Raw genomic sequence first — 53,637 nt, forward strand, 5'->3', positions numbered from 1 at the left:
GAGTATCTTCCCGACCCAGGGAACAAACCTATATCTCCTGCTTGGCAGGCGATTCTTTACCAACTGAGCTATCAGGGAAGCATCCAAGTAAAACATTAGCTCAGCTTTTTTTTTTTTTTTTAAATAAGAGAGGGGTTGTGAGGTGACATTATTTGCAATAGCTATTTTTAAAATTGCAATAAAAATTGAAAATCAAAACTTTAAATTCAATAGTTTATAAGCAGGTTTCAACTGAGACAGTGATTGAATCAAGGGAAAAGGAAAAGCCATGTATAAGTATTACATATTTAATAAGTAGATACTTGTCAAATACAGGATGAAATATACACACACTCATGCATTGCTGCAGTGTCATTTGTTTCAAATCTTTTGGAGAGAAATCTGGTCATATATACCAAGAGACTGAGCATATTTCTGCCATTTATGCTGATAGTTTCTCAGTTGGAAATCTATCATATTAGAAAGTAATCCTGAATACAGAAAAACATTTATAAGAAGTTTCATCTATAAATATATATCAAGTAAATAGTAATGCCACCAAATAATATATTAGCATAGAAAAATGCTTATACTAAATTTTAAAAGTTCAAGATAATCAGATGATTTCAAACCACATAAGCTACATAAAGAACAAAATGAAAATAAATTAACGGTAAAATATTGAGACCTCAGGCTCTGGTTTATTTTTGTCTATAGATGATATAATGTCTTACGAACAAGTGAGTGGAGTGGTGGGTCAGTCTGTCACTCTACCCTGCACCTATACTGGAGATGTCAGGCCCATGTGTTGGGGCTGAGGGTCATGTAATTGGACTCTGTGTGGACATATCTGGACTGATGGACACAGAGTCGTTGATCGGAGAGACAGACGTTTTCATCTAAAGGGAAATAACTGAGAGGGATGCCTCTTTGACCATAGACAATGCTGTCCAATCTGACAGTGGCTTGTATTGCTGCCGTGTTGAGCAGAGAGGGTGGTACAATGACAGAAGAGTCACCCTAGAGTTGCGTATAATACCAGGTGAGTTTGTCTTCTTACTTCCTTTGATTACTTCCTATGAGTTTCCAGAGATGAGTTTTCTGCTTGATATTAACTTTTTCTTTTTTAAGTAGGGAAACAGGAGGTTCCTATAATCTTGTTTTCTAATAACTGTTCAACAGAATAACTTGTATTTGTATAGAATGAAGTGTTAAGATGAACCTTGATTCAAAACCAAAGTCGAGAATATTTCCAGTCAGCAAACTATCTTCTAAAGCAGTGCTTCAGGAGTGCTGGCTGGTTCATGAAAAAGCATTCACTTCCACACTGAAATATAGTGAATATTTTTATGTAATTGAATATATTCCACTTGAAGAACTGTCCTTTTCTCTGAGATTATGTCTTAGGAGAATTTTTAAATGTCCTTTCTTAATATTTTACAACTTAGATAGATAATATAAAGCCCTGTCAAATAAAGAATCCACCTGCTAATGCAGGAGATGCAGGAGACGAGGGTTGGATCCCTGGTTCAGGAATGGCAACCCACTCCAGTATTCTTGCCTGGGAAATCCCACAGGCTACAGTCCATGGGGTGGCAAAGGGTGGGACACAACTTAGCAATTAAAGAGCAACAGCAAGTAGATGTATCATTTGGCTTAACAACTGTCAATTCCATCTTGTTGCATATACTTTGTATGAGCCTATATAGTTTCAAACTTTCCTCTGCTCTGTCTTCGATTTTTTGAAGATGTCACACCATGTCACTAAATTGCTTGTTTAAAAATCAAAATAGCTTTATTGCAGTATGAAAGCATTTGCATCTCAATAATTGTTCACTTGTAGCTTTTAATAATTTTGTGAAATAAAAAAAATCGGGGAAGTTTACATTTTTCCATCTTGATGTAGACATCCTAATTTTCCTTATCACTTGATGAAAGGTGCAGGTTCTTCAGGATTTCCTGGTTTCTGGTGCTCTTTCCTAATAAACATTCTCTCCCTAAAATCTTCTATTAACAACAGAACACAATATTTTTGGCCTTCATAATCTGTTTCAATTTTAATTTAATGAACTTGATATTGTAATCTCCCAACTTTTGTACTTGGCTTGTGCCCTTGATGAAGGCAAGTAAAATGTCAATTCTGATGCAGGAAATAACTGACTCTGGGGAAACTACATCTAGGGGGCATTTTAAGGAAGCCAAAAAAGGCTGGTGGGAGGAGGCCACATGTGAAGAAGAGAATATTTTTGAAACTGTGAAATTATATGATTGTTCTGGCTAAATATTTAAAAAATAATACAGAAAGAAATTAAGAGGAGAGTTTTAGTGCTCAGAAATTCTTTAGTAGATGAATATTTATAAAGCCACTGCTCTGTTCGGGAAACAGGTACATAGCTGAGTCAAAGTGATTCTCTACCTCCAACCCAATTCTTTGCTAAAGTTTTCTTGCACTTTTCACAGAATGAGCTTACTTTTCAACCTTATGTTAGGGCTCTTCCTCAGCAGTTTTTTCTACCCTTAGTTTTCCAGCTTCTGTCCCAGGAAATACTTAGCGCCAAGGAAGACAAATTAAAGAAGCTGATTAGGTTTTTTCATTGTTATAGTCCTTTAATAAGATTTTTTGCTTGGTTCCTTTTTTCTCTGTATTTTTTATCAAACTGAGGGGGTTGGATTTCACACTTTTAAAAAACTTCTGATTATGCTATTAGAACAGGCTCAGCAAACTGTAGCCCCAGGATCAGATCATATTATAAAACACTTCCACCCACAGTTTTATAAATAGCATTTTATTGGAAGAAGGCCACACTCATTTGTTTATATTCTGTCTATGGCTGTTTTCACACTGATGGATTTGAGCAATTACCACTGAGATCACAGGACCCCCAAAGCCTAAAGCATTTACTAATGCCTTGTATATAATAGGCACAAATAATTGTTGAAAAAAAGTTTTTCTTCTTTAAGGCAAAAATTAGCTAGTTTCCAAATTAATTTGACTTGATCCCTCAAAAGCTGTTCATACCCTTTGTCACCTATTCAATAAACTTGAGATTCTAATTTATAGTTTATAGGGTTCAAATTCAAGAATACTTCTTGTAGGCAAAAAAAAGATGTCTAGTGAGTAAAAGCTACACGTTCTTGATTCAGTCCTGCAATTTTGCCTTTATATGAGCAGGCACAGTGTTTTGGCTTAATCCCAGTCTCAATTTTCCCTGGGCAGCTCTGAGGACTGCAGTAAGTGGTTTGGAATCCTATACCATTTCTAACTCTGAAAAGAGTCTAAATTATTGCCTATTGTTATTATCTCTCCAATAGAAAAGAACCTTAAAATGTCTGGCTCACTTTCTATCCAAAAGCCTAAGGCATCTGTTATCTAGCATATGGTGTGTGTGTATGTGTGTGTGTGTGTGTGTTGTTTTTCTTTTAAATTGTGGTATAGTTGATTTACAATGTTGTATTAGTTTCTACTGTACAGAGAAGTGAGTCAGCTCTATGCATACATATAACCCATCCTTCCTGGTCCTCCCTCCCGTCCACCCTTCCATCTTACCCCTCTATGTCACCACAGAGCACCAAGCTGAGCTCCCTGTGCTACTTAGCAGGTTCCCACTAGCTATCTATTATCCACAAGGTAGTGTGTATATGTTGACCTTAATCTCCCATTCCATTCCACCAACCTCCATCCCTCCCTCTGTCCACTTGTCCACTCTCTATGTCTGCATCTCTAATCCTGTCCTGCAAATAAGTTCATCTGGACCATTTTTCTAGATTCCATATATGTTTTAATATATTATATTAATATTTGTTTTTCTGACTTACTTCACTCCATCCGACGGACTCTAGATCCATCCACCTTTCTACAAATGGTAATGGTGTGAATTAATCTGCATTTAGGATGCAGGTCTGTTGAAAGGGCACTCCTAGGACTGACTGAAGTAAATGCTATTTATTTGATAAATATTCCAGTTCTTGGGAATTACTATTTAAGCCCTAGTCATACACCACTAAAAGGACAAAGACAGTTTCAGGCTCTAGACATTTTTCCCTATCTCACAGATGTTTATGAAAATACATAAATCTGATATGCATGACTAGTCTTTATGAAGTGCTTCAATACAAATCCCACATGTCATTTTTTATATTGACACCTCCCCCAGATATCATCCTCTCAATGCAGGTGTTTCCTTGTTATGACCATGTCTTCATTCCCTCCTTGGTCACAGATTCTAGTTGACCAATGACAAGAACTCAGAGTTCATGGGAGATGAGTCTGAGTTCTGCCTGGGGATAGTCTCCTTGGTTTTGTTGGTTTACTGGCTCAGCACAAGTCTCTTGTTTCCTGCAGCTTAATGAATCCCAGCTTTCATGTTGATTTCTAGCTCCACCTACAACAACAACAATCAATACTACTACTACTCCAACAACAACCACCACTGCTTCAACAGCCACCACTACTACCACCACTACTCCAACAACCACCACCACTACTCCCACAACAACGATGACTACTACTCCAACAACAATGACTACTACTACTCCCACAACAATGACTACTATTCCAACAACAATGACTACTACTCTGACAACCACCACGACTTCAACAACCACCACTACTACCACCACTACTCTGACAACCACCACCACTACTCCCACAACAACAGCTACTACTACTCCAACAACCACCACCACTACTCCCACAACAACCACCACTATTCCAATAACCACCAACACTACTCCAACAACAACCACCACTCTTCCAACCACCACTACCACTACTCCAACAATGAACACCACCACTTCTCCAAAAGCAACCACTACTACTACTCCAACAGTAACCACCACCACTCCAACAACAACCACCACTACTTCGACAACCACCGCTACTTCAACAACCACAACTACTTCAACAACCACCACTACGACCACCACTACTCCAACAACCACCACCACTATTCCAACAACGACTACTACTACAACTCCAACAGCAACCACCACCACTCCAATAACCACCACTACTCCAGTAGCAAACACCACTACCCCCAAAACAACCACCACTAGTCGAACAACTAATCGAACAACTAGTCGAACAACTATCACTACTCTGACAACAACCATCCCTACTTCAACCACCGCCATTACCACCACTCCAACAACCACCACCACTACTCCAACAATAAGCACTATCACTACTCCAACAACAGATACCACCACTAATACAGCAACCACTACTCCAACAACCACCACCACCACTACTCCAACAATGACCAGCACCACTACTCCAGCAACAAGTACCACTACTACTACTCCAACAGCAGTAGCTACCATGAGGATCTCAACAGCAATGACCCCTGCTACTCAAGCAACCACGACTACTCCAACAATGACCAGCAGTATTCCGATAACAATGTCTACCTCTACTCCAAGAAGAACCACCACTATTTCAACAACGATGACCACCACTACTCCAATAACAACCACAATCATTCCAACAACGACCACCACTATTACTCCAACTGCAACCTGGAGTACTTCAACAACTACCACAATTACTCCAAAAACGACAACCACCACCACTCCAACAAGGAACACCACTGCTGTAACAACCACGATGGTCACCGAGGAATGAAATGTGAGGACATTGTTGACAGTCAAATGACTAGAAAATGGTTGAGTCTAGATGTCCCCATTCATTTGAATGTTGGGCCTTTTCTGCCTTCTATTACGAACATAGAGCTTATATTTGAGTGAACTTCTGATCTGACATCATCACTGGAAAAGCCTTCATATTGAAAAGCCCTGTCTTTTCAGGTTGTCAGTAACTTACATAGTTTTACATCATCACTGAAAAGCCCTGTCTTTCCAGGGTGCCATTGACTTACATAGTTTTGCTGCTAGCATCCTTTAATTTATTTATGTAGCAGAGAAATGTTATTTATACTGATGAGAATGTAAACATCAGTTTGAAGGACTTTAGAAATTTAGAATCCATGTGTTTGTTTTTTCAATTCAGGCTACATGATTCATACTTCAAATTTTAGTTAGATAAAAGTTTTGATTTAATAAAAAAGGAGATTAATTTCCCTTATGGGTTGGAAAATAATATCTCATTCTGAGGACATGTTTACATTCAATCATTCTATTTTTAGTATTAAAAAGATAATGTTTTAGTGAACATTCTCTCTCTTTGACATGGCTCTAGATCCTGAGGAATAACAGAAATGTCACAACCTCTTAGCTAAAAAAGTCTGATGGAACATATTGATTTCCTCTCACTCCCATTCAACCATGTGTGTATTCAACTTGAGAAATCTGAAGGATTAGATTTTGGACAGAGTTTGGAAGAAAGATCTTTAGGTTAAAACTGGGATTTTAGAGTCATAAAAGTTTGTGAAAAAAAAAAAAAAAAAAAGCAAAAGCTTAGTTCCAGGCAGCAAACACACTACAGCATCTGTTGACTTTCTCAGTATTGATTTAGCTTCTTAATAGTTTGTGCTGACAGAAGTGGATGGATTAGTGCTCCTGGTTTGGGGAACATGTGTAAGCTATGGCCTTTGTTTAAAGCAGAGTTTCAGAAGGAAAGTGTTAGTGTATTTGTCCATGTGACCTCCTGGGGGATATAATTCTTTGGGTATTATATGTATCCTGATGGAGATGGTTGGATGGCATCACTGACTCAATGGACATGAGTTCAGGTAAACTCCGGGAGTTGGTGATGGACAGGGAGGCCTGAGGTGCTACGCTTCATGGGGTTGCAAAGAGTTGGACATGACTGAGTGACTGAAGTGAACCAAACCGATGGTTTCCTGAAGAGTTTGAAATTAGATTTGAATTTTAGCAGATCCAGTGCAGAGTCATTTATGTTTACATGCATTTCCTCTCTGTGCATCTGTCCATACTAATTACCTAAAATATTTCTGTAATAGTTGGAAGTAAAGTCATAGGAACAGGGAAGGGAAAAAATGCCCATAAAGACCCAAACTAGGGAAAGAAGTTAAGCTCAAGAGTTCTTTTGCACAGATTTAGGAGAAATGAAGACTCTGATCATCTGATTTTCTTTTATTGTCCTGTTATTAGTTCCTAAAGAGAGTCATATCCTGTTATAAATTTGAGAATTAGGGGGAAGCAAAAACAAAGTTAAAAAGCCACTACCTTGGAGATTCCTTTAAAAACTAGGAATAAATCTACCATATGACCCAGCAACCCCACTACTGAGAATATACTCTGAGAAAACCACAGTTCTAATAGAAACGTGTACCCCACTGTTAATTGCAGCACTATTTACAATAGCCAGGACATGGAAGCAACCTAGATGTCCATCGACAGATGAATAGATAAAGAAGATGTTATACATATATACAATGGAATATTACTCAGTCATAAAAAGAATGAATTTGAGTCAGTTCTAGTGAGGTGGATGAACCTAGAGCCTGTTATACAGAGTGAAGTTAGTCAGAAAAAGAAAAACAAATATTGAATATTTGCACATATATATGGGATCTAGAAATGTAGTACTGATGAACCTATTTGCAGGGAAGGAAAGGAGAGGCAGAAGTAAAGAATGGACTTGTGGCACAAGTTGGGGAGGAAGAGAGTGGGACGAATGGATAAAGTAGTGTTAACATATGTACGCTATCATGTGGAGAATGGAGACCTGGTGAGAAGTTGCTGTATAACACAGGGAGCCCAGTCTTGCACCGTGTGATGACCTAGAGGGGTGGGATGGGTGAGGGATGAGGCTCAAGAGGGAGGGGATATGTGTGTAGTTGTGGCTGATTTGTGTTGCTGTCTGGAGGAAGCCAATTCAACATTGTAAAAATTAAAAACAAACCAAAGAAATGACCAAGAAACACACACACACACACACACACACACACACACACACAATAGCTCAGAATAAAAGAAGAGGTGATGCTGAAATGTGAAGTCCATGGTGAGGAAGTGGAAAGAGGAAGACCAATGAGAGGCAATAAGAAAAGCCCAGGTTTGTAAACTCATGTCTAAGCAATACCACTAACTTGCTCTAAAATTCTGTGGCACTCTCAGAGGAAGAGATATAAAGATATAAAGAGGCAAGGGGTCAACTCTTAAGATCAGGTGAGAGGTCTGATGGAAAATAAAGAAGAGATTTCAAGAAGGGAAAAGGAAATATAGCTATGAGAATTCTTACTGAAACTTTTTGTTGAGAAATGGAAGATTAGTCAGATAATACAGGAAATCATTCTTATGAAAGGAGTGACCAGAACACAACTGCAGAAAGAGCCAGGGTACCAGGGACATTGCTTCATGGCTCATGATCAAGACTCAGACATTGGACAGTACTATTATCTGGAAGGGACCTCAAGGAATTGAATATTTTTAGTATGTTTTCTGTGCTGGTCAACGTGTGCATCTCCCTGGAAAGACGTGTGGATGGATAGTTAGGAATTTGAATAAGGTCAGGAAATCCAGATTGGGTTTCTTATGAAGGGAGGAGTGTGGATTAGTGCCAGGCCATTCTCCACAAAAGTGAAATGTCATTGGTATGAATAAAAGTTTAATTGGGTGTCCTGCCTACAATGCACTGCTGTAGAACTTAGGGGGATCCTAGGAGTATAAAAAGCGAAATAATTCTGTCTGTTGGTAGGCTTTCCAGATCATTGTCTAGATCAAATTTATTCATGATGATGAAATACCTATATGTCAATGTAATGCCTCAAGGTTATCCTTTGATATTTCTCTAGAAAGATTTGAAGGGTAATTCCTGATTTTAGCTTTGTGTTTTATTTTTGTTGGAGGTGGAAATTTTCCTCCACAATTGTACACGATTCTTCCATTCTTATCATTCCAGTGCTTTCTTTATCTTCTCCAACGCAGACAGCAGAAAACCAGCCTACCATAATGCATGAAACCAAGGTAACAGGCTCATCATCACACTCTTGCTCAACAGGTAACTTCTGTTTCTTTCCTGAACACCTTGTTTAACCATTTCGGGTTAGTGTCCTCATCTCTAAAACGTGATTAAGGAAATTGGTATAAGCATGTACAAAGCACTTTGTATATCCTAGATAATCAGCAAAGAAAATCCTGTATTTGACCTATAGTTGCTTATGATGTCCAACAGTATATGTTCTGTATGACAAAATAGATGTTCAAAACATTATTAAAATTTGCACATTAAAACTTCATGCTGTAATATCCTTTTATACTGGGGTATTGTGTCCTTTAAGATACACCGGCCTTGGGGCTGATGTAACATATTTTCTAAAGCAAGTTTGGATCAATGGGCAAGCTGGCATATAATGTAGGAGTTAGATGGCTCCTGTTTGAGGTATCTTGGTACATTTCATTCATGTTTTGAATGTAAAACCAGTGTAACATCCATTTTGAAAACAGTAGTTCTGCTCTTTGGATGTGTAACAGCCTCTGAGCAGTCGCTGGCAGTTTCTCAGCTGTCATGAAAATATTGATTATCTACCTGTGCTATGCTTAGTCACTCAGTCATGTTTGACTCTTTGTGACCCCATGAACTGTATCCCATCAGCTCCTCTGTCCATGAGATTCTCCAGGCAAGAATACTGGAGTGGGTTGCCATTTCCTTCTCCAGGGGATCTTCCCGACCCAGGGATCAAACCCAGGTCTCCTGCATTGTAGGCAGATGCTTTACCACCTGAGCCACCAGGGAAGTCCTTAAAAAGCACTATGTTAGTAAAATACCCTTTTTGTAAGAAAAAGACCCATCCACATTTGGAGGATCAAGGTTTCTTTCCCCCTCTCCCCACCACCCCATCCCTTTCTGGGAGGCATTTGCTTCTGCTGTAGTGGATATTTGCTTCTGCTGCCCAGCATCCATTTCTCCTGTTAAAATGCACCACACTTTTTTCTTTAGGGTAACCACCCTTCTCTCACTTTCAGAGCATGAGATTTGGTGACCCAGGCTGTACCCAATTAGTCATTTTTGACCCTATGGACACAGATTGTTCAAGAATGAGTCTGTAACCCAGTTTGGGTGTTTGAGGGAATGCGCATTTGTGGGCTTGTGGGAGAGTGGCCAAGAGATGTTCTTGGTGTGCGGATATGTGCTCTGAAGGGACGGGAGAGGGACACTGTAGGATCTGCAGAAGGCACCAATGCCAGGACAGCTAGAAATCAGGTCCCTGATGTTTTCACTGGGGCCATTGAGCCAAGCTTTGCCTGAAGCTAGACTTTTCAATAACATCAGTCAATAAATCCATAGTTTAAGCTAATTTGAGTTGCATTTTCAGTCATCTGCAACATAAGTAAAGCATAGGGTCGTTGGTGAAAGAAGTCTTTGTTGGCAAAAGAACACCAAGATCATGTTTTGAGAGGTGGGCAGTAGCAAGGAAGAAATTTGTCCTGTAGCTAACCCTAAGACACCTGGATGAGAGGGATGAAGTAGCTCTGTCCGTGCTGGGACCAGGTGCAGAAGGCAATATTGAAAGCACTTTGATGCGAATGAAAGCATTAAGACCACACAAATAAAAGTAAAATAAAAAGACTTTCATCGATGCAGTTTGTAGACTGCATCATCTGAGATCATCTGAGATGCAGTCTACACACTGATAGGTGATTTAATGGGGAGTTTTGTACCTTTTCCTGGGTCCCAGTGAATTCAGGATATTCACAATTATCCATGAGTAAGACTTTCTGAGTGGTGATAGACCTACCAAAAGTATGGTGTTAACACATTGTATATATATAGAGAAATTTATTAAAAATATCTGAAAGGAGAAAAACATTACTGTTTTGGTGACAGTGGATATTTCAAAGTACCAGGGTCTGGCCTTTATTTTATTTATTTATTCTTATTTTTCACAGTTTTCTACAGTGACTATGACTTATATAATAAAAGTTTTTCAAGTATTGTACAGACACATATGATTATAGTCCCTTTAAAGGGAAGTCACATGGCTAGCTGTAATCTGTAGGTCAAGATCAAGTTCAGAGTTGCTTAACTTCTTACCCTTTATATCCAACCTCAGTGTCTGCCTTTGCAAAATTTTGGCACTAATGGTACATGGAACCTAACTGAGATGCTGTGATTTAAATGAGAGGATTTTTGATTCAAACTAAATATGTATAGGATTCCAGCTCTAGTGGGCATTACCATCTCCCCATTACCTAGTCAACTGCAGTTATCCCGTTGTATAGGGTAGATTCTAAGTGAACTGAGTTTTCCAGGTGATCTTATCTGTCTCACCCATGTTTTCCTATCTTCTGACCTGAGTAAAATTTTCTCACTTCCATTTTATAAATTTTGTCAAGTGTCCCCTTGTCTCTTGTCATATGTCTGACTCTTTTGCAACTCCATGAATTGTAGCTCACTAGGCTCCTCTGTTCATGGGATTTCCCAGGCAAGAATACTGGAGTGGGTTGCCATTTCCTTCTCTAAGGGATCTTCCTGACTCAGGGATCAAATGCACGTCTTCTGCTTTGACAGGTGGATTCTTTACCACTGAGCCATCTGGGAAGCCCATCAGGTGGCCCCTTAGTTATCTATAAATGTGTAATTGTAATTACACATAATTCCAGTGTTTCCATTTAGTGTTTGGAGGATATCTTTAAGGAGTCTGAGATTTTCTGCCACGTTTCCTGCTGACAGAGGGAGAAAACAGAACACTTAACTTCTACAGTAGTATCATATGTAGTCGTTTTATTGTGTAGTTATCCCTCCACGTAATTATAGCCAACCCTCAACAACCCCTTAAGAAAATTCATGATATGAGTTCCTATTAATAAACAGAATATAGAAAATATTACACTATGGAAGACTTCTTTACCAAAAATACATTCAATATCTGCTTTCAAAAAGCAAACTTCTCTTGTACATAATTAAAGAATCATAGACCTTCGTGGGTCTTTTATGGTCATCTTTATAAATAAATTGAGACACGCTGTATTCCTTTCAAAAGAATAATAATTATTATTTCCACTCAGTGTTTTTACCCAATAAGATCTATGTTGCCATAACAAAGAACAAGAACATTCTGTATGAGCTGAAATGGAGAAATGCTCAGAATAGAACATGAAGTTGAAAAAGAAAGATGCAAGCTGATTGATCTTAGCATCTCTAGATGTGGCACAACCATTCAATTGTGATGGAGTAGCACCAGCTGTGTGTTCTTGCCAAAGAATCAAGCCTGAATCTAACCAAATCTCTAGAGCTAAGTTACATTTATAGGAAATACAAAGAAAAGAGGAATATTTTAAAAGAAGAGACACAGGGAAACAAACCCAGAATGTGGAACAGCACATTGTTTTGTACAACTTGTCAATGGCAGAGGGAAAGGCGGGAAGACTGGCCTTGATTAAAAGAAATTTAAGGGTTATAACCTGTGGAGGAGGAAATGGCAACCCACTCCAGTATTCTTTTTTTTTTTTTTTTTGAAGGTTTTCAGGATTTATTTAAGCATATTTTGGGGCCAGTACGTACCATTGCTGACTTATTTTTATCTTGGTGAATGACACCCTCATTCATCTTGTCACTGAAGCCTGAAACTTGAATGTTATTATCCACTCCTCCCTTTCACTCACCCCTCTGGTCCCATCTGGTCTTGCTTGTTCTACATCTCAAATAGAGCTTGGAAGCAATTTTATTCATCTTCATGACTGAGTGGACCACAACAAACTCTGGAAAATTCCTAAAGAGGTGGAAATACCAGACCACATGACCTGCCTCTTGAGAAATCTGTATGCAGGTCAGGAAGCAACAGTTAGAACTGGACACAGGACAACAGACGGGTTCCAAATAGAGAAAGGAGTATGTCAAGGCTGTGTATTGTCACCCTGCTTATTTAACTTATATGCAGAGTACATCATGAGAAATGCCAGGCTTTATGAACCTCAAACTGGAATCAAGATTGCTGGGAGAAATATCAATAACCTCAGATATCCAGATGACACCACCCTTAAGGCAGAAAGTGAAGAAGAACTAAAGAGCCTCTTGATAAAAGTGAAAGAAGAGAGTAAAAATGTTGGCTTAAAACTCAACATTCAGAAAACTAAGATCATGGCGATCTGGTCCCATCATTTCATGGCAAATAGATGGGAAACAGTGACAGACCTTATTTTTGGGGGCTCCAAAATCACTGCAGATGGTGACTGCAGCCATGAAATTAAAAGATGCTTGCTCCTTGGAGGAAAATTTATGACCAACCTAGTAAGCATATTAAAATTCAGAGACATTACTTTTCCAACAAAGATCTGTCTAGTCAAAGCTATGGTTTTTCCAATAGTCATGTATGGATGTGAGAGTTGGACTATGAAGAAAGCTGAGTGCCGAAGAATTGATGCTTTTGAACTGTGGTGTTGGAGAAGAGTCTTGAGAGTCCTTTGGATAGCAAGGAGATCCAACCAGTCCATCCTAAAGGAAATCAGTCCTGAATATTTGTTGGAAGGACTGACGCTGAAGCTAAAACTCCAATACTTTGGCCACCTGATGCAAAAAACTGACTCATTTGAAAAGACCCTGATGCTGGGAAAGAAAGATTGAAGGCAGGAGGAGAAGGGGCTGACAGAGGACAAGATGGTTGGGTGGCATCACGGATTCAATGGACATGAATCTGAGTAAACTCCAGGAGTTGGTGATGGACAGGGAGACCTGGCGTGCTACAATCCATGGGGTAGCAAAGAGTGAGACATGACTGAGCAACTGAACTGAACTAACTGCCACTCTTATTCAAGTTACTATTATCTCTCACAGGGAAATCTGTGAACACTTCTTAACTGGTTTTATAATGCAGCAGCTGAAGTGATTAAAAAACAATTAATGTATTTATTTTAATTGGAGGCTAATTACTTTACAATATTGTGGTGGATTTTGCCATACATTGACATGAATCAGCCACTGGTGTACATGTGTCCCCTATCCCAAACCCCCTCCCACCTCCCTCCCCATCCCATCCCTCTGGGTTGTCCCAGTGCACTCCAATATTCTTTCCTGAAAAATCCCACGGATTGAGAAGCCTGGCCTACTGTAATCAAAAGGGTTGCAACGAGTCGGACACAACTAAGTGACTGAGCACACAGAGCACAAGGGTTATAACAACCAAATGCAGTGTAGGGTTACAACAACCAAAAGCACAAGGGTCATTACAAACAAATTCAGTGTTTAGATCTGGGTTTAAACCTATTATTAAAGGACATTTTTGAGATAATCAGAGGAATTTGATTATGGACTGAAGAATCAGGTGCTGCTAAGACATCATTATTAATTTTGTCTTATGTGATAATGGTAATTAGCAGAGTGTCAATTTTTAAAAAACAAGATGCACATTGACGTCTGTAAGGGTGAAATAACATGACATCTGGGATTTGTTTTAAAAGAAAAATTTGATAATTTTGAATTTGTGTATTGAGAGTGTGTACTATTCTCTCTGCTTTTGATATGTCAGAAAATTCATATAAAATAGTAAATGGAAAATGCAAATTGTAAAATGTGTTATGATATGCTTTTTTGTCTGAAAAAGGGAGAATTAAGAATATATACTTTATTTTCTTGTGTTTGCATTGGGAGGATACACAAAAGATTCATGAAAATAGAAACCTATAGGGTGGCTGGGGGAAACTGGTGGACTTGAAGGGGTGAGAATGAAGCTTCTTAGTATAAGTTTTTTATATTGCTTTAAACTTTAGCCATTTGGATGTTTTGCCTAAACAGTTAAAAAAAAACACCAAGAAATAAAAGTTAAATGAAAATGATAATATTCAGAAAAAGTCCTGTATACACAGAGAAAAAGAAAGGGGTTAGAGTAGATTTCTAGGCGCCTTCATGTCTAGACTTCAATGAATTAATACATTGTTAATTTTTTTTTAAAGCCTGACTAGTAAGTAATTTCATTTTTAAAATAATTTTATTTATTTATTTAGGCTGTCCTGGGTCTTTGCTGCTACATGTGGGCTTAGTTGTTCCATGGCATGTGGGATCTTCCTGGGCTATGGGGATTGAACCTGTGTTCCCTTCATTGGCAGGTGGCTTCCCAGGGAAGTTCCCATTGTTAAACTTTTATTAAGCTGGATCCACTAATAATTCCAGAGATGTATAGGGGACAGAGTAATAATAAGAAACACAATAAACCAAAATCAGAACACAAAATGTGAAGCCTGAAACTTTTAACAGTTTTGCCTGGACTCATGCATGCTGTTAGTAAATCTAACCTCTGACCCCATGTTTAATCAAATCTACCTTACACTTGAGTATGTACATTTGCTTGATGTTATTAGGTATGTGGGCAGACATAGTAAGGACAAATATGAAATTTATGAAACATATTTGCAGTGGGAAAACAATCTGGTTCTTAGGGAAACTCATGTTCTTGCTTGAAATGAACAGTCATATACCTTTGGGCAAATTGGTCTTTTCAGGTCTCAGTTTCCTTGTCTATGCTGCTGCTGTTAAGTCACTTCAGTCGTGTCCGACTCTGTGCGACCCCAGAGACGGCAGCCCACCAGGCTCCCCTGTCCCTGGGATGCTCCAGGCAAGAACACTGGAGTGGGTATATACCATAAAGAAATTGAACATGATCTCCTGAGTCACCACTAACTTTGTGGCACTATAAAGGTACACACACAGAACAAGCTGGATATTTATAATAAATGCATTTAGTAACGTTTGAAGTGAGTGACAAGGAAATTCAGGCAGAGAAGATAGAGGAAGACCAAAGGGTTTTCAGAAACTATTCCATCTGAGAGCTCACTTCCCTTTTATAAATAGATGTTTGCTTTTAAGATTTCCAGACAAAAGTCACTCTCCCAGAGTTGAGACTGTTTGAGTCTGAGATGTTAATCTCAATAATGGAGAGTGTGGTTCAACACTTTCTGGCAATTGATGCCCAAAGCCCCTGGAATGGAAGGAGAGGGGACATCTAGCGTATATGGGAGGAAATAGAATATCGAGGTGCCTTCAGTTCCCCCAACAGGAGGGGGAAAGAATCATTACAGGAAGGAATGCATTTTTCCTTGGTGGAAGAGTTTGAAAGTTCAGGTCAAAGTCAGAATATTAGAGCAGCTGTTCATATATCACCTAACACAATTTCCTCATGTTATACATTTTATAAATGGGGAGGCCAACCTAGTAAGCTTATATGACATAGCTCAGTTTGTATTAGAGCAAGGCTAAGAACTAGTTTCATGATTGGAGTAGAAAGGGCAGCTAAATGTGAGGATAAGGAACAGGACTGGGATTTCCCTGGCAGTTCAGTGGTTAAGAATGCACACTTCAATGCAGGGGGCATGGGTTCGATCCCGGGTCAGGGAACTAAGATCCTACAAGTCACATGGCATGGCCAAAAGGAAAAAAAAAAAGAATCAGGCCATTCATTCATGATGGTATCTCCCAGCTCCTAGTCCAGTTCCTGACAAGTAGCAGATGCTTCATAAACATTGGTCACAGAACTCACTAGCTGACTGACTTGACTGAATGAATGTATGAGTGATATATTTCTACCTGTGTTCCCAGGGAACACTGTCCATTTCAGACCGAGGACTATTATTTCACTGGAGATAGTAGAAGGTTTACTCTACTTGCCAAGAGACACTTGACAGAGTAACAGTTTTCTTCCTCTGAGTATTGTTTCCTCTTCGTTGATGAGGACAGGGTAAATGTCAGTCTTCACAGGATGTGTGTGGTCTAGCATGAGAGAGAACTGGCATTTCCTTTGCTGTCATCGTAGATGACAGTGTTAAGAGAGCAGTGATTGGTAGTCAAATGCCTGCTGTGCTGGGCCAGCAGTCTGCAGAGTGGCCACTGCTCCTGTGACTTGGGAGGAGAGACAGTTCCAGGAAATACTCAGTTCGATTGGAGAATTGAAACGGCACCCAAACAGAGCCATTGTTTGACTTTCTTCTTCAGAACCCATGTTTTCACATCTTTTTGACTGTGTCCTGCTCATGCTGCTACTGCTTACAAGTAAGTCTGGATTTTTGCAGTTGGATAGTACAAGATAAAGATGCAAGGGTGGTCATTGTAATAAGCAAAAGCTTGGAAGAAACCTAAATATCCACCAGCAGAAGGTGGGTAAAGAAATTGTGATATATCCATGATACAAATAGCAAAGCTGATGAAACATAATGATATGAGATGTCTTTAAATCATAATGTTAATTGAAGAAAGCAAGGAGCAGAAAAATGGATACATTGGACTTGTTTTTGTGTGTGTCACAGGGCAGTGGGAATACATGAATGCTTCTCTGGGAAAGGGAGCTGGGAAATGGAAAAGAGCAGGGTATGGGAGAGTTGTCATATGCTTTTTATACTGCTTGAATATGGGTGTATATTAGTGTGTAGTTTATATAAATTTTAAACCTCAGAACAGCCATACATTAACTTCTTATTCAGCCAAGGGTTTTTATTCATTATGTGACTGGTCCTTGGTTAAAAAAAAAAGAAGAGTTTTGTGTTAGGATAACTGCCCTGAGTTTGTGAATAGACGACTAGCCTAAATGGGTGAGCTCTTTTCCTGGCTGACAGTGACCCACTGCTGATTATCTGTTTCCATCAGCAGTGCCCTTCGATGTTCACAGGACCAGGCCATGATTCTCTCCTTGGGCACTGGTTCTCAAAGTGAGGTTCTAAGATGAGCCATATCCTGAGATATGTGTCCTGGGAACTTGTTAGAAATATAATTCTTGGGCCCCACCCAAGAACTATTGAATGGGGAACTCTAGCAGTTGAGCCCAGCTCTCTCTGTTTGAACAAGGCTTTCTGGTGATTCTGGTGCCCCTTGAGTCTGAGAATCATTGCTATAGTGAACAGTTCTCCAAGCAGGACAGCAGCAGTGATTTCCTCTTTATTCTGCAAAGCAGTGCTTGCAGTTTTCTTGAAGTGGACCAACCTCTCTCACTGCTCTCTTTCCCTCTTTATGCAGGTTCTTTGAAAGGGGCATATGTGTCTCAGGTGGGTCAGAATGCTGATCTGCCCTGCACCTACTCTCCAGCTACCACTGAGAATCTCATGCCTGTGTGCTGGGGCAAGGGACCCTGCCCTGTGTTTGAATGTTACAGTTTGGTGCTCAGGACTGATGGAAGGAGCATGACCTATCAGACATCCAGCAGATACCTACTAAAGAGGGATTTGCACAAAGGAGACGTGACCTTAACCATAAAGAATGTGACCTTAGCTGACAGTGGGACCTATTGCTGCCGGATCCAATTCCCAGGTCTAATGAATGATCGAAAATCAAACCTAGAGTTGATCATCAAACCAGGTGAGTAGACTTTTGCATACCTTCTTTCTGAATGAGATTTGCCTGTGGATCATATTAAATACACTGACTGATCTCACCTTTGGTCTTCCCAATTACAGCCCTCCAGTTGGGTCCCTAAGACCTAAAGTTTAACGGGTCTAACCGTGTTTAATTCCCTCCATCTATTTTGAACCTCATGGCCATAGAATGAAGGAAAGTGCTAGATCAGTGGTCTGAGTACCTGACTGGTCATTGGAATCACCTGGGGACCCTTTTGACTCCCACAGATGCTTGGGCTCCAGCCCTGAACCAGGGAAATCAGCATTTCTGGAGGTGGATGGAGCCTGAGCATGGGAGTTTTACAAAGTCTACCCCCAATGATTCTCCCCCATGTGCAGCCAAGATTGAGAACCACTGGACTCTGCACGTGTGGGGAAGAGGGGGCACGTATGCTTTCATGTTTTAATGCTTATAGAGTGTGTACTTAGTGGTTGATAAGTTCAAATTTGACACTGCTTCTTACCAGCTGTGTAATGTTGGTCAAGTTATTTAAACTCTGTGACCTCTTCCTCTATAAAATATAATACTACCTACCCTAGAGGCCAGTGGGAGGATTTTATGAGATGTTTTGTGGAAAGCATTTACTATGGCTGTAAGTTTTATTATTAACAATTAGACTGTGATAATAATGATGTAACACACCTCTGTCAGACATTCTGAGTGTCATATACTCTCAACGAAGGTGTTCAGGTAGGTTTGGAAGTTTAGCATGTGTTTCTCTTCTATTGTTGTGTTTACAATTTTTTTTCTGTTGCCACTTTTCTGCTGTCAGAGAAGCCTCATCCTTACGTTGGTTTCTGACTTTAGCCAAGGTCACCCCAGCTTGGACTCCATGGAGGGACATCACTACAGCCTTTCCAAGGATGCTCACCACAAAGGGACCGGTCTCAGGTAATTACACATGGTGTATAGGAGGAAACCTTTAGTTGGTTTCAGAGTTCAGAGGATTTAGAATATGGGGAAAATATGAGAAAATAGTTTGAGTGGAGGCACGGATATTTCTGCTCACCCAAGATAGTGACAGGGGTAAGGAAGGGGTGAAGGTAAATTTATGCTGGGAAAAAAGAGCCCCAGGCTAGGATTCTGAATTAGTCATGAGTAGCCCTCTACCTGAGCCAAAGCCTTTCACTTCTCCTGATAGCAGCTTCCTCTTCTGTCTGAGGAATGAGTTCAGAGACTTGGATTTCACCACCCAATAATTCCTGACTCTTGAAAAAGATTTTTGATGAGCTTCGTATTTTGCCAAACAAGGGAAAAAAAGATTTCTACTATTGACATCCCTGTGTTTAAAAAAAAAAAAAAGGATACTCTTATATAAGCTTAATGAAAAACTCATTATGTTTCCTTATTATTTTCTGATTTACTCCTGTACTGATGATGTTTTGTCAGGTATTGGCCCCAGTCCATGTTTGGGATAATTTGGATTAGGCTATTTCAAGAGTTCCTTCTAACTGGAATAAAGTCCATCATCTTCCTCAGATTCTGACCTCAGAAGGAACAGCTAAAACCTTCAAGTATTTCAACAGGTATTTCCCACAGTGCTCTAGAAAGAAGATAAGGTTGACAGAGCAGACCTCAAGTCACATTGATCAGGGAGGAGTTCTGGTCTCTCTAAACTCTCCAAAGCATAGTCTTTGATTCAGTAAAATGAGGTGGTGGTTGTTGTTTAGTTTCTAAGTCATGTTTGCCTCTTTTGTGACCACATGGACTGTAGCCCATCAAGCTCCTATCCATGAGATTTCCCAAGCAAGAATACTAGTGTGGGCTGCCGTTTCCTTCTCCAGGGGATCTTCCAGACCCAGGAATTGAACTCACATATTCTGAATTGGCAGGTAGATTCTTTACCACTGAGCAACCAGGAAAGCCCTAAAATTTAATAATAGGTAAATTCCAATCCTAATCTATTCAATCTCTCAGATTTAAATAAGGAAGTGCGTCTAAAGTGCTTAGCCCAGAGTCTGATCATGATACATACTCAGCACAAGTTAGCTATTGTCATTTTCAGTAAGATCTAGAGGCAGAATGAGGTTGCAATTAAGTACTTCTTCAGTGATGGGCTTCTCAGGTGACTCTGTGGGTAAAGAACCTGACTTAAATACAGGAGACACAAGAAATGAAGGTTCAATCCCTGGGTCAGGAAGATCCCCTGGAGAAGGACATGGCAACCCACTTCAGTATTCTTGCCTGGAGAATCCCATGGACATAGGAGCCTGTCAGGCTATGGTCCATACGGTTGCCAAGAGTTGGACATGACTGGAACAACAGCACAGCACAGCGCTTCAGTGATAGGCAGAATGGGTTCTAATGTCAGCTTTTTGTGTTAGTTTTATAAACTCAGTTTTGTTGCTCAAACTCTGTGAGGCTCAATTTCCTTACCTCTATAATGAGGCTAATTTCCAGTGCCTGTGTCATAAGACTATTGTAAAGATTGAAGTGATGACACATGTAAAGCACTAAGCATAATGCATAATGCCCTGCCCAGACAAAGCACTCACATATTAGTTATTTTAAATATTAATGTCAGTGCTCTAGAGGTTGAATCTTTTTGTTGGTTCTTTAGTCACTGGGTACCAAGATCTCTCATGCGATTAGTAAGGAAGTTAAATATGGTGGAAACAGATGATCACCCAAATAGTGAGCTAATCGAATCATACCAAGTGTTTATCATATGTCATTGTTATATTTTAAAGAATTCCACGACTGTAGACCTTGAAGGGAATGGTGGGAGTCCCACTTACCCATCATGGGTTTCAGTGCTCTTTACAATGTCACGCCCAAGTGGGCATTTGCTGTGTGACCACACACCTTCCCAGATGGAGAAGTAGCTTCCTCACAAGGCATGCACGTTTTTTGAGGTGTCTATACCATAACCAGAAGTGGCCTTCACTTCAGGTTTTACTAGTTTATTCCTTCCCTTTAGGGCAACAGAATGGGGCCATCTTTTGTACCTGGGAATATAGGGAGAGTGCCTAAAATCTCTGAGCTTTTCAAAGGCCTGAGAAAATACTTAAACAAAAAAAGGCAATGGCTCCAAACTACGAATATAAAATGAAAAGTTGAAATTAATTAGTATTTAATTAGTTAATTAATTAGTATTTAATGGTATGACTATAATATGTAACATTATACCAGTTAATTACCTGCAAGTCAGCTTGTGTGTAGTTGTACACACCATTTCTTTAACGTGGAATGTGGGTACATATGCTTGCTACGAAGTGGAGAGGAGCCTTTACAAGTAAGAGTTCCAAGGGTCTTTGAGGTTCCTAAACCAACTTTGAACATCGGACAAATGAAATCTCTCTTTCACCTGAAGAAAGCAGGACTGGATCACGGATGAATCCTCAGCTCTGGAAGTAGACTTGATTTGAATCTCGGGTTCTCCAGTTAATAGCTATGTGATCTTGGAGAAAATACCTCTCTGAGACTTCTTCATTTGAAAAATGGGAAAATAATAGTACTGTGCACACAGTGACTGCAGCCATGGAATTAAAAGATGCTTGGTTCTTCAAAGAAAAGCAGTGACAGCTCTAGACAGTGTATTAAAAAGCAGAGACATCACTTTGCTGACAAAGGTCCGTGTAGTCAAAATGGTTTTTCCAGTAGTCATGTATGGATGTGAGAGTTGGACCATGCAGAAGGCTGAGTGCTGAAGAACTGATGCTTTTGAACTGTAGTGTTGGAGAAGACTCTTGAGAATCCTTTGGACAGCAAGGAAATCAAACCAGTCAATCCTAAAGGAAATCAACCCTGCAAATTCATTGGAAAGACTGGTGCTGAAGCTGAAGCTCCAATACTTTGGCCACCTGAAGTGAAGAGCTGACTCATTGGAAAGACCCTGATGTTAGAAAATATTGAGGACAAGAGAAGGGGTTACAGAGGATGAGATGGTTGGATGGCCTCACTTACTCAATGGACATGAGTTTGAGCAATCTCACAGAGATAGTAAAGTATAGGGAAGCCTGACGTGCTGTAGTTCATGGGGTTGCAGAGTCGGACATGACTTAGTGACTGAACAAGAACAACGCGGTGGTGAAGATGAAAAGATATTGTGCGTGTAGAGTACTAAGCACTGTGTCAGGCACATAAAACATGCTAGATGGTAAATATTAAGTTTGTATACTTTTAAGATCATCAACCTGCTCCGCCAGTCTTGGGTCCTCTAGGAAACACACTGTAACTTCCTCCATCTGTCCCACCCATCTTGGTTGATGTCAATCTGTGTGAAAATAAGCTGTAATAACCCAATAGGGCTTTAGTTGATTGATCATTTTCACTGTAAGATGAAGTTAAAAAAAAAAGTTAGAAGTCAGACAGTCTTATCATTTAAGCCAAGAAAAGTAATTGTATGGAAGCAGAAAGTAGATTTACACTAGAAAATATTGTATGTGTAGTTTACTTAGTAGCTCCACCAGTGTGGTTTTAAAATTCCTTTTCGTAAAGGAGCAAAGGTAAATGGGAGATAACGTCTTTCCTTTTCTTAAAGAATAAACAAAACTTTAGGCTGAGAATATGCTTTTGTAATATTAAAATCAGAGTCTGTATGCCAGGAGTTTAGACTTTGAAGCTTCCAGAAAGTGACCATGGCATTTAGGAAGTTTCAGAGCCTCTGACTCAACCAGAAAAATGAGTTTGCATCCTTACTCTTCCCAAGGCTGACGATTTATTGGTTTGTAAAATGCATTGTTTATGAGATAAGGGCCTGCGCCCATCTTGTTCACTGTTCTGTCCTCTGTGCCTGGCATAGAGTGGGGATGTAATATATGTTCATTGAATGGATAGGCAGGTAAATAAATAAATGCCTAAAAAGGAAAGAAAGTGATCTGGGATCTGGGCAACATGATGAGCTTAGTAATCACAGTGCTGAGGTGAGCATTGTTGGAGGCAGCATAGTTAAGTGTGTACTTAAGGCCATGCAGACCTAAATTGGAAGGCCATTTCTGTTATTTGCTAAGCTGTATGACCTTGGGTAAGTCATTTAGCTTCCTGATTCTCAGCTTCTTCATCTGTGCAATGGGACAGATACTCCCTACTTTAAGATAGTTGTTTTGAGTGTTAAATGAGATATACTTCCTTGAAGAATTTAACACAATGCCTATTCATAGTAAATTATAGTTACAGTTATTATTATTTTCATTTTTTAGGGAACAAAATACCCTCTCTCTTAATGTTAAATGGTTTTGAGAAAATCAACTTTCCTTACCTTTCAGAGTCTAATCATGCCACATCTTTATCCATTCATTTGTTGATGGACATCTATACAATGGAATATTACTTAGTTATAAAAATGAAATAATGCCATTTGCAGCAACATGGGTGGACTTTGAGATTATCATACTAAGTGAAGTAAGCCAGACAGAGAAAGGCAAATGTCATATCATATTGCTTATATGTGGAATCTAAAAAAGATTGTACATATGAACTTACTTACAAAACAGAAATAGACTCATAGACATAGGAAACAAACTGATGACTACCAAAAGGGAAAAGGGTGAAGGAGGGATAAATTAGCAGTTTGGGATTAACATATAAGAGGCATCCCAGTTGGCTCTAGTGGTAAAGAATCCACCTGCTAATGCATGAGATGCAAGAGATGGGGTCCAACCCCTGGATCAGGAAGATACGTAAGAAATGACAACCCACTCTGGTATTCTTGCCTGGAAAAGTTCCATGAACAGAGAAGCCTGGCAGGCTACAGTCCATGGGGTCTCAAAGAGTTGAACATGACTGAGCAACTGAACACACAGATATATAAAATAGATAACCAACAAAGACCTACTGTATAGCACAGGGAACTATACTCAGTAAGTTGTAATAACCTGTAAGGGAAAAGAATCTGAAAAAGAATATATATATTCTGAATCACTTTACTGTATACCTGAAACTAACACAACATTGTAAATCAACTATATGTCAATTAAAAAATGAACAAAATAAATATTGAAGAGCAGTCATTTGATCTAAAAAAAGTCTAATTATAATGCCTGCTTGTGTATTGTCAATGCTGTTAGAATTTTGCAGACCGTTTTAGGTCCTATGGACACAACAAACTATGTATTCAAATATGTCTTCCCAGAAGAAGTCTCCATTTCATAGAACATAGGTAATTTGGTTTGTTATCTGGATAAAAAAACCTCATCCTAGAGTTGATTTGTAAGTGTTCAATAAATTCTGTTGGTTTCTCAGTTAATTATTGTGAAGAGTATGAAGTAGAATTAATTTCAAATAGAATTATAGGCAGCTTAAAAAAAAACACAAACCTCATATAAAAGAGCATTTCTAACTGTTTTGGCTATTTTTCTTCTTTGTGGTAGAGATACAGACACTGGAGACCCTCCATGATAAAAATCAGACGGTAAGTAACTGTGTGTGCGAGCTCAGCTCATGCTCAACTCAAAGAAAAAAAATATGGCTTTAGACTTCCTTCCTGTCCACTCCTTCCTTGGGGAAAAATTCCTCATCTCCCTTGGCTTTGGGTTCCTTGACTATAACATGTTGCTGATGACAATTGTAACTGCAGAGGCCTGTTGTAAGGATGGAATGAGATGATGCATGTAAAAGTGCCTGGCACACAGTAGGTGTGCCAAAAGGAAGACTCACTAGCATTTTGTTCTTATCCTGAAATTTCACAACTGTATACCACTGTGGAGGGTTCAGACACCCTGCATCTCCTGAGAGTAGTGTTTTTCCTTGTTAACATTTCTACCCTAATGAGAAAGATTGTTTGTTTGTTTAAATATATTTATTTATGACAAGACACCAGTCAGGAATATTCTAAGGTAAGAACTTACATATCTAACCAAAAACAAAGCCGTATTTCAATCAATCACCATTTTAATGTCTCCCACCTTCTCAGAATGGAAGGGAAAACCACTAGAAAACAATCTGATAGCAGTGACTGGGAAATTGTTTGAGGACATACCCGGGAGTCTGCATTCATTTGACTCAGTCTGACTCACTCTCAAGTATTTTGTGTTTGTCCTGCGGTCTTTGCAATCCAGGACTGCCTTTTAAATACCTCTTTGTGCCACACTGCTCAGGGCACATTTTCACAGTGCACTTGCAGTAATGTGTGTTGAATAAATGGAGGACTTAACTGCTTAATGTTGTTTTAAAAGTGTTCACTGTTACTCTTTTTAAAGGGGGAACATGAACTGAAATTTTAGAAGCAGGATGCAGAGCAATAGCAATAAAAGCTACCACTGATTGAACATTTATCCTGTACCAGCCTCTGTGCCAAGCGTTTTCTGGTTTTTGTCACTTAATTTTCCCGATAACTTTACAAGATGACTCTGCTGTTTGGTGACAGAACTGGGATTTGAACCCAAGACTGTCAGGCTTCAAATTCCTAGCTTTTAAATCACTATCTTTCTGTGGAAATTGGTGTTTCATGGTACAACACCAAATTTAGACCTCTCTGAAACTCCCTGGAAACACGAGGGAATCTTATATAAATAGGGTTCCACTTTAATGTTCATTTTTGTTGGGGAAATTGGGAGTCCATTTACTAAGGCTACTTCTCCACCCACAGCACAGACAAGCATATGTTATTCTCTTGCTAAGTCCAAAACTTGAGCTAATCTCTTTCTCTGGGTGGTTTGAAGCTTGTCTAGAAGGCGACAGATTGTGAGTCATTTCAATTGTGAGTCCCTGCATTCCTGGGACACTGTGAAAGGGCTGTTCTGATGCATAAGTCGTGAGATTACCTGGGCAGACAATGGGTTTCTGGCCAATTGCTGTAATTCTGTTTGCATTTCCATAGGAAATATCCACACTGGCTACTGAGTTACAAGACATGGGTGCCACCACCAGAACAGGCCTCTACATAGGAGCAGGAGTCTCTGCTGGGCTGGCTCTGATTCTTATCTCTGGTGGTCTAATTCTCAAATGTAAGTCATCTGATGGTGCTTCTCTCTCCCTCTGATAAGGAACTGTTAATATAGGAACCAACCCAAACCTAGACATTATAATATTAGGTTACATTGATTAGAATGAATACTCTTTCAGTTCAGTTCAGTTCAGTCGCTCAGTCGTGTCCGACTCTTTGCAACCCCATGAATCGCAGCACGCCAGGCCTCCCTGTCCATCATCAACTCCCGGAGTTCACTCAGACTCACGTCCATCGAGTCAGTGATGCCATCCAGCCATCTCATCCTCTGTCATCCCCTTCTCCTCCTGCCCCCAATCCCTCCCAGCATCAGAGTCTTTTCCAGTGAGTCAACTCTTCGCATGAGGTGGCCAAAGTACTGGAGTTTCAGCTTTAGCATCATTCCTTCCAAAGAAATCCCAGGGCTGATCTCCTTCAGAATAGACTGGTTGGATCTCCTTGCAGTCCAAGGGACTCTCAAGAGTCTTCTCCAACACCACGGTTCAAAAGGATCAATTCTTCGGTGCTCAGCTTTCTTCACAGTCCAACTCTCACATCCATACATGACCACAGGAAAAACCATAGCCTTGACTAGATGGACCTTTGTTGGCAAAGTAATGTCTCTGCTTTTCAATATGCTATCTAGGTTGGACATAACTTTCCTTCCAAGGAATACTCTTTAGTCCTTTAAAATCACAGAATTAATAATAGCTTGTTTTTATTCAGTGCTTATGGTGTAACAAGCATGTTTTTATATTTAACATCGTCACCGTCTTATAAGGTAGGTAGTACTGTTATCCCCATTTTTTACAGCAGACGAGAGTAACACTTAGAGATGGTAAACTTTCAAAGTTTTCTCAAGGTTTCAGAATCGGTAAGTGGCAAAGCTGGAATTCAGATTCAGGCAGGTTGATTCTAGTACCTATTTTCTTATTTTGTAAAGAGCATAAATATTTTAAATTCATGAATTAGCAATCACTTCCTTCTATGCATTTTCTATCTTATATATCTCTTATGGGTGGTTCTTTAAAGAGGGGCAGCAGGTTCCTTTAACACTGGGTCATGGTCAAGCTTGCAGCATTTGTTATTGTCCTCCATTGTGGCACTCAGCAAACTTTTTACTTCTAAGTTGCTTATGTTTATTTTAAAAAAATAAGTATAATTTATATGTGATACACTGTCTATGTAAAATGTGTCCGACTTAATGAATTTTTGAAGATGATTTGATTCAGGAAACCATCACCACAATCAATGACCAAACACTTCCATCACTCTGAAAGCCTCACATACTTTAATAATTGTGATATATTCTCCTCTCTTTGGGGCAGAGGCCAAGGCCTTATACCTCTACTATTTTAGTAGCCTTTCTTACTCATCTGTAAACATTGACTGTGTGTAGGATTACAAAACATTCCGAAATTTCCCAGGACTGAAGTGGGGCGGGGGGCCCAAATATGTGTGTTTTCAGTGCTAAAACTGGGACAGTCCAGGGAAAACTAGGATGAGCTGCTCATCCTGTGTGGCTTAAAGCTTCCAAATGCTTTATGTGCATTAAATGCTCATAATTACCCTGTTGAAAAAGGTACTAATATTGTTCTCATTTACCACTTGGAGAGCCATTGTGTTGAAAGGTTAAGTAACTTTTAGTCCAACATGACACTGTTAATTGATAGAGGATTTGAAACCAGGGCTATCCTGCTTACCTTTTTGTTATTCTGCCGTTAATGGTAAATGAATTGTTGAGAGGAAGAAGCTACTCACTCCCACTTACCCGAGTTTATGGAGAGGTAGCAGTGGAGTTTGGGAATTGACCACATGAATATGGAATATACAGGCTGATAAGGAGTAATGATAACATTGTGTTCTGCCAAGGCCTGGATGTTGGGAACTGTTATGGTTTGGGTAAAAGGGTGTGGAAAGAGGTTGATGACGAGTAGGAGAAGTCATGTTTTGTACACACATATGATTACTGCCAAAATGGTATGGGGAGGGAGGTGGGAGGGGGGTTCAGGATGGGGAACACGTGTACACCCGTGGCGGATTCATGTTGATGTATGGCAAAACCAATACAATATTGTAGAGTAATTAGCCTCCAATTAAAATAAATAAATTTATATTAAAAAAAACATGACTACTTAGAAGAATAGATGGGAAAGTTGTGTACAATTTGCAGTCTTTTCCCTAGAAGCTGCTAGAGAAAATCACACAACAAGGGTAACAGGTTTTTAATAATGACATCAAAGCCATAAATTGGCACTCAGAAATGTGCAGCAATCTTGTATCTTCCTAGTGCAGTGTCTGAGATGAGCATCACATATTTCACTGCTGCTCAAACCTCCCTCACTTCTCACTGCACTGATGAAGTATTAAAAGCCTGTTTCAACTACTTTCGCATAGCCATGACTTCCTGCTTCCTTTGATTGCTTTCTCCAGAATCATCTCTTTCTCCATTCCTATTGATGCTTTTTTTTTTTAAATTTTATTTTATTTTTAGACTTTACATAATTGTATTAGTTTTGCCAAATATCAAAATGAATCCGCCACAGGTATACATGTGTTCCCCATCCTGAACCCTCCTCCCTCCTCCCTCCCCATTTGAGCTGCTTGGATCTGGGAAGATATTGATGCTTTTTTTATTAGTGTAAAAATAAGATCTAGTTCACACATTTCTCTCCAGCTATTCCCGTTTCTCTCCTCTCCTTCACAGGCATATTTCAGATGAGTTATTCCTACATTTCATTCCTCTATGCTCTTCAAACACCTCCAGCCCCATTTAGCTTCTACACTTGAATTGCCATGAAGTAGTTTTAGTTCAAGCTCAGTGATCTCCATTTTGATAAACCCAGTAGATACCTCTGTCTTCATTGCAGTACATCCATCTTTCAGTAATATTCAACTAAGTTGACCCTGGAATGGGTGAATTTAACTCAGATGACCATTATATCTACTACTGTGGGCAGGAATCCCTCAGAAGAAATGGAGTAGCCATCATGGTCAACAAAAGACTCCGAAATGCAGTACTTGGATGCAATCTCAAAAATGACAGAATGATCTCTGTTCGTTTCCAAGGCAAAACATTCAATATCATGGTAATCCAAGTCTATGCCTCAACCAGTACCGCTGAAGAAGCTGAAGTTGAATGGTTCTAATAAGACCTATAAGACCTTTTAGAACTAACACCCAAAAAAGATATTCTTTTCATTATAGGGGACTGGAATGCAAAAGTAGGAAGTCAAGAAACATCTGGAGTAACAGGCAAATTTGGCCTTGGAATACGGAATGAAGCAGGGTAAAGACTAATAGAGTTTTGCCAAGAAAATGCACTGGTCATAGCAAACACCCTCTTCCAACAACACAAGAGAAGACTCTACACATGGACATTACCAGATGGTCAACACTGTAATCAGATTGATTACATTCTTTGCAGCCAAAGATGGAGAAGCTCTATACAGTCAACAAAAACAAGACCAGGAGCTGACTGTGGCTCAGATCATGAACTCCTTATTGCCGAATTCAGACTGAAATTGAAGAAAGTAGGGAAAACCACTAGACCATTCAGGGATGACCTAAATCAAATCCCTTATGATTATACAGTGGAAGTGAGAAATAGATTTAAGGGCCTAGATCTGATAGATAGAGTGCCTGATGAACTATGGAATGAGGTTCATGACATTGTACAGTAGACAGGGATCAAGACCTTCCCCATGGAAAAGAAATGCAAAAAAGCAAAATGGCTGTCTGAGGAGGCCTTACAAATAGCTGTGAAAAGAAGAGGAGCGAAAAGCAAAGGAGAAAAGGAAAGATATAAGCATCTGAATGCAGAGTTCCAAAGAATAGCAAGGAGAGATAAGAAAGCCTTCCTCAGTGATCAATGCAAAGAAATAGAGGAAAACAACAGAATGGGAAAGACTAGAGATCTCTTCAAGATAATGAGAGATACCAAGGGAAAATTTCATGCAAAGATGGGCTCCATAAAGGACAGAAATGGTATGGACCTAACAGATGTAGAAGATATTAAGAAGAGGTGGCAAGAATACACAGAAGAACTGTACAAAAAAGATCTTCATGACCCAGAAAATCATGATGGTGTGATCACTGACCTAGAGCCAGACATCCTGGAATGTGAAGTCAAGTGGGCCTTAGAAAGCATCACTATGAACAAAGCTAGTGGAAGTGATGGAATTCCAGTTGAGCTATTTCAAATCCTGAAAGATGATGCTGTGAAAGTGCTGCACTCAATATGCCAGCAAATTTGGAAAACTCAGCAGTGGCCACAGGACTGGAAAAGGTCAGTTTTCATTCCAACCCCAAAGAAAGGCAATGCCAAAGAATGCTCAAACTACCACACAATCACACTCATCTCACATGCTAGTAAAGTAATGCTCAAAATTCTCCGCAGAAGGCAATGGCACCCCACTCCAGTACTTTTGCCTGGAAAATCCCATGGATGGAGGAGCCTGGTAGGCTGCAGTCCATGGGGTCGCTAGAGTCAGACACGACTGAGTGACTTCATATTTCACTTTTCACTTTCATGCATTGGAGAAGGAAATGGCAACCCACTCCAGTGTTCTTGCTTGGAGAATCCCAGGGACGGGGAAGCCTGGTGGGATGCCATCTATGGGGTCGCACAGAGTCGGGCATGACTGACGCGACTTAGCAGCAGCAGCAGCAGCAGCAAAATTCTCCAAGCCAGGCTTCAGCAATACATGAACCGTGAACTTCCTGACGTTCAAGCTGGTTTTAGAAAAGGCAGAGGAACCAGAGATCAAATTGCCAACATCTGCTGGATCATGGAAAAAGCAAGAGTTCCAGAAAAACATCTATTTCTGCTTTATTGACTATGCCAAGGCCTTTGACTGTGTGGATCACAATAAACTGGGGAAAATTCTGAAAGAGATGGGAATACCAGACCACCTGACCTGCCCTTTGAGAAATCTGTATGCAGGTCAAGAAGCAACAGTTAGAACTGGACATGGAACAACAGACTGGTTCCAAATAGGAAAAGGAATACATCAAGGCTGTATACTGTCACCCTGCTTATTTAACTTATATGCAGAGTACATCATGAGAAATGCTGGACTGGAAGAAACACAAGCTGGAATCAAGATTGCCAGGAGAAATATCAATAACCTCAGATATGCAGATGACACCAACCTTATGGCAGAAAGTGAAGAGGAACTCAAAAGCCTCTTGATGAAAGTGAAAGTGGAGAGTGAAAAAGTGGGCTTAAAGCTCAACATTCAGAAAATGAAGATCATGGCATCCGGTCCCATCACTTCATGGGAAATAGATGGGGAAACAGTGGAAACAGTGTCGGACTTTATTTTTCTGGGCTCCCAAATCACTGCAGATGGTGACTGCAGCCATGAAATTAAAAGACGCTTACTCCTTGGAAGGAAAGTTATGACCAACCTAGATAGCATATTCAAAAATAGAGACATTACTTTGCCAGCAAAGGTCCATCTAGTCAAGGCTATGGTTTTTCCTGTGGTCATGTATGGATGTGAGAGTTGGACTGTGAAGAAGGCTGAGCACCGGAGAATTGATGCTTTTGAACTGTGGTTTTGGAGAAGACTCTTGAGAGTCCCTTGGACTGCAAGGAGATCCAACCAGTCCATTCTGAAGGAGATCAGCCCTGGGATTTCTTTGGAAGGAATGATGCTAAAGCTGAAACTCCAGTACTTTGGCCACCTCATGCAAAGAGTTGACTCATTGGAAAAGACTCTGATGCTGGGAGGGATTAGGGTCAGGAGGAGAAGGGGATGACAGAGGATGAGATGGCTGGATGGCATCACTGACTCAATGGATGTGAGTCTGAGTGAACTCCGGGAGTTGGTGATGGACAGGGAGGCCTGGCGTGCTGCAATTCATGGGGTCGCAAAGAGTCAGACACGACTGCGCAACTGAACTGAACTGAAGTTGACCCTCAATCATTCCAAAAGTCTTACTTCTCTTGACTTCTGAAACACCACTCTCACTTTGGCCACTCCTTTTCAGTCATTTTTATAATTTTCTCTTCTTCAGCATGATCTTTAGGTGTTGAGATTCCCCAGAGCTGGTGTTTTTCTTCTCTCCATACCCTCTGGATGATGATAACCTATATTTCCATAGAGTTAAATGTCATCCTTAGTTTCTGTCTTTAGCACTCAAGGGTGTTGGTACTGACTGTCCAGCTGTACAGGTTTTATCTCCACTTATTTGTCTCCCACCTTACTGTGTCCAAAAAGGAGCTCTGGAATCTATATTCCATCTTTTTAAAACCCTACCCCCCCTCGCTGGGTCTTCATCATAGTGTTTCCCTACCATCCAACTGGTTGCCCGTTAGCGCGTTTTGTTTTTTATCTCATTTATTTTATTAAAGCATTTTAAATGGACTTTTGTTTGCCTTTCTACTTAGGGTATTCTGATAGAAAAGAGAAGATACAAAATTCAGGGTAAGAATCATGAGTAGGGTAGGAGAAGGTGGGGATCTTGGGTGACCCTTCAGCTGATTGAGCACCTACTCCACCCAGGCTCTAGGTGGCTGCTGGTTACAGAAGTGAACGAGAAGCTCAGCGTCTACTCTCAGAGTTTTTCATAACTCAGCCTGGTTCTTCTGAACTCGGATTGCCCGTTAGAATCACCTAGGGCACTTAAACATATTTGTCTATCCCAGAGCAAATACGTTAGAATCTTTGGGGATGAGGTTTCATCATAGTGAAAAAGTGAAAGAGTTAGTTGCTCAGTTGTGTCTGACTCTTTGTGACCCCATGAACTGTAGCCTGCCAGGCTCCTCTGTCCATGGAATTCTCCAGGAAGGAATACTGGAGTGGGTGGCCATTCCCTTCTCCAGAGGATCTTCCCAACTCAGGGATCAAACTCGGGTCTCTTGCATTGAAGGTGGATTCTTAACTATCTGAGCCACCAGGGAAGCCCTTATTGTTCTGAAAACTTTCTAGGTAATTGTAATGTACAAACAGAGTTGAAAACTGCTTGTCTGTCATATTGCAGAATTAGTCTCCATTCCTAATTACACTACACTACACACACACAAAGATTATAAAACTTTTACTGGGTTTCTGTAACATTTGGGGCATGGGCAGAATGAAATATATTTTAAGAAAAAAATGGTTCTGTCCACTGAATACTATCTGAACCACTAATAATTTTAGACTAAGTCTAGGTGATGCTATTGGAGAAGAAAATGGCAACCCACTCCAGTATTCTTGCCTGGAGAATCCCAGGGATGGGGGAGCCTGGTGGGCTGCCGTCTATGGGGTCGCACAGAGTCAGACACGACTGACGTGACTTAGCAGCAGCAGGTGGTGCTAGTGGTGAAGAACCTGCCTGCCAGTGCAGGAGACATAAGAGATGCAGGTTCACTCCGTGGGTCGGGAAGATCCCCTGGAAGAGGGCTTTGCAACCCGCTCTTGCCTGGAGAATCCCATGGACAGAGGAGCCTGGAAAGCTACAGTCCCTAGGATCATAAAGAGTTGGACACGACTGAAGTGACTTAGCATTCACACACACTAGATGGTAGAGTTATGAAGACAAAATAGTCTGCAGTAAAAAGTCAAATAAGACCAAATAGAACACTTAATCATCATGGCTCTATATGATCTATAACCAGCATTGATTAGAGCTGAAACCTGAAATGTTGTTATATCAATAGGTAATATTTACATTTACATGTACTACTGCTGCTGCTGCTGCTAAGTCACTTCAACGTGTCTGACTCTGTGCGACCCCATAGACGGCAGCCCACCAGGCTCTGCCATCCCTGGCATTTTTTATGATATTATTGGGTTAATGTTTTATCTCTACCTATAAATGTAATCTCCATAGAAAATTAGGAACTTATCAGCCACATTAACAACTGTATCCCCTAGTGCACACCTGATTCTTAGTACAGACTTCATAAATATTTGAGGATTGCATGGATAAATGTTCCTTACAGCAGCCCTGTGAGAGAAGAGTACTTATTCCCATTGTATAGGTGAGGACCCTAACACCCTGAGTTTACTAATATACAGCCTCCAGGAGCTTTTTGTGTTTTGTTCACTGTTGTATCTCTTGATGCATGGTCTCAGTGTGTAACACACTAAATAGTTCTTGAATGAATAAATGGAAAAGGCAAATCCAACTTAGCCTAGATCATATGGATGGTAAGCAACAGAGGTAGAATTCAAACTCAAGTCTCACTGGATCCATAACACATTCCTTTTACTTTTTGGAATTGTTTAAACCCACATAATAATTGAAATAACAGTGCAGTTAGAGCATGTTATTTGATATTTTGTCACATTTACTTTGTTTCTCTCTTTACATATACAATTTTGTTTTTTTCGGAACCATTTGTACAGGTGTTTCAGACATCTTGACACTTCATATAAACACTTCAGTCTGCACTTCCTCAGAATGAGTATATTCTCTTAGATAACACAATTCCACTTTTATACCTAAGAAATTTCAGATTAATTTGAATTTGTACAGAATATTCCCCAGATTATTTCATTGTATTTTATGTTTTCCCTTCTTAGTCAGGACCTGATCAAGGATCGTATACTGCCTTGGTTGCTAACTCTTCAGCAAAGCCCGTTCTCTCAATTCTATTACATGTCCAGAAAATGCTTAACTCAACTACAATACTTTATTTCCACAGCCTCATCACTTTAGCCAACCTTTCTCCTTCAGGGTTGGCAAATACAGCAGCAGAGGGGATGCACCCAGTGGAAAACATCTATACCATTGAGGAAAACGTATATGAAGTGGAGGATCCATACGAGTGTGACTGCTCCGTCAACAGTGGGCAGCAATCCTAACAACCTCTGGGCTGCTGTCACCTTTCAACGCCACCAGATTCAACCACTTCATTTAGGGGCTTGGTGTTGTCTTCTTTGAAGACATGAGATGGCTCAGCTGACTGATTTGAGACATTCTGCCCTTGGCCACTGAGCAGAGTTTTTCCATATTTTAAAGATAACTAGCTCACTTGAGGATTGAACTGGGACCTGTGTGGTAATACACAGGCACTACATTGCCTCTGAGTTCCATCCACCCAACTCAGAGACTGCTAATTGGGACATTAGCGCTCCAGTGGGCTTTTACAGAGAGTAAGAATTCTTAATATGGGATCTCCGGAATTCTAGATATTCAATTACATGGTGTGTCCATGAAACTCCTGAAAATACAGGGGAAATTACATGCTGAGATATATGTGTGTCTTTTTCAATACAGGAAGTCTAAAGGGGTCACTGATTCTCAAAGAGCTCTGTGATCTATAGAAGGGGTTAGGAAACTACTGGAGTAGGACTAGGTGGTTTTGATTCCCTCAAAGCCTCAAGGTTTATTCTTCTTTGAATGTTGACTCTGTAACAGTAAGTGCCAATGCACAGCTCTCCTTGGCCTCACTTAAGAAGATGGCCCAGCAAGGCCTGTGGTGTGGCAGATGCTCCTGGAGAAAAAGGAAGTACGCTCAGTGTGTATTGACCAGTTTTGCTTGGGGTGTACTCAATGGGGAAGATCTCTAACTGACTTCTCCATTCATGGAGAGAAATGGAGCAGTGTTTTTCATAAAAGAAGAAGCAGGAGTGGGACACAAATTCTGTTCCCTGGTGGAAAGTAGATGAGGGTCTCTAGCCGTCTTTATTTGTCAGAGTCAGATCCCTTCGTGCTTTGACAATGGTCCTTAAGCTTCAGTGCCAAGATGGTGGAGAGTAGGTCCATCTTGCCTGTTTTTTCCTCCCCAGTTATGGCACAACTCTGACACATAATAGAGATTTACTTAATATCTTTGGAGTGAAAAAATTAAACAAGCAGAAAGGCAAATTTCTGGAAAAACTTTTCCATTGGAGAATTCAGATAGAGCTCTGTACCTTCACTTGTGGGGAACTCAAAAATACTCTTAATCATCTGTTTCTGGTCTTGTCCAGCTCTTAGTTTCTCAGCATCTTCTTCCAGCTCAGGTCCTGGAAGTCTATTACTCTCCTGTTTTCTTTCTCTTTTCTGCTGGATGTATCAACAGTAGAGACCTGCCTGAAAACGGCCTTCTCCGGGTGATGACTAAAGTGCTACTGTGTTCATGCAGGAGATGTTGGTCACCAAGGATGCAGGCAGCCTGTTTGTTACAGTGTTCAGGCTGCATCTAGATAGGATTGGGAAGCATTCATTTTCTACTGGAGATTTGAAAGGGAGATCATTTTACATAGTTCCAGGCAGTGGCTTTTAAACAAGCTGAATAATTAATCTTAAGTGTTTTTAGTTTATGAAATTCTAGAGGGAAGAGGTTTCAGAACACATTTAAACCGGTCAATGATTGCCCCACAAAAGGGATTCTTATTCTAAAAAAATCTTTAAACAAGGATATATATATAAGAACAACTCTTGCAACAGTGTTTGTGAGAGACTTTTTCCATGCATTGGGGAATAGTTGGTTAGGCGGTATTGTCAACACACGGGAACAGTTAAAAAAAAATTAGTTGGTTTCATCATTGAGTTGTTTCGCTAGTTCAACAGCTACTAAGTGCTTACCTTGTGCCAGGTACTCTGGTGCTGGGATCAGAGACCAAATAGACACATCCCTGACCCCATGGAACTTCTGACTGATCTGACAGGAAGGAGGATCTCATTCATTTATTCAGTGAACATTTTTTGGCACCTACTTTGTGCCAGACAGTGTTTTAGTCCCTAGAAATATAGCAGTGAAGGAAACAGACAAAACTCCTAGTTTCACAGAGCTGTGTTACTTGTCAAAGGAGAAATCTATATTGCTAATAAAAAGAAAAAGGTTCTAAAATAGTATAGTTAACTTTATTTTTTTCTTTTACTGTAAAATATTCCAGAAGCATATTCCAAAGTTAATATGGTTATTCCACAGGGGCAAATAGTCGAGTTTCACTTTTTGCTTTTATGTGCTTCTATAACTGTTTGAGGAGAAGGCAATGGCACCCCACTCCAGTACTCTTGCCTGGAAAATCCCATGGACGGAGGAGCCTGGTAGGCTCCAGTCCATGCGGTCGCTAAGAGTCAGGAATTACTGAGCAACTTCACTTTCACTTTTCACTTTCATGCATTGGAGAAGGAAATGGCAACCCACTCCAGTATTCTTGCCTGGAGAATCCCAGGGGCAGAGGAGCCTAGTGGGCTGCTGTCTATGGGGTCGCACAGAGTCGGACACGACTGAAGCAACTTAGCAGCATAACTGTTTGAATCATTTTCTCCATTTTTTTGTAATAAAGAAATTGATTTAAGTAAGATCACAATGTTTCCCTGTCCACCCTCCTCCTCATAGAAAGAAATGAAGACTTTGGATAAGCTCAGGTCACAGCCAGCGGTAGTGTGTAGCATCACTCTAGACGTGTCAAGAGTGGTTCCAGCAGGGATTGGGACCCTGGTTTTCAGGGTAGGATCAACTCTGTATCAGTGATTTGTAATGAGGAAGATGGAAGAAAGATAACAAACTACCAAGGAACCCCCAAAGGGCCTGGGTGATGACAAGTGGTAACTTAATTAAAAACAACATAGGAAGATCGAATGTGTGGTTTTTCTCTTAGAAGTGCCTTAGAAATTTTTCTTCTAGATCTCTGCCATAGACACCCACAGGGCCCGTAGAGGCTCCCTGATATTTTCAGACTGAAAATTTAAAATCTTACCATGTTTTATCTGCCTATTACTTTTAGTGTTAGAATTCCCAAGGCAGAAATTCCAAGCAGTTTGACTAGTCATTTATTTATTTGGGAACATCCCCTTATGCTTATTTCCATTTAAATTTAATTTTCACATAAGTTTGAATGTTTTTTTACCTGAATGCAAATTAATTTTGTCTCCAGATTTCTACTGAGAAAGTCTTTCCAGAGGCAAGTAGAGATGCCCTAGATCTGTAATTTTAAAGATTTTCATCATTCTTTTCTGGAACTCAGCAGGAAAGGGGAAAAGGAGAGGGGCAGCTGGGACACTTGGTTGTAGAGTTCACAAGCTTAAGGGGAGCTCAGATTTTAACCAGTTTTCAGTGGAAAATCTGTGCAGTAGAGAATGCATCAGAAATGTGACTTTCAAGATTCTAGATCCTCTACATCTTTTTCTCAGTTGTATTGCCTGTAATTATAAAGGTCACTCATTTACATAGTAGCAGTTTTCTTTCGTAATTCTTAGTCAAGCTCCTTCTGCTTATTGTGTGACTCTTTTTCCAGAGAAAGTAGTGATGTTTAAAAAATTATTTAAGCTATGCAGGTGTGGTTGTGGTGGTAGAATGTCTGTTTAAATACCCACATTATTTTTAATATACTTGTTTTGTGGTTGGGTCACTTTTGGAAAGTATTTTGTTGCAGGTTTATAGTCTATACTCAACAACATGCCTTATGACAATCTGACATGTTGTCCTTTGTAATTTCTACATTTCATGTTTTTAAACCTACTTCATGTAAAATGAAAGTATTTTACACTCCAATGCACTGTTTAAAATTATCTTCATTTGGCCAGTTCTGAAATAACCATGTATCTATATATCTATATCAAATCTGTTTTAAATTTTGTTATCCAGTTTTACCTGCCATTCCTACTCATTTGCATGCTGAGTTTAGTTCTTGTTCTGGAAACCTTTAAGTAAGTAGTAACACCTGTACAAGGTGTTAGGTGAAGGTTGTTAAACTAGTAATATTGATTTTTGATTCATTTTTTTAATCTCAAAGTTCACGATGAGATCTTAGCAAAAATCTCTTGACCTTAGTGTTGGTTTAGTCTGAGGGCTGAAGCAAGGAGCCGATGAGGGAGCAAGGAGCAAGTGAAGGGGCTTTGTAAACTTCTAGCTGCCCAGGCCTCAGTGAAGTCCTTGGAGAGGTGGCAGCTTTCCTCTTCTAGGAGCAAGCCTCCTACTCCAGCAAAAATCCCTGGTACCTAAGCAGCAGCGAGGCAGTTTCTAATCACCAAGGCAGAAGAGAGTTTTCTGAATTGATGGAATTTCAGGTGGGAGCTAAGGAATATGATATTTAGTAATCCTAGCTGCCTTGTTTCAAGCAAATGTGTTTACAAGGAGCTGTGGGTAGGTGAGTTACTTTACAGTAAGTACTTTGAAACTCCAAGTAAGAATCTCTAAGCAGAAGATACATCTTGTTAGAGTGCTTGTTTCCCTCATTGTTGTTTTTTTTAGGTTTTTATTTTGAAATAATTTGAGATTTGCAGAAAAATTGCAATGATAGTACAGAGTTCCTGTATTCAGTAGATTTTTGTTTTGTTTTGTTTTGGTTAACAGCTTACATAACCATGGTACCATTTGTGAAAACTAAGAAATTAAAACTGACACATAATGTTAACTAAATGATAACTTTTGCTTGGATTCCTACTCTGATTTTTAAAATTTTAAATTAAGTGCTTTCTGAAAAATAATTAAAAGTGGAAATGCCTATTCCCTGTCCGCTCCATCAAAATTTTTCCCCAGTCCCACTCCCCAGGGACAGTCCTAGGTCAGCACTGTCCAGCAGAAATGCAGTGCTTTTGTTTTTTTTCTTAGTGTTGTTATTTCGTTTTTTTTCCTTCATTATATGTCTTCACAGTTCAGTGAGTATTTTCCATTTAGAGGACATGTCCATTCTGACTAGTCACTTTTTAAGTGCTCAATAGCCACATGTGGCTAGTGGCTCTAGATTTAGCAAAGTTCTGGGCTATTCTCTTGTTTTCTCTCTCTCTTTTTCACTCACTCACACACACACACACACACACACACAGTAACCTAATTTTTTCCACTACTTACAGAAGCTTATCATTCCCTGTGAGAATGGGGCAACAGCCTTTACTTAGACAGCTATATAGTATTATGTATAACAAATGTGCTTAATCTATTAAATAATTTCCCCACATATAGATGTTTAGTGTTTTTTTTTTCCCATTTAAAATATACAAAAACCTATGTGCATTTGTATACTTCCAACATTTATGATTGTGGACATGGAATTGTTGTGTCAAAGGATGTGATTGTTTTTGAACTCTCATGACAATAGAACAGTAGTATATTTTTAAAGAAATATACCATTCAGTGTATTACTAAATGTATGTTTTTTTCTCAAGGCAGTCATTTTAGAAAGCAATTTATTTCAATAGTATTCCTTTCACTCGAAATAATTCATTTTTGATTTTTGATGTTTGAAGTTTTAACATTTTAAAATGTCAACATTCTTTAGCAACATAGCTAGTTAACAGAGGGTTCTGATGTCAGTGTGGTAAGTCCCAATGCTCACTACAAATGCAGTGCCTTGACAAAACTTTTGACAAAGCTCAGCATACATTTTGAATAACTTCTACTAGCACAGGAGTTCAACTGGTGCCCAAGTCTTGCAGTGGGCTTGGTTTGGAAGAGTACTGAGTCCTTCAGAAGATTCCCTTAACCTTATCTGATGAAAGCCAAGTGCTATCATGTTTTCTTTTTTTCTAATCCAATCATCTTCCCTAAAATGGATGCAGAGGAAATGACTTACAATCATGTGATAATGCAGCAAGGCACATAGCTAGAAGTGAAAGTTTTCATCCCCAAACAAATCTCTGATGTCAGTGTTTTTAAGTAGAAAACATTGTTTTGGTTTTGGGCACGAAGAAAAAGGACCCATCATCTCATAATTTGGGGAGATGTTCTGTTTTACACTAGGCAGTGCCCTCTAGCTGTGTGAACAGGAGCTCACTTAGCTCACATTCCATTTTCTGACATCCTCTCACTCACAGCTTCAAAACCTGGGACATCAATGGACATGGTATTATATGTGAGAGAGGTATATAAATTATATAGGGGCACAGTGTAACTAGACTCCTTTATTTTAAATTGAAGTACAGTTGATTACCAGTATTATATTAGTTTTAGGTTTATAACAAAGTGATTCACATGTGTGTGTATGTGGATGTATTTCTGATTATTTTCCATTATAGTTTATTGCAAGATAATGAATATAGTTCCCTATAGTGTGAAATGTAAGTCACTGAGTCTTGTCTGCCTCTTTGCAGCTCCATGGACTGTGGCCTGACAGGCTCTTCTGTCCATGGGAAGAATACTGAGAGTGGGTAGCGATTCCCTTTTCCAAGGAATCTTCCCAACACAGGGATCTGCCCTGGCTGTCTTCCTTGCAGGCAAATTCTTTACCATCTGAGTCACCAGTTTCCTATGCTATACAGTAAATCTTTGTTGCTGATCTATTTTATGTATCAGTTGAACTGTATCAGTTCAGTCGCTCAGTCCTGTCTGACTCTTTGCGACCCCATGAATCGCAGCATGCCAGGCCTCCCTGTCCATCACAAACTCCCAAAGTTCACTCAGACTCATGTCCATCGAGTTGGTGATGCCATCCAGCCATCTCATCCTCTGTCGTCTTCTTCTCCTCCTGCCCCCAATCCCTCCCAGCATCAGGTTCTTTTCCAATGAGTCAACTCTTTGCATGAGGTGGCCAAAGTACTGGAGTTTCAGCTTTAGGATCATTCCCTCCAATGAACACCCTGGACTGATCTCCTTTAGAATGGACTGGTTGGGTCTCTTTGCAGTCCAAGGGACTCTCAAGAGTCTTCTCCAACACCACAGTTCAAAAGCATCAATTCTTCGGCACTCAGCTTTCTTCACAGTCCAACTCTCACATCCATACATGACCACTGGAAAAACCATAGCTTTGACTAGACAGACCTTGTTGGCAAAGTAATGTCTCTGCTTTTGAATAGACATTCAATCTAGGTTGGTCATAACTTTCCTTCCAAGGAATAAGCGTTTTTTAATTTCATGGCTGCAATCACCATCTGCAGTGATTTTGGAGCCCCCCAAAATAAAGTCTGACACTGTGTCCACTGTTTCCCCATCTATTTCCCATGAAGTGATGGGACCAGATGCCATGATCTTAGTTTTCTGTATACTCCTACTTTTTCTCCCACCTTCCCCCTTTGGTAACCATAAGCTTGTTTCCTATGATGACTTCATTCATACTGAAAGTGGTGGCTTGTTTTCCTAAACTTTCAAGGGTGGAGATTGTGGGTTTGCTTTATCTACTTAAAATGTTGCATTGCTTAGAATGGGATGCTTGATGAATATTTGGTGAAATAAATGGGAATTCCCTGGCAGACCACTGGTTAGGACTCCGAGCTTTGATTGCAGAGGCTGTGTGTTTATATCCCTGGTTGGGGAACTAAGATACCACAAGCTGAGTGTTGCGAAGAACAACAATAAAAAATATTGGTGAAACACTGTTTCTTGAGGAAGAGGAACAGTGGAATAGGGGTAGGTGAACCTGGCTTTCACTTCTGCATTGGTCCCGAATGACTTCTGTGGGTCCTTTCGTCTATTTCTCTCTGGTCCTCAGTTTATTCACATAGAAATCAAGAGGTTTGGCCCCAGGTAGTTAAAGTCCCTTCTTGTATAAACAGTATCAAAATTCATATGACTTTTCGGGCCTAAAGTCTGACCCTAAATCAAGACCTGTACTGAATCTTTTAAAAACAGCCTACCTCAAAAAGAATAAATTTCCCAGAATAAAACTGCCTAAGGAGGTGAGAGACCTGTATTTGGAAAACTACTGAAGATAATACGGATGAAAAATTATACCATGTTCTTGGATTGGAAGAATTAATATTGTTAAATGATTGTTAAAATAATTAATATTGTTAAATATTAAATTTAATATTTTCTAATATTTATATAAAATTTACATTTTAAAATTTATATAAATATATTAATATTAATATATTTTATATATTATATAATATACATATAATGTAGTATTATATATCAAATTTTATATTAATAAATTATTACTGAAAACATTTTATTAATATTTAACAATAATTAATATTGTTAAAATAATATTGTTAAAATTACCCAAGGCAATGTATTGATTCAATACAGTCCCTACCAAAATACCAATAGTATCTTTCAAAGAACTAGGAACAACTTTAAAATTTATGTGGAAATACAAAAGACCCAAAAGGCCAAAACAATATTGAGAAAGAGAATAAAGGTGAGGAATTCACACTCCCCAACTTTAGACTATATTACAAAGCTATGGTAATCAAAACATTATGGTACTGGCTCAACAGACACATAGATCAATGGAAGAGGATGGAGAATTCAGAATCATATACTTTTGGTCAATTAATCAATGACAAAAGAGGCAAGAATAGACAATGAGGAAAAGACAGTCTTTAAAAAGTGGTGCTGGAAAAACTGGACAGCTACAAGTAGAAGAATGATAGCTCAGCAGGTAAAGAATCTGCCTGCAATGTGGGAGACCTGGGTTCGATCCCTGGGTTGGGAATATCCCCTAGAGAAGGGAGATTCTACCCACTCCAGTATTCTGGCTTGGAGAATTCCATGGACTGTATAGTCTATGGGATCGCAAAGAGTTGGACATGACTGAGCGACTTTCACTCATGCACTCAATATCACATACAAAAATAAAATGGGTTAAAGACATAAATAGACCAGAAACCATAGAACTGCCAGAGGAAAACATGGGCAGAGCACTCTTTGATATAAAAAGTAGCAATGTTCCTGTTCAAGAACCATGACCACCTGGAACAGCTCAGTGGCAACTGAGGCAGCAAGACGGTCCTCGAGAACTTCCTGATGTGGCTTCTGGCCATCAAGGGCATGCTACGGAAGTTCGTGGATGCCCTCTTCCAAACCATCTTCAGCATGCACTGGGGCTCAGCCCTGCTGCTGGCCATCGAGTACATGTTTGATTTCATGGATGAGCAGGCCGATCGACACCAGGTACATGATGCAGATATGCATCACACCTGGAAGTAAAACTGCCTGTTCCCGTGCTCCTGGTTGAACATGATCAAGAACCAACAGATCGTATTCAACATCTACAAGAGCAGCAGCACTCACGCCTGCCTGTCAGTGGTGGCCTAGGCCTTCATGGACTCCTGCTCCACATCTGAGCACAAGCTGGGCAAGGACTTTTCCTCCCAGAAGCTGCTCTACACCAAGGACATCCTCAGGTATAAGAGCTAGGTGGAGATTAACTACGCCTACATCACCAAGATGGTCTGCCATCAGCTACCAGGACACAAGTGCATATCTCACGTTGGACCTGAGTCAATTCAATAGCATGAGTGTCCTGCATGAGATCTACTCTTACATCACCAAGTACAAGGGCAAGACCCCAACACAGCCCTGGAGAAGGATAAGCAGACCTGGTGGCAGCTGCTTTGGAGCAAGCTGGAGCGAGTAGTACACACCGTACCCGTGAGTAGCTAAGTCATGGGCCTATGACCTTCTGACCAATGGGACTTCAGTGAATTTGGGGCTGGCCCTCATCTAGCAGCCAGAGCTGGGAGATCTGTAGGCCTGGTCCCAACTGTGCCAGGTGCCCTGTGCTGGGGGCCATGTGTCCAGTCCTGGTGCCCTTGGCCCTAACCCCCTTGAAGCCTGCAAGGGTCCCAGTTCTTAATTGGTGTGAATGAGATGATGCCTGAGCCCTCCATGCCCAGAATTGATTGCTATGGGGTTGGGGAACCCAGGTGTGACCAGGGTCTTTCTTGGGACAATAAGGTGACTGCAAAGGCTGTGGAAGTGAGGCCAGACCCTCTGGAAGGTAGATACCAGGTTTCTAAGGCCAGGACTAGTCCCAGGGTCTGGGAGGGTTCAGCTGTGCCTGGCTTCCTGGGCACAGTCTGAGGACGGGGCCTGGCTAGTAGCCCAGGTGGGGAGAGTGAATGCCCAGGGCTTGGTCATGATGAGCTAAAGTCTGTCTGGGCCATCACCCTCCACCTGCTATGTTTCAGCACCCCTATGCTCACCACTACACACCCACAACCACCATCCTCTTGGTTCACCACATGCTGTCCATGGCTGAGGTTGGAGTGACACATCGACCTCACCCAGAGAGAGGCCCTGGGTCCATCCTGTGGAGGGGTTGCAGGATGGCTCCACCCAGGGCCCAAGTGACTTCCTGCTCTATCCTCAGGGCTGTGCCTCTGAGAGATATTGGGACCTGGAGCTCCTGGTCATGAGTGTAAGTTTATCTCATTTATTCTCCCTCACCATGCCCACCATCCCCCACACCCTGCCTCAGGCTGAGCTCTGTCCCAGGGGCAGTCATGATCACCCTCCTCCCCACTCCCTGACCCGCCACCAACCTTTCAGAGCCTGCAGTCTGGCTCCCCAACAGCATGCTGGCCTCTTGCAGCAATGGGATATTTGGGGGCCAGTGCTCATTTTTTGGGGAACAATGGACTCCTGCTTACTTTGCTCAGGCAGCTGGGAGTGTTGAGGTCTCTGGTCACACCCAATGGCCTCATTGGCAGCAGGATGCAGTGACCAGAGGGTCTGGAGCTTGGGTCTTCCTATGTTGTAGTCAGCAAGCAAGAGAATACATGTTGAATTAGAAAACCTGTGCATTAAAAAAAAAGTAGCTATGTTGTCTCACATCTGCTCCTTTTAAAGCAAGAGAAATAAAAACAAAAATAAATGGGAACTAATTAAGCTTAAAAGCTTTTGAACAACAAAGGAAACCATCACAAAAGGAAAAGGCAACATAATGAGAGGTAGAAATTATTTGTAAATGATATGACTAATAAAGGGCTGATATCCAAAATACATAAACAGTTCATACAACTCAACGTCAAAAAAACAACCATGTTACAAGATGGACAGAAGACCTGGGTAGACATTTTTCCAAAGGGGTCATGCAGATGGCCAACAGGCACATGTTTGACCTTGCTTCTCTTCAGGGAAATGCAAATCAAAATGTCAAAACCACGATGAGGTATCACCTCACACCTATCAGAATGGCTTTCATAAAAAAGAACACAAAACCTAATGTTGGCAAGGATATGGAGAAAAGAGAACCCTTGTACACTGTTGGTGGGAATTTGATTTAGTGCAGGCAGAGGTTTATAAGAAAACTAAGAATGGGACTATGGTATGACTCAGCAATTCCACTCCTGATTATATATCCCCCCCAAAAAGCAATAATTCTAAAAGATATATGCACTCCAATATTCATAGCAGCCTTATTTACAGTTGCCAAGATAGGAAAGCAACCTAATTGTCCATAAACATGAATGGATAAACAAGTTACAGTGTATATATATACACGCACAATGTTGCCATTTGCAACAGCTTGGGTGTATTTGGAGGGTATTATGAAGGCAATAGCACCCCACTCCAGTACTTTTGCCTAGAAAATCCCATGGACGGAGGAGCCTGGTAGGCTGCAGTCCATGGGGTCGCTAAGAGTTGGACACGACCGAGAGACTTCACTTTCACTTTTCACTTTTACGCATTGGAGAAGGAAATGGCAACCCCCTCCAGTGTTCTTGCTTGGAGAATCCAAGGGATGGGGGAGCCTGGTGGGCTGCCATCTATGGGGTCGCACAGAGTCGGACACGAATGAAGTGACTTAGCAGCAGCAGCAGCAGCATGCTTAGTGAAATAAGTCAGAGAAAGACACATACTGTATTACTGAAATCACTTATATGTGGAATCTAAAAAATAAAACAGACTAGTCAATTTAACTGAGGAGGAAGCAGACTCACAAATATAGAGAACAAGCTAGTGATTACCAGTGGGAGAGGGAATGGGGAGAGGAAACAACAGTAGGGGGTCAAGTGGTATTAACCACTAGGTATAAAATAAACTACAAGGATATACTGTACAACACATATTGTACAACAGACAATACTTTATAATAGCTGAAAATGGAGCATAACCTTTAAAAATTGTGAATCACTATTATACACCTTTAACTTCTTTAATATTGTACGTCCACTCTACTTCAATTAAAAAGTAAAAACAGCCTAGGAGAGAACAAATTCTATTCTAGCTCACTAAAATCTCCCGGTAATCTATTTAGTGACTGGATCAAATCCAGCAAAAAGACTGGCAGACTAGAGAAGTTTAACTTCTAAAGATAGCTCCCAACATTCTCTGGAAAGGTGTGACAAAAAGATAAGGACTAGAATTCCATCTTTATCCATAAAGAGAAAAGAGACAGAATCAGTGACAGACCACCAGAGAAGCTGGAAAACTACCTCCTGACTCAGCTATAAGTACAATCCTCTGGAAAGCACTGTACTTCTCTTCAGCTCAGCAAAGGGATGTATTGTCTCTAAGTCACACAGCTTTTGTTTGTTTTTTTGGTCCCCCCTGCATGGCTTGTGGGATTTTCCAATCACAGATCGAATCCAAGTACATCAATGGATGTACGTACATCCACCTGTAAATACAATCCTTTCTTACGCTGAAGAGAAAACTGGAACATTGCTGCTTGAACTTTCTCAGTAAAATATGGAATCTTAATACAATGATGAATGGACCAATAGATATTGTGTCACTCATATAAAATGGATTTGTATGTCTTGAGAGAGGAATCCTCATTTAAATAGAATCATGGACTTACACATTGGAATTGTTTAAGCTTTTCCTGCGCAACATCAGTGAGGGAAAGAGAGGGGAAAAGAAACCTGAGCAGAATTGTGTGGGATCTTTGGAGGAAGGAATACTCACTGAGGCTCACTTGAAAGTTGTGTGGGAAATTCCATGACAGTTCAGTGGTAGGACTCAGAGCTTGCACTGCAGGGGGCATGGATTCGATCTGTGATTGGGAAATGAAATCCCACAAGGCATGCAAGGGGAACAAACAAAAGCTGTGTGACTTAGAGTCAATACATGCCTTTGGCAAGTCTCTCCTTATCTGTTGCACGGGTGTTATATAGTATCAAGGAAATGGGACTAGGAGTATGTGTATCTCTGTGAACAATTTTGTTCATCAATGTCTGTGGTTTGTAAAGTTAAAATATTGGTAAAATGTAAAGGAGGAGCCTGATATTTGCTTCTGACTTTTACAGGTTTGATAGTATTCTTTTATGTGTTAGAAATTGATCTTGCAAAGATTAGCAAGTACAAGTTTTGGCTTGGACTTTTGTTAGGCTTGGGATAGAAGGAAGGGTGTGGCTAGCTTGGGAAGTCTCTTCTGGGCAGATTTTAGAGTTTCAACTTTGGTCTTAGGAAACACCTGAATGCTTTAAGATGGGGAAGATAATTGATGGGATTATTTAAATACTGGAGAAGATTTTAAAAATAGCTATCCTCTGATGTGGGTTCTTCCTCATAGTTGGCAACTGCAGATAGCTGGAGAGCATTGGCCTCCTGGGCTTTGCTTTCATGACCCCTTGCTTTCCAGAGGCACCTCCTGGGTTGGTCTTGCTTTCGTGACCCCTTGGTTTCCAGTGGCACCTCAGCATTTCCAAATTATCATGTGTGAGTCCCTCGTCCATTTGCTCTCGAAGATGTGCTATCCCCAGTCATGTCTCAGTAGAATCCCCTAATTGGACAGTGAATTCTGTCCCTCTATTGCTCCATGCATTTTTTCCTTGCCCAAATCAATTCTTCCACTCAGTCATCTCCAGATCGTACAAGCATGCTGATATTTTCATCATCTGTCTCTTAACCCTACTTCCAAACTCCCCCTTCCTTTTATTTTTTGTCACAAAATTCCTTGAAAGTATTCCCTGACCTCAGTTTTTAATTCTCTTTTGATTTTCCCTTTCCTTGTAAATCCTTTTTCTTGAGATGTAACATAGATTGGGGAAGTGAACAGTCATTCAACTATTCTTTACTAAAACTGCTTTTATTAAGGTCATTAATGATCTCCAGGTTGCTCTGTCCTATAGGCAAATCTCATTCCTTGTCTTTGCGGCATTTGATTCATGATCATTGCCTCTTTGTTAATGCATTTGTTTCACTTGGCTGCAGTAGGATCCCATTTACTTTTTACCTTTCCTCCTGCTTCATTGGCTTGTTTCTATGTGTGTGATGTGCCTCTTCCACCTCCTACTTTTGCACAAGGCCCCAGGTCCTAGTCTATAAACCAAGGACATCCCCTGAGCATCAACTCTGGTTCATGGCTTTAAAATCCCATTTCTATGCTGATGTCTCTGAAATAAGTATTTTCATTCCAGATCCCCTCTCCTGAAGAGTTTTCACTTGGGTGTCTGAGAACTCTGAAACTCAACATGTCTGAAGTCCACAATATTTCCTCCCAAACTGTTACACACAGCTACCCCTGTCTCAGTTGGTGGCCCCTCCAGTCTTTCCAGTTGCTCAGGCCAGATCGCTTGGAGTCATCTTTAGGCTGTTACTCCACACTCTGCAAGAAGTCCTGCTGGTCCTGTGTTGAAACAACCAGGGCCTGAGCTGCTCTCCCTCCTCTCTTCTGTTAAAGACATATAATCATACCTCTTAGTTTTATGGAAGGGTTGATTTTCAGCAAGTAGTTTAGGGCACAGAATGTGTGAAAGCCCAGCAACAGGAGGGAGCTTGTGTTCAAGTAGGTCGAGGAAGCTCTAAGACTTGGGCCTCCTTGGGCCAACCAAGGCCTTCTTCAGACTGAAGCACCCCCAGATAGAAATATTGCAGCAGCTTCCTGACAGGTCCTCATGCTTCTCACCATAGTGGCCCCTGCATTCCTTCTCAAAGGTGAGTCTGATCCTCTCATTCTCTGTGCCTGCACTGGGGCTTCATTTCCTGTGGAGTAAAGTAAGCAGCTGGAAAGTCATATTTGCTGCCTGAGCATTATCCCTCAACTGGGATGTATCTTCAAGGGGTCACAAAGTTGATTCTAGAGTAGCAACTGTCGAATAGCTCAAATTGAAAAAAATCTGTTGTGCTGTTTGGGAGCCTTGAGGACATAGTGAGGGCTCCCGTGGGAGACAGCTTGTCTGAAAATTCAGTCCTATGGAATCGTACACTTACTGCACATCACAGAGCCTTGGTTCTATGTTCCTGACTTGGCTCTTACTCATCATTTCTTTCACTTAAAACACTCTTTGCCTATTTCCCATTCTCCAGTTGTGAAGCTCATATGTCACATTTTGAAGAGACTTTCCCCCATCCAAAATCCCAGCCCCTCAGTCAATGAACAGTCTCTCTCTGTGCCTTTGTGCTTTCATACTTTATTCAGTCTATACCCATCAAATCCCTAACAAGTTTTCAGAGATAGAGAATGAAAGGGGGAGACCTACCTTGAAGGGGTTTATTTATAGTCTATGTCGAGCGCCATCCAACACAGTAGCCATGTTTGGCTATTTAAACTTATATATAAATCAAGCTAAATGGAAAAAATAATTGATTCTTTGATTGTAATGGCACATTACAAATGCTTGCACAACACCCATAGAGCTCCAGCAGCACAGAAAGTTCTATTGGATATTACTGTACAAGAGGGAGGAGAGGTGGATTTCTCTTTCTCTCTCTCTCTCTCACACAAATACATCATAGGAAACAAGGTAAATAAATGCAAAGAACTGAAAAAAGGGCAGTGACTGCTTGGCTACTTTAGATAGAGGGACCAAGGGAGTGTCTGAGAAGGTGAGATTTAAGCAGGGATCAGAATGAATAGAAGAAATTTGAAAATGATGGGGTGAAAGAATAGGGATCTAGGCTGAAGCACCTGTAGGGAAAAGGTCCTAAAGTAGGGATACATTTGAAGGAAGTCCATTTGTTGGAGCCCTGTGGGCAAGGAGAGAGTTGTAAAAGAAATGTGAGAGATTGGTGGGGGCTAGGGCTTTTTAAAATTTTTTTTATTTTTTAACGTTACAATATTGTATTGGTTTTGCCATAATCAATATGAATCTGCCACAGGTATACACGTGTTCCCCATCTTGAACCCTCCTCCCTCCTCCCTCCCTGTACCATCCCTCTGGGTCGTCCCAGTGCACCAGCCCCAAGCATCCAGTATCGTGCATTGAACCTGGACTAGCGACTCATTTCATATATGATATTATACGTGTTTCAATGCCATTCTCCCAAATCATCCCACCCTCTCCCTCTCCCACAGAGTCCAAAAGACTGTTCTATACATCAGTGTCTCTTTTGCTGTCTCGTACACAGGGTTATTGTTACCATCTTTCTAAATTCCATATATATGCGTTAGTATACTGTATTGGTGTTTTTCTTTCTGGCTTATTTCACTCTGTATAATAGGCTCCAGTTTCATCCACCTCATTAGAACTGATTCAAATGTATTCCTTTTAATGGCTGAGTAATACTCCATTGTGTATATGTACCACAGCTTTCTTATCTATTCATCTGCTGATGGACATCTAGGTTGCTTCCAAGTCCTGGCTATTATAAACAGTGCTGCGATGAACACTAGGGTACATGTGTCTCTTTCCCTTCTGGTTTCCTCAGTGTGTATGCCCAGCAGTGGGATTGCTGGGTCATAAGGCAGTTCTATTTCCAGTTTTTTAAGGAATCTCCACACTATTCTCCATAGTGGCTGTACTAGTTTGCATTCCCACCAACAGTGTAAGAGGGTTCCCTTTTCTCCACACCCTCTCCAGCATTTATTGCTTGTAGACTTTTGGATCGTAGCCATTCAGCTGAATTCTACCAAAAATTTAGAGCAGAGCTAACACCTATCCTACTCAAACTGTTCCAGAAAATTGCAGAGGAAGGTAAACTTCCAAACTCATTCTATGAGGCCACCATCACCTTAATACCAAAACTTGACAAAGATGCCACAAAAAAGAAAACTACAGGTCAATATCACTGATGAACATAGATGCAAAAATCCTTAACAAAATTCTAGCAATCAGAATCCAACAACACATTAAAAAGATCATACACCATGACCAAGTGGGCTTTCTCCCAGGGATGCAAGGACTCTTTGATGTTCGCAAATCAATCAACATAATACACCACATTAACAAATTGAAAAATAAATCCATATGATTATCTCAATAAATGCAGAGAAAGCCTTTGACAAAATTCAACATCCATTTATGATAAAAACTCTCCAGAAAGCAGGAATAGAAGGAACATACCTCAACATAATAAAAGCTATATATGACAAACCCACAGCAAACATTATCCTCAATGGTGAAAAATTGAAAGCATTTCCCCTAAAGTCAGGAACAAGACAAGGGTGCCCACTTTCACCATTACTATTCAACATAGTTTTGGAAGTTTTGGCCACAGCAATCAGAGCAGAAAAAGAAATAAAAGGAATCCAAATTGGAAAAGAAGAAGTAAAACTCTCACTGTTTGCAGATGACATGATCCTCTACATAGAAAACCCTAAAGACTCCACCAGAAAATTACTAGAACTAATCAATGAATATAGTAAAGTTTCAGGATATAAAATCAACACACAGAAATTTCTTGTATTCCTATACACTAATAATGAGAAAACAGAAAGAGAAATTAAGGAAACAATTCCATTCACCATTACAACGAAAAGAATAAAATACTTAGAAATATATCTACCTAAAGAAACTAAAGATCTATATATAGAAAACTATAAAACACTGGTGAAAGATATCAAAGAGGACACTAGTAGATGGAGAAATATACCATGTTTATGGATCAGAAGAATCAATATAGTGAAAATGAGTATCCTACCCAAAGCAATCTATAGATTCAATGCAATCCCTATCAAGCTAACAACGAATTTTTCACAGAGCTAGAACAAATAATTTCACAATTTGTATGGAAATACAAAAAACCTCGAATAGCCAAAGCAATCTTGAGAAAGAAGAATGGAACTGGAGGAATCAACCTGCCTGACTTCAGGCCCTACTACAAAGCCACAGTCATCAAGACAGTATGGTACTGGCACAAAGATGGAAATATAGATCAATGGAACAAAATAGAAAGCTCAGAGATAAATCCACACACCTATGGACACCTTATCTTTGACAAAGGAGGCGAGAATATACAATGGATTAAAGACAATCTCTTTAACAAGTGGTGCTGGGAAAACTGGTCAATCACTTGTAAAAGAATGAAACTAGAACACTTTCTAGGGCTTTGTAAATCTGAGTAAGGAGTTAGATTTTTTTTTTCCCCTAAAAGAACCATAGAAGGGTTGTAAGTCAAGTAGTGACGTAGTCCAATTATAAGTTTATCATTTTTATCATTCTGCCCAATTTTATTAGTTGCTTACTTATCTCTGTCTATACCTGATTGCACAATTCTGGATATTTTTCATCCTTGATGCATTGAATCGTGCCCTGTTACTGTCAATATATTATTAATAACAGTGTCAGAATTGAATTAAATTAGAACATTTTTATCACTGATATACTGGGTTTTGGCTGTGTCTCTCAAATAAATAAGGCATGGCCTACTTTTGTATGAGGCATTTCAGATTCCCCCCCCTAACCTTTGGTGCTGATTGAAGTGGGGTCAATAGTGTCCCCTCCAAGAGTATAGAGGCAGTGGAAAAGAGGAAAGTGGGTATCCAGAAATATGCTATTCCTTGGTAGAACACCTCTTGTTGTCTCCTTAAATTCACGTGCATAGCATCATAAAGCTGTGCTGTGCTTAGTTGTTCAGTTGTGTCCAACTTTTTGCAACCCCTAGGAGGACTATTAAAGACATATAATCACCTCTTGGTTTTATGGAAGAGTTGATTTTTAGCAAGTAGTTCAGGGCACAGAATGTGTGAAGACCCACCAACAGGAGGGAGCTTGTGTTCAAGTAGGTCAAGGAAGCTCTAAGACTTGGGCCTCCTCCATCCAAGGCCTTCTTCAGACTGAAGCACCCCCAGACAGGGCTCCCACAGCCTTGTTTCTCATAATAAAAGTTCTTATGAACTTTTATAAAATAGAGATA

General features: G+C 40.2%; 1 protein-coding gene and 1 pseudogene across 3 annotated transcripts; both read left to right on the forward strand.

The window, feature by feature from the left end:
* The first annotated feature begins 16,514 nt into the window (after nucleotides 1-16,514).
* On the forward strand, nucleotides 16,515-35,406 carry LOC112586848 (hepatitis A virus cellular receptor 2). 3 transcript variants are annotated; one of them, XM_025292348.3, is made up of 7 exons: nucleotides 16,528-16,879; nucleotides 17,837-18,175; nucleotides 19,022-19,105; nucleotides 24,526-24,566; nucleotides 25,974-26,100; nucleotides 32,476-32,512; nucleotides 34,720-35,406. In XM_025292348.3, the coding sequence occupies exons 1-7, from the start codon at nucleotides 16,828-16,830 to the stop codon at nucleotides 34,877-34,879; spliced, it is 840 nt and encodes a 279-aa protein (XP_025148133.3). In that variant the 5' UTR covers nucleotides 16,528-16,827; the 3' UTR covers nucleotides 34,880-35,406. The 3 variants fall into 3 exon arrangements, with proteins under 3 accessions (XP_045022490.1, XP_045022489.1, XP_025148133.3); XM_045166555.1 differs by lacking the exon at nucleotides 32,476-32,512 and having other exon boundaries at nucleotides 16,515-16,879; nucleotides 18,992-19,105; XM_045166554.1 differs by lacking the exon at nucleotides 34,720-35,406 and having other exon boundaries at nucleotides 16,518-16,879; nucleotides 18,992-19,105; nucleotides 32,476-32,822.
* Nucleotides 35,407-43,554: 8,148 nt separating this feature from the next.
* LOC112587053 lies at nucleotides 43,555-44,274 on the forward strand (annotated as a pseudogene).
* The last annotated feature ends 9,363 nt before the right edge of the window (nucleotides 44,275-53,637 follow it).

The sequence above is a fragment of the Bubalus bubalis genome, chromosome 9 (genome assembly GCF_019923935.1).
Source record: "Bubalus bubalis isolate 160015118507 breed Murrah chromosome 9, NDDB_SH_1, whole genome shotgun sequence".
In the NCBI taxonomy this organism is placed as follows: Eukaryota; Metazoa; Chordata; class Mammalia; order Artiodactyla; family Bovidae; genus Bubalus; species Bubalus bubalis.

Coding starts and splice junctions, on each gene's coding strand:
- LOC112586848 (XM_025292348.3), top strand. CDS start 16,828: ATGTTTTCACATCTTTTTGACTGTGTCCTGCTCATGCTGCTACTGCTT. Junction 19,106..24,525: donor CACAAAGGGACCGGTCTCAG/GTAATTACACAT, acceptor TCTTTGTGGTAG/AGATACAGACACTGGAGACC. Junction 26,101..32,475: donor TGGTGGTCTAATTCTCAAAT/GTAAGTCATCTG, acceptor CTTTCTACTTAG/GGTATTCTGATAGAAAAGAG.